Raw genomic sequence first — 63,072 nt, forward strand, 5'->3', positions numbered from 1 at the left:
TGTGTTTGCATTTCTGATTTTGAAAATATGAACAAATAAATTTGGCAAATTCTTTCTCTCATTATTGTGACATTTGGCAAATAGAAAAATATTGGTAATTCCAACTGACATAAAACACTTGATGAGTTCTCTTGGAGTTGCACGTCCGTTAGTCATCAGTGGGACTAATTATAGTCAAACATAAGGCCCAGATTAACCATCTCCCTACTACAGTTTGAAATAATTCTCCTGTCCTTTACTGTACAGTATGTACAATAGGATTGGAGGGCTAAACTCCCCAAGCAACGACGGGTTGCCTGACACGTAGACACAGACGACCAGATATCCTGGGATGTGCTAAGAGGCGGATGATGTCATTGTGCCTGAGTCAGATGAGAGTGGGTTCCCCTGAGTGACTCCTCTGATAAAACAGGCAGATTCTGTTTCCCTGCTGAACAGGTGGATGACAGAAAGTGCTATTACTTTGACACAGGACATGACAGAGATATTGCACCAATTATCACTCAGAAAGTGCATTTGTAGAATCAAGTAGAATCCAGAAGGGGAAATTAGTTAAAAAACAGTTACAGTTCATGTAAAACAAAACAAACAAAAAACAATAATAAAATAGAGACACCAATTAAAAACTTTTGAAGTTGCACTGATGTGAAGGCAAATTAGAAAGATTAATTTCCATTATGACATGGATAGATTTCTTCTATTTTTGCTTTTTTTTAGATGTTAGATTATCAAGCAAATGTTAGTATCAGACTAAGACACCCAGGGAAAATACCAAAACACAATTTTCACACAATTGCTTTCTTAACATGATAAGGCCAGATTCAGACCAATCTGGCTTTATATTGAAGAAGTAGCATATCTTTGTTAATACTTACATTAACTTTGAATAAGCACACTCTTTAAATCTGCTTCCCAGATTACAACCAGCACTGATTACTCCCAGAAGTGAAGAGTCAATAAAATACTTAATAGAAGCTGTCTGAAAACATGAAGCAGACTAACAGATCAACAGAAGAGGAGGTACAGATGAGAAACAAAGTTAGTGCTATCTACCTGTAGTCCGGGAATTACTCAGCCTCACAGGACACAATAACTGGGGTTCTTAATGTGCAGTATATTTTATTTCCAGTTGAGACAGATTAAACAAAGCTGTCTTGTTTCTTACTTTTGTTCAGAAATCAGAACATATGTGTGCCAAACATTAGGTAACTACTGCTGAAATGTGGCAATCTCTAAAATAACGGAGAGAATGCACAAAAAAGAAAATGCAATATATAAAAGACAAGAAAAGAAATACGGCAGAGGCCTCTGGCTGCACAAACAAAATACAGAGAGCTGCATTACACCACACTGATTTAGAGCACGTGATTGTGATATGACTTATTTTATCAACACTTACAGTCTCAGTTCACTCTTAAAACTGGAGCACATGATCAGACATCTTATTGTCACATGCAGCAAATGGCCGCCCTGCACTGCACATACAGGTTGCCTGAACCATCCGTTTCAGAAACACACCATCTCATTAAAAATACTGACTGCTTATCACATAAATGAGAATGTACCGACATATTTCAACAAGTGATGTATATATTTACCGATTTTCTGCCAAATCTATCTCCCGCAGATAAAACACATAGAGTTCACATCCAGGCTCAACATGTAGCATAGCAACACAGGAAGACAACAAGATGCATTTCCTGCCCCGTCTTGGGAAACTGCAATCACCTTGAAACACTGCTGTCTGGTGGTCAAAATGTGCAGTACCCGAGACCAACTACCTGCACATATTTAAATATAAAGAACAAATAAAATTACATAACTGAACCAAAATAGTTCAATAGCGTTGCTACTGTAATATAAAAGAAAACCAACACTTTGAAACAGTACACTCATTCAACCAAACTTTACCACCCGGCTACATCCCAATTTGAAAAGGGTGACACAGTCATTCCGAAGGCTTCTAGACACTGAATTTTTTTTATTTGAACTTGAGCAGTTGTACGGGCCATTATCCACAAATGGCGAAAACATTAAACTCATCCAGGAGTGCCAACCAAAATTACTTTTAGAGCACAGCAACAAGAAATCTGCAAGGTCACAAAAGAAGAAAGGTCACAGAAGTTTCCAGAAGGATATCTGAAGCATTGCTGGCCTTACATGCCACAGTAAATGATTCGAAAAAGAAAGAGACAGAAAAAATTGTATTCCTGACAACGTTTAAATGCCAAAAAACCCTGCTGAACAAGATGAACAAAAAGGCTAATTTCACATTTAGATTTTAGCATTTTTGAAAACACATCACCACCAACAGTCAAACTTGGTAGTGATGCCTTGAGACTGCTTTCAGACTTGTATGACTCGCTATTGTTGAATACAGCTTTTTACCAGACAATGCTGACGGAGAATGTCCAACTATCAGTTGTGACCTTAAGCTCAAGCTTCACTGGGTTATGCAGCAGGACAAACAACCAAACCATACCAGCAAGCTGACTATTAAATTGCTTAAAATAATAGAAAAAATTAAGGTTTTTGAGCAGTCTAATCAAAATATGTTCTGTAATCTGATTGAGATGCTGGGGCATGACCCTGAACAGGCCATTCAGGCTCAAAAACCGTCTAGTGTGACTTATTTAAAAACAATTCTGAAAAGAAAAATAGACCAAAATTCCTCACCCTTTTTACAACACAGGGTTGTAAAAAGAACCCTGTGTTTCTGCTCTGTAGATCCTTTATATAAATTCAGAATACAAAATAAAATGTTCAAACATGTGCTAGAAACAGCTCTTCAGTGATGTAATAAAGTGCCTCTAAGCACACTTTCTGGCTCTGAAAAACCAAACTGTTTTGGGGTTTTTACCAACAGGCGAGCAAGTGACCGATTACGGCGGGGTCATTTGTGACTTTCTGCAGTCTTAGATATTATATAATGGAGGTTTTGTTGGAAAACATCAATTGTACCATAAATGGGAGTGTGTTTTGTGGACAAAATGAATCACATAAAACAATATAGTAAAGAGAAAGACTGTTTCAGGAATGTAAGTGGTTCAACAGCTGTTTGTAAGTACATGCTGTTGTACTATTTGCCTCCACTCCTGATTTTTCCTTTCCCAAGCCCTGATATGGAATTATTAATAGTTCCAAAGGGAGCCAGGCAGGAAAGTTCAACCAGAACTGACCCCTCAAGTGTTCAATAGTATTTCTTTGGGTGCTTGAAGTAAACAATGTAGGTGGTCATTTATTTTAGCTGCAAATTCTAATGCTCGTTTGCATATAATTGATAGGTTTGAAAAAAGAAAAGTCTGGATCTTAGAAGGAGTTTAATCTTCTCTAAAGCAAACTTGTTTTCTTTCACATACCTCACATATAGTATTATTGTGGTGGATTACTCTGACCTTGTCTTTGAGCTAGGCACATGACAGAGGGGTGGAGAAAGCTTTGTAAAGGGGCATGACGCTAAGTTTCTCACAGCCAATAAGAACCACTGACCCCCTCATTTAGCACTATAATGTCCAGATCAACTCAGTGTTTGATCTAGTCACTGACAGAATTCAGTTTTTAACTTTTCATTTCACTCACTAGAAATAGATAGAAGTTGACGGTGAGGTGCCTTTGGCAATTTTTGGTCTGTCATTGTAGATACAGACCCACAGATTCCTTCTGGCGAATCTGTCAAACATATGTAGAGAATCTTAATTTTTCTTTTTTCCGTCCATATCGAAATCTGCTCAGTCATATTCAGTTATGTCTACTTTTTAAAGTGCCTTTAAGAGTTATTCTGCAGAGAATCTATCCTTTTTCTACAGCTTCTGCCAAGGTAAGATGTTCTACACAGACACTTTGCACCTTTGTTGTTTAACAAACACACGCTGAACTTAATCACTTGGTTAAATACTTGATTTTCAGCTGGACATTTATGGAGAATCTTTTGCTTTCCGTTAATATTATATGAATGTTTTGATTGTTATGCAATCCACATGATAAAAACAGTCCATTTTATGTCCTTTCCTCATCTTTAAGAATCTGGATCATGATTTTGAATGCTTAATATCAGAATCCTAAGGAGGTGGCAAGAATCAAGCAGCTGTTCTACAATTAAATAATTTTATTAAAATAATAAACTTATGGATATTGATTTTCAATGTTATTGAAGCTGATTTGTCAAATGTCTGTTTTGTTTATTTTGTTTAGGAACATTTAAACCAATTTTTACCAATACATTAAGCATTTGCTAATTATTTAGGAGATAAGACATGTATGATTTGGAGATAAAAGTTTAAGTTATCAATAAGAAAAACTCCACTTTTTTCATATCATTCACCTTACCTGGCTTTCCTCTGGTCTGTTTGTTGTCATGTAGCACTCCCCGGTCTTCCACTGTCCCTGCTTTATTTAGACCTTTAAAGCAAGACATGAGCTTCATGCCTCTGTTTGTGTTATTTCATTCTTCCACCTGGCTTAACTAACTTAGCTCTACAGTTCTTACTGAATTATTTGACACTTTGATGCCTGATTTTTAAGCTGGGTGGCTGATCTTTAGTAAAGAAGACACAAATCATTGTCTGTGTAGACATTTTAATATTAGAGCCAACCACAAACATTTTGGTTTAAGCCTTCTCAGGATGGAAACACTTAACCCTTTCATTCTTTGTGATTCTCCAGGTTTCAAAGAAAGTAGACAGTGGAGAATCCAGACCTTCTACATCCTATATTCATCAAAGGTGAGAATACAGAGTGGGAGTACCTTTGCTTTGTTTGTGGCGTGTCATTTCCACTAAAATCTGATTGATGACATTATTAATGAGATGCCACTATATTAAAAAAAAACTAGTATTTTTGGGAAATGTATGCAGAGGCTTTTATAGGTAAAGCAGAAATAGTTTCAAGTTGTGATTTATCAACTAAGAAGCTATGTAAGAGAATAAACTCAAGCCTTCAATTACCACTTAGTGTTAGTACAGTAAAATAAGATCCTTTCCCCAAAGGTTCAGGGAATTATTGATAAAAGCTTACCTCTTTATAGCTATTTATTTAAAAACCATTGTAACATTGCAGTGCATAAAAATCTTCTATTTCATAAAAAAAATTAACAATCCATTTATACATTACATTGCATTTATTTAGAATGAAGAATAAAAAGTCTTTACGTATGTCCACAAATAAGTGATCCATTTTTGCATCACTGATATCCTTTTTTGCAAGAAAAATGTATTAAACTACTCCACCAAGATCAGAATACAAATAACTGATCTTAAAACTTAAAACAACATAATATACATAAAATCAGAAAGAAAATACATTATTTTTCTCACCTTAAAGCTCCTGTTGACATTGTTCCTTTTCTATAGAAACAAAACAAAAAGGAGCACAAATCAAGTGATATTCACAGTTTCAAAACAAACACAACTACTTAATGTTAAATAATGTTGGCTTCAAGCAATATATATGCAAATTTCAAAACATTTACCCAAGTGTATCCTACAAGATTTCAAGATTCTCCCCATAATGAATGACTAAGACAGATACGATGATTTTTATTTATTTATTTATTTATTTTTTCCACTAATGTATCTGTAGAACAACACAGGAGGTGCAATTACACCCGCACAGCTGCAGCTAAAATCCCAGCTCAATAACAAAAGTTATTTTCTACATTAAATATTCACTACTTGCTGCACAAGACTGGCTTACCCAATAACTTTTCAGAGCACTAAACCAATTCGTCAACCAAATCAAGTCCTACTTGCCTGAAAATCGCTATATTATCACCCACTTTAGAGCTTAGCCCTGAGCTATGGAGCAGTGTGAAATCAACCTGTTTTCATGGGCTGATCAATGCACTGTCTGCATAGCTCCCCCCCATGTGGAAACAATACTGTAAGCTGTTTGACTCTTATTCATCACCTCTAAAATGAAACTGTGTGGAGATCAGCGGCTGGGAGTTCAGTGAACTCATGTAGAGAGAGCAATTCAAAGCAAAGACCAAGAACTGTATCCTTAATCTTAAACTCTTTTATTGACCCAGAGGTGTAATTAATTGGACAAAAATTGTGTTTAGATTTGTTTAACGCAGGAACCACCAGCAAAACAGTGCTGCTGAAAGCACCTGGTCAGGATAAAATATAACATTATTAGCTGTGTAGTGATTTCCTTCAGTCCAACAAGAAAGCACCTTTGCAATACAAAAAGGAAGTTGACATGGCAGCAGCTCACTGTAGTTCTACAATGAGAAAAGCCTTTTCTGGGTTGAGGAAATTGTCAAGATTTCTTAAATGTGAAGTTATTGTAAGTTCCTGCTCCTTTCCTGCAGTAGACAGATGTCACGTTGCCATGAGTTTGTACAAAAGTGAATAAATCCTCAAAGAAGTGAAAGGGTAGTCAGGAGATCCAACTTTTAGCTGATTTTGGCAGTTTAAATCTTAAACTGAAAATGTTTATATCAATTCCAAGTAGTATAGCATTTATTAGACACTGTCACTTTCATTGGAGAAATCTCTTGCTATTTTCTGATCTAAATAACTTTCATATTACTCTAAAATTGTGTTTTTTATGTTGCAAGTTGCATTAATTAATGCCACTAGGCTTTCAATGTTATATAGGATTTTAATGTCTGATAGTGTTAGAACTAGACCACAATTTTATTTTGCTTCAAATACAGCAAAGATGCCAATGTAACGTCTTACAGTTTGGTTTCACTCAGAATTAGTGAAACAATGAAACTATTGCATGAAAATGCACCCAGTTTCTCATTTTGATTAATTCATAGATGAACTAATGTAAATTCAAGTTTTCTGATTTATTATTTTTAACAAGCCCAAACACCCTCTGTTTCAAGAAAGTATACTAAAAAACTAATTTTTAAAGTCAACTCATGAAATCATTTTGTTTTATCTCTTTTCTCTCCCCCGGGGCAGTTTTCTGTAATTAAGGAAAAATGCCAGTTGCCATCGGAGGGCCTCAGGGCTACACACCACCTGAGGGTGGCTGGGGTTGGATGGTGGTGATTGGGGCCTTTATCTCTATTGGCTTCTCCTATGCAACTGCCAAGTCCATCACTGTCTTCTTCAAGGAAATCGAAGTGATATTCAATGTGAGCAGCAGCCAGGTGTCTTGGATCTCCTCCATCATGTTAGCGGTCACATACGGTGGAGGTGAGCTGCACCCCACATCACAGGCTGTTGATAACACTTGACATTTAGCACATCAGGAAGCTTGACTGAATCAATTCCAAGCTCTTAGCATGAGTGTGAAAGATTTATTCCTGCTGTGTTTAGTTAAAAATCAATCTTTTTTATTTTTTTTAACTTTTTTAGTGAAATATAGCCTTTAACAAAAGTTTCTCATACAGTGACAAAGAGGCGCCCAATTCTCACACTCATAGAGCAGACCAGATTAATAAGTATGTCATTCTGGGAGAGAAACAGAACAATACTGTAGCTCTGCTATTGAAGTGCTTTGGCAACACTATCTGTCTCAGAAGCAGACGAATAGACTTTCCTTTGTGTAATCATGGGTTCTTTTCCCTTGTGCTTTGAGAGTGGAAGACCACCAGAAAGTTTGACTGTGTTGTTGTACTGATGGTGGGATGAATGAGATGGTGGATGATGTCACAAACTTCTGGATAGTTGGATGGTGATAAGACTCTTTTCATGTGCTCAGAGTGGAGTATATACAGTATATATACTGTGTATATATATATATATCATCATTTTATTTTATAAAATATGTAAATATATTTATATAAAATAGATATTTTCTACATATTTCTTAAAACTACCACTAAGTTTTGTCAGTATAACATGAGACAGATAATATGTGAAAAAAGTCAAGCTCCTTTGCCTACTTCCCATGATCCTATTGCCATGTTCAGCAGTATACCGCCCCTGTGCAGATACAACCAATCAGAGCCAGTAGGAGTGTCTTCATGCTGTCAATCACACTCCTGTATGTAGTGCAGCAGAGAGGAACAATTTGTGTACATTAGGTTGGTTGAAAGTGCTAAGCCCCTCCTCCTGGCTCTCATTTAATGTTTCTGACAGAGAGGCAGAGGAGCTTGAGTTTTTCAGAGCCTCTTATTATACTGTCATGTTTTAACAAATATGTAAAAATTGTTGTGTACCCTGTAAAATGTACAACAATAAACTGATATTTTAGAGAAACGGAACACATAAAGTCACATCAAAAATAGTTTCTGCATAATGTTGGATTCCATTCACAAATTAAACCACATATTTAAAAATACTGCATAAAGACACATAAACTTTCTTTCTCACAATTAGACATAAATCTGACCGAACCTTTCATATTTCAGGACTTTTAAGATTATCAGAGTTATTACTATGTGATAAATTCCAGCACAATGTATTTTTTTCTTTCTTCAAACTCAAAGTTTGTATTTGCTCCATTTGTATTGGTAGAATTGCCTTTCGATCTGTTAGACTTGGGGGAAACATTTTGTTTATCCACAATGGACCGCTATAGACTGCAGAAGTGGTGTAGCTACACCAGGTTTGTAGGCTGTCTTACTCCCACACACTTTTCCATCTTTGCCCACAAGTTTATATTATAATTTCAAAATACTGATGTTGTTGTCCTTCAGATGCTTTGTAACTTATTTGACTTTACTATTAGAGCCCTTGAAGATTTTAAAGATTGGTTTAAATCTAAGCTGTAGCTTCTTGGCTGATATCTTGAGACGTTTCATCAATGTTTAAACATAATGTTTTTTCCTCATGATGTCATCTATTTTGGGAAGAGCACCAGTCCCTCTGCAGCAAAACATTCACACAAAGTGATGCTGCCACAGTCATACATCATGGAGATGCTTTTCTCTTTTCTCTACTTCTTCACATGCAACATTAGACATTTTGGCCAAACACGTCAAATTTTGTTTCATCATGCCAGATGGCATACTTCCAAAAATGGAGGTCTCTCTTCCTAAGAGCATTTTCAAATTAGTTAATTTATATTGTGTTTAGGATAATGGCTGCTTCCTCTCTGAGTGGCTTTTCAGCCCATATTTTTACTGCAGTTGTTTGCTTGTGGATAATGAAAGTCTCTTACCAACTTCAGTGACAATCTTCACAAGATCTTTTGTCTGTGTCCTCTGGTTTACACACATTTTTGCACTCAAACACTTTTAAAGAACCCATCTTCTTCCTGAAAAGAAAGGAGCTTTTGAGCAGTGTTGTATAAAGTACTGAAATCTCAGAGTCAAGTAAAAGTACAAGTACCTCTCCAAAATACGACTTTGGTAAAAGTCGAAGTCACTGACTGAAATGTTACTTGAGTAAAAGTCTTAAAGTATCTGAAACTTCTTGTACTTAAGTATGGAAATTACTGTAAAAATGGATGTACTCAAGTAATGTAATGAAAAGTACAAGTAAAAAGTAAAACAAGGCAAGTTTGAATGACATTTCTTATATTTTGGTAAACTTGTCAAATAAACTTAAAATAATGTACCCAACCAAGTGCAGGCAAAATGAAACCTGCTAATAAATTGTTCCAGTTTTAAAGAGTAGCACATGTTAATGGTTTGTGGTTTTGAACTTGCATGCCTTTCCTATATTCGTTAAATTTAGTCTAAATTGCTATCGCTATGGCTTCTGTCCCCCATTGAACTAGGGTGACCAGACGTCCTCTTTTTCCCGGACATGTCCTACTTTTCAGACCTAAAAAGATGTCCGGGGGGAATTTAAAAATTGTCCGGGATTTTGGTCAATTGCCTCAAAACACATTACATAGCTTACAGTGCATTATAGGGCACGGCGCTGCGTGTCACGTAATCCCTGAGCCGCGTCAGTGCGGGCAGCACTCTTCTCTGTTCGGCCCCCCAACCCTCCCGGTGTAAGGCGTTCTGATTTCTGATTTCCCCAACAATGGGAGAAGCGAAACAGGTGTATCCTATTGGAGGTGATGAACAAGCCCAGGCAAGCAGGCTACGGACTTTGTTCGGTAGCCTGCTTGCTACTTGCTAATCAGTAGGTGGGGTCAAAACACTTGCGTTTCTCTCTCTCGCGTTTTTGTAACGAGTAACTAAACCACACATTGAAAATGTATCGGAGTAAAAGTACGCAATTAAGTTCGGAAATATAGTGAAGTAAAAGTGAAAGTCATCAAAACTTTTCATACTCGAGGAAAGTATGAAGTACTCCAAACTATACTTAAGTAAAGTAGTGAAGTATTTGTACTTTGTTACTATACAACACTGCTTTTGAGTATCTGAAAGTTGGAAGAACTTGCTTTGTGATGGTTCCCAACTGTTCTATTGATATTGTACCTAATTTAGGAAGCAAAATTAATCATGTCACATGTTTATTATATACTAGAAACAACTGAAATGCCTCTTTCAGTGTAAGGAATCATTACAACACAACATAATCTTCGTAAGTTACTGAGTTATAATGTGAGATTGTTTGATTAACCTTAATCCTTTACAGGGGTGTATTCAAGACGTTTACCCTTACAAATAAATAGACTCAAGCTTTTGCGTGGTTAAGTGAAATGAACTCTTCACATGTCTTTACATGTGACCTGCTGTAACCTGCTGTGCCATAGATCCCTAGACAAATGACAACAGGAGGAACCTTAACCTTTTACTCCTACAGTACTAGGATGCTTTGGGTCCACTCATCCCCAGAGGGAACATTCGCAATACAAATCAATACCAACTTGTTCTGAAAGATCACCTTTTCCCACTTATGAAGCATCTGTTCCTCAATAGAAACTGTATTATACAGGATAGGAATGTTCCCCATTGACAGAATATGACTTTTCAGTCAGCTGCTTTGATACAAATCTTGTTGTTTCAGTTCTATGTCATATCTTATGATCAAGCTGAAGGTAGAACAGACTAGGGTATTGTCCTCATTGCTGCAGATGAGACCTAAGCTCCATCCTTCAATCAGTCTTGATCAAGACACTAGAACCCCTCTGTTTAAGGCAGAGTGTCACCCCTGAACTCAGAGTAGCCCACTTTTTCTTGGTAGATTATTAGCTTCTCTCATATCCCTAGAATTCAAGAATATCGGCATTATTGCATATCCCTTCTTTTCATACTGCACATCCTTCCTCCTTAGCCTTGATTGGGTGTGGTAACAGCCTCATTTGATTTTACTCAAATGTGTACATAATCAAGTGTTAGTCCATATCCCCTTAATCTTTGCAAGTCTGGAGGGAGCTGGTGCCTATTTCCAGGGGTCGATAGGTGAGATGTTAATGGTATCCTAGACAGGTCGCTAGCCTGTCAGAAGAGAATGATTAGATGTAAGAAAAACAATTCATGCAAATATTCACATGTACAGTTAAGCTCTGCATTGTATTATAACTCAAAATAAGACAAGGAAATGTTTTACAGTTCTGTATATTCATCTGGACAATCTCAGCACATCAACAGGAGTAGTTCAATAATGGTGTAGTGTTACGTATCTCTGTACTCCTTTAATTTTGATACATCACGTTCATAATATTCTACCATGGTTTGTATCTGACCTTTATACCCTAAGCAACCCTCTCTGTAAAGTGGAAGGAAGGAACTCATTGTTTGCGTGGAGATGGCCTGCATTACAATTTAAAAACCCTTTGTCTTGCACCATGTTGCCAAATGAGTTTGGACAACCTCTAAACAAAAACTGTCAGTTTCCATTTAGTTTCATTGGGGACTGCAGGGATTTGGCAGGGAGGCAGAAGTGTCTTCCATGTGGATCCTCATACTCATTTAGGCTCATTGTTATATGTGCTAGATGGAGATGGTGTTTTGCTTTCTGAACTCTGCATGCATTTTAGTCATTTGTCTGCAAGTCATAGAAAAGTCATACATTTTTCCCTTGAATTCAGTATGCATTTTGATGAGATGATCCACACATTTCCTATTCAGCCAGTCTTTCAGTAATAAGGGTGACAGGTGCCAAAAATGCCAAAAGGGCAAAAAAAAATTCTTTTATCATCCTTTTGCAGATCAGTGATCACTGATATTCTCATACACACATTTCCAGAACACACACTTTAATACCGCCAACTTGTCTGAAGAGTTTAATATTTTAAAATAAATCCAAGTCAGTTAAAAAAAGAATACAGTGTCATTTTGTATTAAGAATCAAGCACATTTTTTCAATACAATGTTTGCAGTTTTTCTGACGGATCACATTACGAATGACATGAAAACACATTTACTGCAGTGCAGCACTGACACAAATGATTGAGGAAACGGTTACAATTTGCTAAGCCACTGATGTAGCACTAGAGCCCCCTTGTGGATGAATGTAAAATGTACATATGGTCTGAGTTTCAAAATCCTGTGACTCTGTAACTAGTTTTGTGTTTTTAAAATAATATTCCCAGGCCCTATCAGCAGCATCCTGGTGAACAAATATGGGAGTCGTCCTGTCATGATGGTTGGAGGATTCCTGTCTGGAACTGGATTCGTTGCTGCTTCTTTCTGCAACTCCGTTGAGGCGCTATATTTTTGCGTGGGTGTAATGGGAGGTTTGTGGTTTTTATCTTTTACTATTTTTATATTTGGTCAAGTGGAAATCAAGTGTTCACATACTTGACTTTTTCTTTCGGTAATTTTTTTTAGGTTTGGGATTGTCCTTTAACCTCAACCCAGCCCTCACTATGATTGGAAAATACTTCTTCAAGAGACGGCCTGTAGCTAACGGGATTGCCATGGCTGGTAGCCCTGTCTTTCTCTCTACGCTGGCTCCTCTTAACACCTGGCTCTATGATCAGTTCGGTTGGAGAGGAAGTTTTCTAATCCTGGGCGGCCTTCTTCTTAATTGCTGTGTGGCTGGCTCCCTCATGCGACCAATAGGACAAAAACCCAAACTTGCAGAAAAGACCACTGAAAGGAAGAGTATATTGCAGACCATTAACAGCTTCCTGGACCTCACTTTATTTAAACACCGGGGATTTTTACTCTACATTATGGGCAATGTTGTCATGTTGTTTGGTTTATTTGCTCCACTGGTGTTTCTTTCCAATTATGCAAAGAGTAAAGAAATCCCTAAAGAGAAGGCAGCGTTTCTTCTCTCTGTGTTGGCGTTTGTTGACATGGTTGCACGGCCCTCAATGGGCATTGTAGCCAACACTAAGTGGATTCGGCCCAGGATACAGTACTTCTTTGCGATTTCTGTCTTGTATAATGGCGTGTGTCATGTTCTTGCTCCATTATCAGTAGACTACAAAGGCTTTGTAATTTATGCCATCTTTTTTGGATTTGCCTTCGGCTGGCTGAGCTCAGTGCTGTTTGAGACCTTGATGGATTTGGTTGGGGCCCAGCGCTTTTCAAGTGCTGTTGGGCTGGTCACTATTATGGAGTGTGCGCCGGTTTTGTTAGGGCCCCCGTTACTTGGTGAGTACAGATTTCACAAAAACATATATACTTTTCATTTTTATACAATTTCTCAAATAGAAAGCCTCAGACAAAATAATAAATTATGACTTATTTTGTCTTCACAGGAAAGTTCAAAGACGTCTACCATGATTACAAGTACACGTACCAAGGCTGTGGGATTGTTCTCATCATCTCCAGTGTCTTCCTGTTTGTAGGCATGGGAATTAACTATCGACTGCTGGACAAGGAGAAAAAAGAAGAGGAGAGAAAGACCAGGATGGGAGTTAGACAACCAAATGCCAGCAGGGATAACACTGCCAAAGAGGTTGGAGAGGTTAGGAGCAGTGAGGACACTGTTTAGTGCTCTATTACTTGCCTGCTTGCATTTTATAACACAATCTAATGTTGTTCGAAGTTATTTTTCTGTGAATAACTTCACATCAACATGCCTTTGTTTCATTATATGCTGTTTTCGAACATTGCCGGTGATATCTCAGACCATTTATTAGAACCCTTTAAGCTGTATTAAACTGTCAACATAAAATACCTCGTATGCATTATTCACTGTTTGCTTGTCCTACAAGATATATAATATGACAATTATGTTTAGTCAGGGGCTTTTATTAATGTTTTTCTCTTTGCATAACTATATATGCTTGTCGTATTTTAATATGTACCAGGATCACAGCAAAGCATTATATTTTTAAAGAAGTGTTTTCTTCTTTTTTTTGGAGTGTACCACACAATCTATTTTTGTAGATTAGCAAGTCATTTTTCCACCCCTCAAACGTTGTTCATTCCTATTCATTCAGCATTTGATTTATCTTGTAAAGATGTTGTTTGTAATATAATTGTTCAGTCAATTAGGATTTTTTGGAAGTTAATACAATCTTGAAGCACTGCTTTGTTTGCTAACAGAATTGGAATATGTGGCACCAGCTGCAGTTTGTTGTATTTTCTGTATATATGGAAGTTACATTAGAAACAAATAAAAAGCAATTTATCAAAACTGTTCACTTCATTCATTGTGTTTCATAACCCACAATACATCTGCTCATTAAAGATGCATTAAGTCACATTTCCTCAAATACAAAGAGCATATGAGAGAAGATTATTATGCCCATCTAGTCATTCTTTATGTAGTAGTCCTTAGGGTTGTGGGGGAGCTGGTGCCAATATCCAGTATTCATTTAGTAAGAGGCAAGGTACACCCTGGATTTTTCACCACTCCATCACAGGGCAACACAAAGTCACACAGGATATAATACAAGCCTGTACATGCGAACTCACACTTAAGGACAATTAGAATTCTTGCTTACAATTGCTTCAGAATTATGCATTCATTACACAAAATAGAATAAAATAAATCACAATCTGTATTTGGAATATGATAAAATATTAAAAACGTCAAGTAGCGTTAAATATTAGTGTAAGACTTATGTAACTTACTGAAATTTTACTTTAGACTTGTAGAATATGAAATAAGATCAAATATATCCTGCCACAGTTATTGCCAGCCAATACCAGGATATATTTGATTCCTTTGTTATCCTATGCTTAAGCAATTTATCAAAACATACGATGTTGTCCGATAATGGATGCCTCCTACCAGCTTTCCCCAGCGCCATTAACGTCCGTGACGCAGACGTCTGTCACGCGCTTGCAGAACTGGCGGTTAGAAAACCGTTAGAGGCTAGCGTTGGAGCAGGTAAGGGAAACTGTAAATGTTATGCAGTTATAAACTCTCATGACATCTGTTTAGAAACAACGACCTGCTCTGGTTACTATTTTGGCTATTTCTTAGTGAGAAATATATCCACTCTAACCTCCATTAGCAAACACTTAATAATATCAAGTGAAATCCGTAACAATCCTAAAAACCGAATTCAAGCTAACATCTGAACTAATGCAGTATTTCGGTCGTCTCTGACTTCCAAAAGTGTATATATTTTCAAATTTTATACATATATTTTTTATATAAGAATATATATATATATATAAACGTTGTTGTGGTATTTTGTCTTATTTGGTGCTGTTTCTCTCAGTTCAGGATGGACAAAGATCGAGGTTTTAGGTTCAAACTTTTGGTGCCTCCCAGAGTAAGCCACAGCCATATAAATGCTGTCCGACCTCAAGGAACAGTAGGGAACCATCTTCTAAATTCAGAGCAGCAGGTAGCCTCTTCATTAAAACAGGTAAATTTTCTGGAAATATTTGGTTGGAAATTAATTGCAAAATAACCAGATAAAACTTTAACACTGATAAAATACACAGAAAAGCTTTTGTTCACATTGAGAAGCAAAGACTAAGTACTCTATATAAGACTATAATGCACAAATCTTCAGAGAAAGAGTATTTTTGTCCATAATATTACTGCCATCACAAGTCATTGTATTGTAGGTTTCAAGTGAAAAGAAAATACTAGTAAAATCCTTAGCGCAAAATAGATTGCAATATGATTGATAGAATGTATGAGTGCTGCTTACATGTTTATATTTATTGTACATAAATGTTCAGTATTAATACATAAACTCAGCATGGACTTCACTTCTGAATTGTTTATTTCTAAGAGTGTCAATTCACTTCCTGCCGTTGTGAATATTCCCCAGGATAATTCCAGCTCTGGTGAGCTTTATTCCAATCTCTTTGATGAAGTAGAGAAAATACAGTCCTGGAAGGTCAAAGTTGAAAATGACACTGCAGAGAAAGAGAGAAGACTGCAGGATAACAAAAGAACGATTGAAACCCAACGAAAAGCCATTCAGGATCTGCAGGTGTGTGTCTTAGAGACAGCTGTTCTTAAGTCCTTTGTGTCGATTGCTTCTACCTTTTCTGAAATAGAGCATTTGTTTGTTTTTGGTTTCCATTAGTATTTGTTTTGTCTTAGAGCTGGTTAACATTAAGTGTTTTATCTTTACAGTTTAGCAATGAAAGTTTGAGCATAAAGCTAGAGGAACAAATCTCTGAAAATGAGGACCTAAGAAGCAAGTATGTCTGTTTTTCTTCCAGAATTCCACACACACATCTTTAGATGGCAGATTTTTGTGATGTAAAAATAGGTTATATTAAGTGATTTTAAAATATTTATAATATAAATTTATACAAGCTGCAACAATGTGGATGTATATGTGTGCTCACCAATACTTTTGGTGTGCACACCTTTTTATTTAATTCCAATAAACTCTTCCTATAGATAGCCAAATGGGGCAGAAATGGATAGTGAGCATAGTAAAACATTTGAGTATTGATTGATTAGTCCTTCTCTTTTCCTCCTAATGTTTCTTTTGTTTTTGTTTTTCTTCTTCCAGAATTTTGTAGTTGATTATGTTTATTTTCTTACCCAGTGTAAAAAAGAAATCCAAGACATGTACTGTGTTAATGAGACACAGCAGTTATACTCTACTTTTTAAAAGATTTTATTATTTAATTTACAACTTACACTTTTATCAGAAAGTGGATGTTTATGGTAAATCTCACAAGGACCTGTGAAAGGAAAGTGAAAAATAAATTAATGCAAAATATTATTGCAAAGAGCTGTTATTAGAAACCAATCAGGTGTGTTTGACCTGTCCAGCACAGTGACACGATTAGGCATTGATTTAACATTCTTTGGTGAAATTACCTGGTATTTATTGAATAAAATATGTTATCTTTAAAAATGATAATAAAAAATATTGTATAAAATCTGGTGTCTCTCATTAGTGTAGTTTAGTAAGACAATTAAGCTCTGAAGGCTTGGGACAGTGCTTCTTTTTTCTTTGTTTGTACCTGATAGGAATTTGTTGATGATCCCCTGTTTTGTGCCAAACGTAACTTGGAAGTCTTCAAGTTTTGTTTTGTCTGAATATAGTCCTTCAAAGCTTTTAAGTACATTTTAATCAGGTCAAAATATTTTCTTTGGAATGAAATTATCTTGTCTTATTAACCGTACTCCAGAGTTTAAATAATATGGAAAATACAAAAGAATGTTGTCACTCAACCAGTTTTTACAAGTAATCTGGGATCTAAGATTAATTCTTTATCAGTGATGGCATGTGTGGTACTGAAAATACCAATCACTGGGACTAAATCTAGGGGTGATGAAACAAAATATTAATTTAGGAGTGTGCACATTTATGCAACATATTTGTTTTTTAGTTGAATAATAAAAATGTTTTCAGATTAAAGGTAAAAAAAAAAAGAATTCTAAAAAGATCTTGAAGTAATTTTTTATATCGCAAAGACCCTCATAGTTGGTTGTATTCTACTTCTATTAACTGTTTCATGTCAAATACAAATTGTGTTTGATTTATTGATCAAGCAGGAAAGTTTGATTAATAAATACAAAGTTGGTCATTTCTGAGCCTGTGTTTTTAACACTAAAATACTTTGCTACACATACAGGAACAATACAACAAGGAACTTGTGCAATATACTTAAGGAAACTTTTCAAAGATCTTCTGAGAAAATGCATTTATGTAAGCAAAAAAAAAATCTTACACATTCAATTCAACTTTTAGAAATTCTCTGTTTGCTTTGATATTAAAACTTTACAAAATACTGAAACATTACTGCTTTTTTGTAGTTGAATCTGAAAGGGAAGAAACACATCACCTCTTCATGGAAAATAGTGGGAGCATTAAGGTAGATTATTACTATGTATTGGAGCTGGTGATGCAACATATTTAGATGACTTTTCCTGTCTGAACCCAAAAATCATTTCTTTCATTCTGTTTAATCGTAGAAACTACTATCAGCATTTGAATCCCTTCGTATTCGAGTAGAAGCCGACCAACAAGAGATGCAGAAAGGTAAAAGAGCAGTTTATCTACAGTACCATGAAATACATTTTATATAGTAATACTAAATGAACAATTATGACGTTATTTCCAGTTTAAAACAATTGATTATTGTCCCTTCTTTATAGTGAAAAAAGACTTGTTGCAGTTTGAAGATCTGAAAGAGAAATACCATCAGGAATATATAATGAAAGATAAAGAGGTCTGTTAAAAAAAATTGTTTATTTCAATTGCTTGATGTGATTTTGGAAAATAGGAAATTAGTCTTTGAATCAAGTGAGTTAAAGATTTGAATGTTTTCTTCAGAATGAAATGGTTCAGAAAAAACTTGAGAACAAGGAAAATGAGCTCCAGAAAGCCCTGCTAAACCTTAATGAAACTCAGAAATACTGCAAACGACTCCAAGACTCAACAAGTAAGATCATGACTATGTCTATGGGTGTATTGTTTTATTATCATAATATAGAGAAACAAGTGTAACATTTTGTTTCGTAATATACACATATACACAATTTAGACAAAAAATAAAAATAAATACGGGATTTAACTGGGGGTCATGTGTTTGCTTTATTTCCTAAATTTGATAGCAGCATTAACCAATATCTGAAGTGTGAAATCAAATAGCCAAACTCTTTGTTGTAATTGCATTATTGCAGGCTGCCTTTCTGGGCTGGACTGTAATGCACATACACTAATAGACTATTTCAAACAGCATGTTTTCTACCTTAACAGAGCAACAATTTGAACTTCTCCAAAGCTTGAAAACTGAAAAGGAATCTCTTCTTCAAAACCTGAAAAGTGCTGAACAATCCTGTGAAGAATTTAAGGTTTGTATTTGTCACTGATAGAAAAAATTTGCTCTTGAATTATGTTTGCTGTGATTGAAACAATAATAATGCAAAATAATAAATAGAAAAAGGAGGAAAACACTGCTGCAGCCCTGGAAAAAAGTAAAAATGAGTATAAAGAGATCATCCAAGACAAAGACCTGAACATACAGGAACTCAACAGAGTAAAAACTGAACAAGCAGAAAAACTGGAGAAGATTGAAACAACAATCAAGAATTTAAAAAATTCCCAGGCTCTGGAGATACAAAGGTTGACTAAAATCTATAAAATTAACAGCATGTTGAAAATATGATATAAATAATAACTTGTGTCATTAAATGTTTAACACTTTCTCAAGGGTCAAAGATCTGGAGGATAAACTAATGAAAAAGAGCAGTGAGCTTGAAAGGAACAAAAAACTTTTAGGTAAGCTTTATCGGTGATTTATGTTGGGATCATTAGTTTAAGAGTATGCATATTTACGCAACATATTTGGTTTAATTTATTTGATGTTTTTTGAGACAAATGATTTACTCAACAGGAGAGACGATGGAAGAAGTAACAAAGAAAGAATATCTGATCAAAGCCCTTGAAAAGGAACTTGTAAGTTGTAAAAAACGAAAAAAAATTTCTTTGGTAAATCTAAGACGCTGGATTCAAATGTAGTTTGTTTTGTGTAGGGGATAGAATTAAAATCCACTGAGAGCTTGAAGTTCAAGATTGATACTTTGGAAGCCAGAGTGAATGAACTTATTTCTGAGTTATCAAGGAAAACAGAGGAAATTCAGATGTTAACGGTAATACAATAAAAATATTTTTTCCTTAAAAGGGATATTTGTAATAACTATTCTAACATGCATTCATAAAACATGTGACATGCCATTTTTCTTTCTGCTGACAGAATGAAAAAGAGGTGGCATTAAATGAAAATAGTCATCTTAAAGAGGTTTGTAAAAACACTTCCTTCTTAAATTTCTTTCTTTTGACTTTTCCTATCAAACATTCCTTCTTGCATCGTTAACTCAAACCTTACTTTCTTGTGGTTTTCCTTGAGCCTTTCCTTGTGTCCTTATTCTCTTTTTTGTGGTCTTTATGCATATTTTATGTCCTTCCTTTCTCATTTTCTTCATCTGTTCTCTGCTCCCTTTTCACGTTTGTCTTTCAGGTTGAACCTGAAAAGTTGTGAAATTTTAACATGAAAAATATTTTTATGTTTTTATAATATTGTTATCTTGTACACAGATCAAAGTGAAGGAACTTGAAGGGCAGTTGTCTCTTGAGATCAAGAAAAATAAAGAATGCACCTTTCAGATGGAGCAGCTAAAGGAAGACATCTTGCAACATGAGTGGGTTCAGCTCTGCAGTTACATTATTATATCTGCTTTTGTACTTTTGCTCATATCGTCATGTAATTTGTTAATTTAATCACATCTTTAAGAGTGAAATATGAGGCGCTGCTGTCTAGTTTTGATAAGCTGCAGTCTGAAAACATGGCCATTCAACAAGAGTTTGAAGATGGACTTTCCAGAGTAAAAGAGTCTAAGGAAAACATGAAGGTAATACATATCAAGACATTTTGTCATATATAAACAGGTGATGTTGCCGAAAGTAGTTCTGATTTCCATATGTCACTTCCATCACTGAATTATTTACACAGTCTGAAAACTCTTTATCCAGGTAAGCGAGGAGAACATAGTAAACCTCAAAAGGAAAGCTCAAAAACTGGAAGAAGAAAACAAGTGTTTAAGGTTAGTTTCCAGTAGAGGGTCTAAACAACTCCATAAGTTTGTTGCCTTGAAGTGACTGTTATATTTTGTTTAAATAGGGATGAAATAAGCACGATCAAAAAGAGAGTCAGTGGGACATGCCAAGACACGTATACTATGCAAAAGAATGCTGAGGAAATTGTGAGTGTTTGGTCTAAAGCATTAATGAGTAGAAATGTCTTCTCAGTATGGTGATTGTGAATTTGGTTTTGTTGTGTTTTGAACAGTGGGAACATCTGCAAGAAGAGATTGCAGTAAAGGAGAAACAGATAAAAACTGTGGAAGCAAATGTGATAAAGAAAATACAAATTCTGAAAACATTTTTTCATTCTGTAATACTAATAAGTCCTTTCCTTTTTAGCTTCAGAATCTCAGGAAGACATTTGAAAAGAAATTTAAAGTGCAGGAAAAGTTCAAGAACGAAGTATGTAACAACCTTGATACACTAGGCACTTAGCAGTATACCCAATTCAAGAGGCACTTTTATAACGTTTGTCTTCATTGTTAACTTTCAGAATAAAATTCTTAAGAAACAAATTGCAAAAGAAACTGCTAAATCTACTCAACTAGAAAAGACGGTAGGTAGATTTGAGCTTTTGTTTCTATAAAACTTAGTCATCAGCAACAATAAACATTTGTGTTATTGTTTATTTAACTAATTAATGCACCCTCAATTTGTAAAAAAAAAAAAAGATTGCTTTTTCATCGGATTTGGTGTTCCCTCGCCCGGATTTGGGTCACCGGGGTCCCATTCTAGAGCTAGGCCTGGAATAGGGGCACAATGGCGAGCTCCTGGTGGCCGGGCTTTTACCCACGGAGCCCGGCCGGGCTCAGCCTGAAGAGGAGACATGGGTCCCCCCTCCCATGGGCCCACCACCTATGAGAGGGGCCAAAGGGGTCGGGTGCAGTGTGTGATGGGTGGCGGCCGAGGGAGGGGGTCCTGACGGTCCAATCCTCGGTTCCAGAAGCTGGCTCTCGGGACGTGGAATGTCACCTCTCTGGTGGGGAAGGAGCCGGAGCTAGTGTGTGAGGTTGAGAGGTTCTGGCTAGAAATAGTCGGTCTCACCTCGACGCATGGCTCTGGTTCTGGAACCAGTCTCCTTGAGAGGGGCTGGACATACTTCCACTCTGGAGTTGCCCATGGTGAGAGGCGTCGGGCAGGGGTGGGCATACTTGTTGCTCCCCATGTTGGTGCCTGTATGTTGGGGTTTACTTCGGTGAACAAGAGGGTAGCACTCCCTCCGCCTACAGGTGGGGGGACGGGTCCTGACTGTTGTTTGTGCTTAGTGGCCGAACGACAGTTCAGATTACCCACCCTTCTTGGAGTCCTTAGAGGGGGTACTGGAGAATGCCCTTCCTGGTTACTCCCTTGTTCTGCTGGGGGACTTCAACGCTCACGTGGGCAATGACAGTGAGACCTTGAGGGGCGTGGTTGGGAGGAACGGCCCCCCCGATCTGAACTTGAGTGGTGTTCTGTTGTTAGACTTCTGTGCTCATCACAGATTGTCCATAACAAACACCATGTTCAGGTATAAGGATGTCCATATGTGCACTTGGCACCAGGACACCCTAGGCCGCAGTTTGATGATCAACTTTGTCATCGGATCTGCGGCCGTATGTCTTGGACACTCGGGTGAAGAGAGGTGCGGAGCTGTCCACTGACCACTACCTGGTGGTGAGTTGGCTCCGGTGGTGGGGGAAGAAGCCAATCAGACCTGGCAAGCCCAAACGTGTTGTTAGTGTCTTCTGGGAACGTCTGGTTTAATCCCCTGTGAGACGGAGCTTTAACTTCCATCTCCGGCAGAACTTTGAACACGTTCTGGGGGAGGTGGCGGTCCCTGTGGGACTCCAGAAGCAGCTGATGGGTACCGGCGGGCGAAGCGGCATGCAGCTCGGGTGGTTGCTGAGGCAAAAACTCGGGCTTGGGAGGAGTTTGGAGAGGCCATGGAGAAAGACTTCTGCACGGCTTCGAGGCGATTCTGGTCCACCATCCGGCATCTCAGGAAGGGGAAGCAGTACAGCACCAACACTATTTATAGTTTGATGGTGTGCTGCTGATCTCAACTCGGGACGTTGTGGGCCGGTGGGCAGAATACTTCGAATACCTCCTCAATCCCACCAACATGCCTTCCATTGAGGAAGCTGAGCCTGGGGACTTTGGGTTGGGCTCTCCAATCTCTGGGGACAAGGTTGCTGAGGTGGTTAAAAAGCTCCTCGGTGGCAGTGCCCTGGGAGTGGATGAGATTCGCCTGGAGTTCCTCAAAGCTCTGGATGCTGCAGGGTTGTGTTGACTGATGTGACTCTGCAATATTGCATGGACATCGAAGGCAGATTCCCTGGATTGGCAGACTGGGGTGGTGGTCCCCCTGTTCAAAAAGGGGGCTGCAGGGTTGTGTTGACTGATGTGACTCTGCAATATTGCATGGACATCGAAGGCAGATCCCCTGGATTGGCAGACTGGGGTGGTGGTCCCCCTGTTCAAAAAGGGGGACCAGAGGATGTGTTCCAATTAAAGGGGGTCACACTCTTAAGTCTCCTTGGCAAGATGTTTTGTTTTGGTTTGTTTTTGTTTTAGATTGACAAGCTTCAAAGGGAGTCCAAGGACTACAAGACAATGAAAGAGGAAGATTATCAGAAAATGTTTAAGGATCTTGAATCAAAATCAGTTTTAACAGCAGAGCTTGAAAATGAGGTCAGTCACAGGATTATTGTATTGTTCTTTTCTGACATTATTGTGACAATATCAAAATTAAGATAAAAAATTATGTTACAGGTACAAAAGCTCAAATTAACAACAGCAGAAGCCGTTAAGAACAAAGAAGATGCAGAGCTCAAGTGCCAGCATAAGATTGCAGATATGGTAGCACTGATGGAAAAACACAAGGTATGGTATAATTAAGTTGCTTTTGTAGTTTAAAATAGTCTATTTTGTTGTTGCTGTATTTGTTGTTGGATTTGTCATTGCTAGAGCCAGTATGACCGCATGGTTGAAGAGAAGGACATGGAGCTTCATAAGAACAAGAAGAAAGAGACAGAGGCAGTTGCTCGTGCAGAATCACTGGTATGATTTTTTAAAAATAATCTAAGGAATTATAATTTCTTACTAATGAAAAATATTTTCTTTTTAAATCTTACATAAGGAGTTGGACTTGTCAAAACAGAAAATAGAAAATATCCAACTAAAGAAACAGTTGAAGACAAAAGACACAGAAAAGGTAGACCCCTAATTAAATAAAATATCTTTCTGGCCTTGAAAACTAAAGTTTGAAATACTGAAAGATTTTAAATGTATATAATGAAGTATACACATGTAATGTGTCATTTTAAGGCACTTCTACAAAAAGAAGTAACTGATTTGAAGAAAGAAACTTCTACTGCAAAGGTCATGCAATTGTCACAAGCAAACAACAAGCAGGTAATCTCAGCACCTAGTGTGGCACAGGTAAGCAGATTTGTTATTATTTGTACTTACCCAATAAATAATCTTTATCTTTTTAGTCAGTTACACTTGATTCTGAGAAAGAGATAGATCTTCAAACTCCAGTGGAAGGCTCAATAAAGAGATACATTTTTGACCTTAGCAAGATCAAGAAAACCCCCTCCAACAAGAGTCCTGCAGTTCTTAGGAAAGCTGTACGTTTTAATTTCCAACACAATTTATTTAAGTATAATTTTATTTTCAGTTTTTAGCTGGTCTTAGTTGTTAAGTTAGGTAGGAAATTCAATTATTAACTATTTGCGATTCTTGACTAATGGAGACATAATAATAGAAATTTTTCAGTTCCCAAGTTTTTAAAATTGTTTTACCTCAATTTAGCAACTTCAGACAACGGCAATGATGCTGATGTTCTTATGTGTACTTTCAGAAATTATTGTTATATTTGTATAAAGATGTGTGTTGAATTTTCAATGTTAAGGTATCAGCCTCCAAAACACCCAGGACACCAAATGGAACAACAACAAAGACAAAGGTAGGCAACATTTCAGTGCTTTTTATTTACTTAGTTGTCTGATTTTAATGAAAATTCATAATCATTTGATCAAGACAGTAAACAGTTTTCTGAAAAATGTTCAATATATCATATTTCCTCTGACTTTGCTTTGTAGACTGTTTTCAAAGAAGATACTGAGACTTCAGGAAGTAATAAAAATAGGATTGGTGGAATATCAAAGATGAAAGTAATACACTCTATCTTTTTGACATTTTCCATAAGGAATAAAAACAAGCATGCCTTTTTCCTGACATTTACTCTGTGAATTCTTTTACAGTCATACAGAATAAGAACACCCCCTTCTAATGAAAATGCAGGACAGTGGGGAAAGAACACTTTTGAACTTGACTCAAAGTCTGACAGCTCTGATCAAATTGATTTGTTTGTGAGTGCTGCTTGTTGGAATTTGTCATAAGCCTTATTTGTTTATCAAAATTTATTCTACAATTTCTGAAACATTCCAAAGATAATTGATTCTTGTTATTTTTTCTGGTAGACCTGTACATATGAACCGGCACCAAGTGATTCTGTTCTGCAGCACAAACGTAACATTTTCAAAAAGGTAAATATGACCATAATAATGTGTCACATTATGATACCATACAACCTGACAAGGTTGAGGTGACGAGAGAAAAGAATTGAGCTATTTCATAATTTTGTCTGTTTTATAATTTTTTTGTTTGTTGCCAGATTCAGAGCCCCATTTCTCTTAAATCACCTGGAAGTAACTTGAAGCTGGCTGCAATAAAAAGAATGAGAGATGCTGGTTGGACTGCAGTGACCAACTGCGACAAGAAAAAGAAGAAGACTAGTGATAAAATATTTGCATAAGTTATCTCAATAGAGAACAGATAAATAGAACATTTTAGACAGGTATTGTGTTATTCCTTCATATGTTGATGGTTCTGATGAAATAAGTTATTCTAATATCTAAAGGGTCTAGTCTTAATATTGTTCACTTATACATGCTTGGAATTTATAGTTCTTGAGGTTGTAGGTTTTCTTTGGAAGTTCACTGTATATGACTACAAAGTCATGCTCTTTGTTAACTACAAATAAGCTACTTTTATGTATGTTTGGAATGAAAATTTGTAGTGTTAATGTGGTGACATTGTTGTAATTGAAAAAATATCTTATTCAAATTGAAAACTTTTTGAACAGGTTTAGTCTTAATATTTGCTCATTTATTTGATTTTAGAGCTAATTTTGTGAAAAACACTTTAGATGTTGACTACAATGTCACCCTCTTTGCTTTAAAGTTCTTGTGAAAAAAAAAAGTTTTCCATAATACTGTTGTTTGTAAAAACGTTATGCTTAAAACTGTTAGCAATTCCCTTAGTTCGTTCTACATAAATCTTTATTGTTAATTTGGTAAAGGTGTTGTTATGTGAATATATTTGTTTGGTCATTTCCACAAACTAATAAAATTATTTAATTTATTATTGTTACATCAGTCATTGTTATTCATTATTACTTCCAGTATTATTTCCTGTTGGTAAATAATTTAATTCCATAGGTTATTTTTAGTCCTGAAATAACACTGATGCATTGAGGAGAAATGGGATTCTGTCCATGTCCATATTAGTGGGTTACCACTGTGATTTAGCATAGAGGTCTCTCTTTAGTGAAGGAAATCAAGGCGAAATTGTGACGGTTCTGCAGGAGTGGGTGGCACATTGTCGTAGATTGGATGGGCATCATAAAGTCCTCCAGAAATAACCAGGGTGTCATCATCGAGCACAAATCCATCTGTTGAAAATTGAACAGTTGCTTTTATCAGGTAATGGTGACTGAAATTGATTGGATTTACTACATGATAAAGTATCAGTCTTTACCTGTGCCATCTGTGGTGTCAAGACGTTGATGCAAGTACTGGAATTTATGTTTGCATTTGTAAAACATGATCATAACTATTGTCAAAGCAAAGAGCCCAAGCATGCCGCTGAAGATTATTGTCATATTTCTCTCTGATATGTTAAGTCTCAAACCTAACAGTACAGAAAGGTAAGGCGTTAAAATCATTGACATAACCAGTGGGAAAAAAATACGTTAAGTCATTGAACATGGACACAGATGCTTAAGTCATTGAACATGGACACAGATGCTTACCTTCTGTAGCATTCGCTGAAACTGTAGATGTAGTCATGCTGTGAGATGAGTTTACAGTTGAACCTAGTGTTGTATCAGATGTAGTATTCAAATGTGTTGTAGTCTGGATGGTTTGTGTGGTTATTGTAAGCGGAGGTGATTGTGCGGTTGGTGTAGTGGTGTTTAGTGATCCACTGCCTGTTGGTGAAGTCAATGTAGCTGACTGAGAGGTTTGATGTTGACTTGTGTTTTCAGTTGCAGCCACTGTAGTAGAGAAGGTATTATTGCCATGATTTGTGCTGGTATATTCGGCTGTGTCCTTGGTTGAGGTTAAGAGAGTAGTTGGAGTTACAGTTGAGTTAAATGAAGTTGATGCTACAGTGAATTCTGTCAGGTTTAAGCCAAGGTTTGGAGGAGTTGTGAAGGTTACATTCTGGTTGTCCGTGTGTGCCATTTTAAAAGAAAGTACCAGGAGGAAATAAACCAGGGGTGCCACGATAGTTTCCATAGAGCTTAAATCCTGTTTTGGAAAGCAAAACATGGAAATGCTTGTCAGATAAAATCAATCCTTTTTGCAATGTTTTAGTTCTGCCTTAAGATTAAAATTTTTTAAATCCCAGCAGTAAAAAAGGTAGACAAGCCCTTTTTACTGTAGACAGCAGTAAAAAAAATTGTGCCTTTGTAAGCAGGTTCTTTATATTTTTAAATTTTAGATATGTCCAGAAGGAAACATATTTAAGAAGACTGAGCATAGCTATGCACAAATGCTTTAGATTTTGTGATTACTTAACATATTCTTTTATACTCATTTACAGTATAACTAAGACTACACCATATTTAAATAATGATTTTTTTTTTGTTACAGAATTAAAGTGATAGCTCACCTTATTTTATCGAAAGGAGTGAAAATTGTAATGTTATTCAATTTCTTGGTTTGAAGTCTGCTTTTACGGACTCTTAGCTCTCTTCCTGGAACAGCTAAAAGATTATCTGGCACTGGAACAGGTAAAAGTGGGCAGGGCAGTTCTTTGTAAACTTCCTCTTTTGTTTGTTCCCAAGGAGATGAAGGGGTGGTTACAGCCAGTCCAAAGCTCAAACTCTACGCTTCAGCTAAAATATGTTTTATTACCATTAATAAACACAGACATTGCTATCTAATCATCAACTGCATTGTAAAAATTTCCTCATAGTTTCTTTCATCTTTTATTCTTACTTCAACCATGTGGTATATTGTTCTCTAAAGTGAGTTTATCTGAATGTTATGTGAACATTTGAAGTCATGGTAAATTTGAACAGTAGAAAATATTTATTAATAAGTAGAAATATTTTTCAGATTTTTCATAAAGAGTGCACAGTTTCATAGAAAAATAAGCAGAAGTCAAGGTATGTTCAAAACTATTACGCCTTTCAACATATTTTAAAAACACAATAAGTGTATTTTTGTTTCAGAGTAAAAAGCAGAATAAATGCCAGGTAAATATGTTTTTAAAAATCATCTATAAAAACAAAATAATGGCAAAGGTTACATAGCAATAATGCAACAACACCACTAAAACATAAAACAGAAGGCATCTTAATCAACGCAAACAAAGATATGATAGCCAGGCGCTGTTTGAATGCCTTTCTATTTAAGTACCCAATGAGGAACATAATGGTTTTTGATTTTGATCTTTTTACTCTTGAGTGTAAATAGTGGATAAAATATAGCAAGTTTTCAATATGATCAATAACAGACAACATTGTTAAGTCTTTTTTTTTCTTTTTTGTTTTTTTTTTTTTTACAAAAAATCCATAAATTATTTTAGATGTGTTTAATAAAGTGAGTAAAGATAATAGTATTATAATTTTGTGGCATGTTCAGACTCTTTCATTACATCCATCGCCATAAATGCTTTGTTGTCAACTCCCATATGAAGGTCTTTTGGAGCTATATCCATTTCATCAGATACCTGCAGGAAGTTAACAATAGTGTCAGATTAGGAACATTAAAAGATCACACTTGGTAAACTGTTACTAATTAGTTAACAACATGACGAGGTCAGCATTTTACCTCTGAACTGTTGCAACCACTGAAGCATATCAAGTCACTCCTCCTCACAAAGAGATCAGAGTTCAGCTTCTTTTGCTTGCATCCGCCTATAAAACAGACATAATCAAATTGTTGTTTTACTTTTGATCAACCATTTAAATTAAACATATACTTGAAATTTTAGTTTGTTTAAAGTAGAGCCTTTAGAAATAAACCCTTACCAGTGACTATGCTCAAGAGCAGGCCAGACACCATTGTGGTCAGCATGCCAAAAAGAGAAAAGTAGACATAGGACAGAGAATACCAGGAGTCTGCTATAGGAGGCCTGAAACTAAAAATAAATCGATTTAGTATTTTGCCTTCCAGCAAAATGTACTTAAAACAACTGCTGATAAGTAAGAATTTCAGTCCTACTAAATCCAACTGAAAGCCATAACACCACTTAAAAGATCTGAGAGTAACATGTACGTCTAGAAATAGAAGGTAAACTAAATGGATTTAAAGTTTTGCCACAAGTTTATGTATGTTTTCCTCAATTAGAGTGTGTTACACTCATAGTCAAGTGACAATTGCAAAGCAGTAAACACGTACAAGCATAAGGATTTAAGCAAGTTTATCAAAGGTCATATGGTCAGTATATTTTCAAATTGAAACAAGAAAAGAACAGGAGGGATCTGGTCAAGGCTCATTGATTCACTGCTGGCACATTTTGTCTGATTAAACAGCTAAGCTACGTTAGCTCACACTACTGATAAGATTTCGGAGTAGACTACTGCATTGCAATCTATTGAGCATAACCAATCAGGGTCATAATGTTACACCTGATAGGTGTACAAGAAGAATGAAGCTTAAACAAAATAGAAAAAATACTGTTGCTGTTATTACATGTCTTGAAGCTTATTTTTTAGTGATGAATTACATATTTCAAATTAGTTTTTAAAGCCTGAATAATTTTCTGTCTGACTTTAATTTCAAAAAAGAAAAAAAACATTGTTGCAAAAAGAAAGAAGAAAAAAACAAAATTGTTTTACAAGCAGGTTTCTGTTTTGTAAACAGAATACTAACTCTGGTTGTGGAGTCAGAGTTGCTGGGCTGGTCCATGGAGATGCTGTTGTGCTGTTTAGGTCCACTGTTTTATTGCAGCCAGCAGTGGTGAGTGAAAGGGGAAGTGTCTTGTCAGCTGTTGGAGGGTAAAGCTGAGCTCCAATTCCCACCCACAAAGTTAATGCCAGACCAGTGATCAATCCTCCCAGTCCTCCCTGAAAGGTAAATATGACCTCAGTCAACTTCCACCTCAGGGTGTCACATTCCTGTTTTGCTACTGCATATTTTCTGTTTTCTTAAGGTTCAGTTGTGCAAGAAAACATCCCATGACAATGAAATACTCACTGTTGAGTTTGCTGTGCGGAAAAGCATGCCTAATAGATAGAGGCCAAGAAGAGGTCCACTGATCATGCCAAATATGGACAGAGCTGCCTGAAAATAGACAAAATGTTAACTTGTAGTGCTTAAGAAGTACCACTTGATGGTGCTGTAGAACTATAATTAACTGTAACAATATTGCTTTATTCTAACACAATTTTACCTGCAGAACACTTCCCATTGCTGAAGCAACTCCAGCCATTCCAATACACAGGAATCCAAAAAACACACCTGGGTGTTGGCAAAATAAAATAATAATAAAAAAACAAAGCAGTCAAACGTAGGCAAAGATAAAAATCAGCAACAGTTTAATCGTCCCTTTTCTACGGTTGCACAGAAAGGACATTTCTATTCTAATACGTTTTTTTTTATTTAGATATTTTGATTAGAAAGTACTTATGAACAAGACCTGGGCCATGCAGCCTAGTAAATTTAAAAGTTTATGTGTTTTCCTGTGCAGTCAGGCCTACCTAATACATTTTTATATTAAGTCAAGTAAGGTATATCAAATTTCTCTCACAAGGAGAGCTCAGCCCTTCATTTGGGTTTCAAAAGAATTTCTGAGAACCAGATTACCTGCTTAAGCATTTCTCAGTAAATCAGTAAAGAGAAACACTTCATGTTAACCTGTCTGCTGCAAGTTATCCAGCCTGGCGCAATTCAGCTTATGGAAAGTCAGTGCTGTGACTACTCTACCATACAGTGTACTGGAAGTTCAGACTGTTGTTATCTACCAATGAAAACAACAACTAAGATTATAGATAATGTCATTTGTGGCTTTTCATTGGTCTTAACTGTAAGGAGTCAACAGCTAATGTACTTTGTGGTTGCTGTCTGTCCATCTAGATAGATAGATTAGTAAGTAGGCAGGCAGGCAGGTAGGTAGGTAGAACTCACTCAGGCCCATGTTCATCCAGGTAACTTGTTTTTGTGTGAAATCTTTGTAGAATGGATATATGAAATCTTCCACAGTGACAGCAACAAGAGCATTAATACTTGAGGACACTGTGCTGAAAGAAGTGCAGAGGTAAAGTTTCAGAAACTTAACAAATCAGAAATGGATAAATTTAAATGGCTGCAAAGATTAGTATAAGGTGCCATGCAAATTCCTATGTTTAATGTCTTAGCACACACTCATACATTGGTTAGACAAAGTCGTGTCTTGAATGTTTTATAGTTTAAATTTACCTCTTATCAGGAGGAAACATTTCCTTATCACCACATAATTTCTGGAAGTAATTTCACTTTTATTCCTTCTTGGTCTCAAGCCTTACCTGAGGGTACCGCTGTAAGCTGCAGCCACGAACAGGCCTGGAATTCCAGGATAGACTGCCAGAATATCCATCACAAGGTATGGCAGCAACTGGTTCACAAATACAAGCCAATACTATTGTCAACCTGTGCTTTGTTACCCAATTAAAAAGCATATTGTGCATGGGAAGATAAGCAACGTAAAAATACTATAGTCACCTGGTCAGAAGTACCTATATCCCCATTTGAAAGTGGGTCACAGTTCTTGTAAATGGAGTACATTGTAAGACCAGAGAACATAGCAAGACTCACTGTCGCCCATAAACCAATCATGTTGATATACAGAGACCTGAGGGAAACATGACCTGTTAGTGCTTGAATTTTTGCTCACTGCCAGAGGATTATTTGCATTTTATTTGAGTGATACTCACAACTTGGCTTGTCCCAAGGTTTTGCAGGAGATATAGCGCTGCACCTGGGACTGGTTAATTGAGTAGATAGACACCCACATTATGCTACCACCAATCACTATAGTCCAAAAAGTGTGCCGCTTGAGAGGATCTGGGTCAAAGCTGTGAAAAAAATGAGAGAGAGAGAGCTTAGAACATGTCCAAACACGGCACAGTTTTTTTTTTTTTTTTGCTCTCAGCTTTCTTTTTTTATATTTTGCAAAATGAACTGATATTCTATTCAAGTCTGTTCAAGTTTTCTTGAATATCTTGAATACTCTGTTTTGGAAAAAGAGGCTCTTTTGATGTCAAAAAGTATTTAAAATGATTGTTATTAACATACTCAAAAGCTACCAGTCGGCCTCCTGCTGCAGCATCTTCCCAAATTTTTGCTAGACCTCCTTGTACTACGGCTCCTCTTGCTATTACAGCTACAAATCCTGCCAGCATGATCACCATCTGCAGTACGTCTGTCCAGATAACTGCTTTCAGGCCACCCTGTGACAGAATTCATATGATGAGGCAGGGCAACTTTGATGCTAATTTAGGTCATTCTTGAATGTTCAGGACTTGATCAAGGTTATGGTTCAATAAACATTCATACTATGAACTGAATAATGAATATTAGTTGTATTACAAGCTCCAATATGATTTGAGAACCCCAGAGCTCAAATGCAGTATTTTTTGGAAGAACTCAATAGAACAGAATGGCAAACTTTAAGTTAAATGTTTCATTCTCCATTTAATTTATTTCAAACATGAATTAAATAATGTGGAATAGATACTTCTTTTTGACATAATAAGACAATACGAACCAGAGTACAATAGATGATGCACACTACCCCCGTTGCCACCAGCACTCCCCAGAGATCCAGCCCGGTAACTATGCAATTTGGAAAATTCTCCATTATAAATAAATATACATTATGTAACTTTCTGCTATCTTTTATTTTGGATTTATAACAGCTGTATCTGCATGAGAAGATCAGACCAAACTTTTGTGTGTTAAGACTTACTTTGGTTTAGTGCAAGAGCTGGAGCATAAATAACTAAGCCCGTGTAGAGAGCCTGAAAAGCAGGACCATTAATGAATTAGTTCCAAACACAAATGTGGTCATATTTATATCGTCATGGCACAGGTATCTAGAATCAGTAATGATGAAATCAAAATGAGAAAAGAACAGATGTTGTTTGTTGTTTTACATGTGCATCATAAAATTCTTTTAGAATTTTATATTGCATCAGTAATCTTAATATTTATGATTGTTCCAACTGATTATCCTATTTTAATTAAGAATGCATGGGTTACCGTCTGCACAATGTACATGGATGTTCCGATCATCCGGATTGTCCGATTGAAGCGCCGTTCAAGGTACTAAAAATAAAAAAAATAATCCACGTGTGAACATCATTCAAATGACTATGCCATCATTCCTGGCATATAGAGAATTTGAAAAACAACATACAATTTTGTCCCCGTTTTCAGTAAATTTCCAGAATTTGTATTTCATTTTATATGATCTTGAGATTTTTTTCTTGCGTTTTTCAGATCTCATATTAGCATTGAATTTATATGTTTTACCTGACTTTTTTACCCAGTAAAAGGTGAGTCACAAATTATTTAAGCATCTAAACAGCACTTTCACGCTGGGATGTCTTACTCGTAAAATGTCAAAGAGCTTGTAACAATCCATCTATATTCCCATAATTTCAGCAGTTTTTCCTGGTTCTGTTCTTGCAGCTACAAAAATATTTGATAAACTATGAGTTCATTACTGTAAGGATCTTGACAAAAGTAAATAAATCAGCTGATACAAGGATGAGGCATTTGTCAAGTCTTTTCTAGACTTGTTTCAGTTTCTTGAAGTCAAAATCAAATCAAATTTTATTTGTATAGCACATTTCAGCAGCAAGGCATTTCAAAGTGCTTTACATCATATCAAACACAGAAACACAATGCAAGTCCTAGCTTTAATGTTCTGTTAATCTTCTTTTTTTTGTTGCTAATCTTAAAAATATATAAAAGGTATTTTGTCCCACTCAAAGTGTGCTATCTTGAGCTTGTTCTGATTGAACCAAAGATGTTTTGAAGACATTATGTTTTTTGGAAGGCTGTTACTAACACAGAACCTTCCTACAGAATAACCTTAAAAACCTTTTTAGCCATTAAGTCACAGTTTATTGTTAGATGGTTTAACAAAGAAAATAGTCAGATGCTTTCTCCTAGTATACAATAGTTTAGAATGTATAGCATGTTCCTACCTCATAGGCACTGGTGATCCCAAGTCGGTAGAAAAGCGGTACAAATAATTCAGCAGTGATGACAGACATGATGGCATAAGAAAAACCAAAGATCCAGAAGGCAATACCAAACCGGTATGCCTCTGCAGGTGTGCCAATTACTGTGATGCCAGACATGAAACTGGCTGTCAGGGACATGGCGACTGGCACAGCTGTCATTTGTCGTCCACCTAACAAAAACTCTGCACTGCTGGTCTCCTTCCGGCCCCGGATGGCTTGGAAAAGGCCGATGCTGGCTGCTCCCACAATCGTTCCAGCAAACACCACATAATCCCAAGGAGAGAAAGTGGCCACTGGGCCACCTGTTCCAACCATTGTTGATTTACGAAAGAAGTGGAAGTTTTTTTGAACCTAAAATCACAGTAAAGAAAAATTATACTTGGAAAATACAATCTTGCTGAAGGTACATCTAAACCATTACAGCATTATAAAAAACTACATTGAAGATAGAAAAGAAGCTTCTTTTTTATTGAATAAATTGTCAAATTCATTTTAACTTACCTGTACTCTTAAAAATATCTCCTCAAACCTTCACAAAGTGTTGATGCTTCCAACCACTTAAAGACTTCAGTTCTACCTTACCTTAACTTTGTCACTTCAGTGATCAGTAGTTCATTGATAGTTCCACTACCTCTCTTGCAACTGGAAGTAGTCTGGTCAGCTCTAATGCATCCAGCAGACAATAAAGATTAGTTCACTTAGGTTAATGATCCATCAAGGACACAAGGCAGTGAAGCCTGGTATAATTTCAGAGATTATAAAAGAAAACGATCTGTTGGTGCGTCTCCGGTTGCGCACTGGTGACAATTAAAAGGTTCTTTGCTGACAGTAAATCTATTTTCTGTGTAAAATAAAGTGATGCGGTGACACATTGATGGTAGGGCTGTTTGTGTCTCCTGGTTACACAGTACCTTTTGGTTAAATAAAAAATTCAAGGGGGAGGGAAAGTTGAGTCTTCAGGGTTTGGTCTTCACTCCTTCCTCTATATCATATTGTCACTTGTGATACTATTACTTTACTTAGTGTTGTCATCTTTCGTTACCTTTCCAGCATGTTATTTCAAAAATAATGACTAATTTGTAAAATGAATATTCAGCTTAGAACAAAAATATATAATTTCAGACATACTATTTATAAAGATTTAAGCTTTTGTCTTTTTAAGTATGTGTCAAATAAGTTTTTGCTACCATAAGATTTTATATTTTAGTATGTCTGCTGTAGAACAAGCAACAATAATTTAAGTGTTTAATAATAATGACAGATGCTAATAATGTTTTCATAAGATGTATATAGATTTATATATTATGTAAGATTTATGTAGAAAAGCAATGAGTTACCCTGTTACACTAACACTGATTCACACTCAGACATACATTATTCTTTGTCACTGATAAAGGATAAGTCTAATAGTGTGCAAAGATAAATATTATGAGATGTTGACAATACTGTGTAAACAATTGTGATATAAGAGAGGAATGAGTATAACCTTGTCAACATGTCCATTTTACATGAAACACATTTACTGTGTGTTTGTTTGTCTGTATGAATCCAAGTGAATTAAAAACTAACAGTAGATAAGCACCGAAACATCAGTGCATTCAAAACTGCTGCATTTTGCTTTGAAATCACTTAATGTTTCCAAGACACTTTGACTAGTCTGGTCAATCATTACTTAAAATTACAGATAAGAAATTCCAATATAAACATTTTGTTGGATGTTTTTTTCTAGTTTTTATTTATCAGTAGTTTTTTTGCGACCGATGGCTTCACTGCCAATGCCCACTATGAAAGCAGATTAGATAAACCTGAATGAAAAGTGTGTGCTCTGCCAATTTGTTTTTACCAGCTTACATATTTGCTGACGTCTGTTTTTAACTCACACCAACCAAAAACATAATTCAGACACACAATAATGCACACAAAGACATTATTGCATCTTAACTTCTGTTAATTTTTAATCCAAAAACGGCTGATTTGTTTTGAATAAAGTGATTAAACCTGCTCTTTGGCTTATGTAACCCCTCATAGCTTACACATTGTTTCTAGCACAAGATTTGTGGCACTTTGTGACATCTAGTGGACACTGGATTAGAGACTGCTTTCGGACAGAATTACATTGTTGTTTTCATCATGTTATTCATTAAGAACATCAATATGTTCATGTCATCTACAAAATGGGCTAAAAGTTCAGTGCACCTCTTTCGTCACAGATAGACGATAATAGCTTGGATTAACATGGATTAGATTATGTTTGTATATATATCTATACAGTTCATCTAGAATGTTCAGACTCAGAACATTACTAGATCTGTAAGTGACTGCATCTCTTAAACTTGATTCTGTTGAACAAAGAAAAGAAAAGTCATTTGATGTAATCCTATGTTTTTTGCTTTGCTTGTCTTTCATTACTTTGCAGGAACAAACCTGGTTAAGGGTAAACCACCTGGCTGAAAATGGAGACATCAGCGTTCAGCTGCTGGGTTCTTTTTCTGCTGATTTATCCAGTTGTTCCCATGTGTCTTCCCACAGAGTTCACATTGTTCGTGGAAAAGCCAGAATGTGACTATTGTGTGGCGATCAACACTACTATCTGCATGGGAGTTTGTTTCACAAGGGTATGTATTTCTTTGTAGTAACAGAGAAAATGCTTGTAATTTTACCTTGTGAAAAAGTAACAGTTTGTCGCATAGATGTCATATAATGTAAACCCCAAGATGAGGTAATTTACTCAGAATTCTCAGATTTCAATTAATTCTGTATAAGTTTAAAAATAAAGTTTTGATCAAAATGAGTCAAAAATGCAAAGAGAAAATGCATTTCCTGACTGTGTTGAGAAAAATAAAAATGGATTAATTACTTCTGCTATGACCTAAGTCTATTAGTTACAGTTTCATGCATAGTAGTTGTGTAGTTTTTGATTAATCATTCTGACAAATCTTTTGTTGGCCAGTTTTCTAGTTTACTCATAAATTTGGTAAGATTAGCTATTATTTCTAGTATATTATTTGGAAACTCAAATATAGATACAAACTCTTTGTATGTTTGTGTCCCAGTTAAATGGGTTTTTCACAGGTTCATTCATCAGTTGTTTCCCATGTGTTTGTGTATCATACAGGACAGCAACATGAGGGATATTTTCCGCTCACGCTTTGTTGTTCAGAGAAGCTGCACCTATGATAAGGTGGAATATCGCACAGTCATTCTGCCTGGCTGTGCTATCGACTCCAACCCTGCATATACCTACCCAGTAGCTATCAGCTGCCACTGTGGTGCCTGCAGAACTGACAGGGATGAATGCACTCTCAGACTCAACAGCTACGATGCTAACTGTGCTAAACCAGTCAGGCGCGTTTATCCTTATCCTGGTCAAAGCAACTACATGATCCCATTTTAATTCTTCTGTTTATGTAAGAAAATAAAGATGCACTGTTTCATTCTATTTAATCTGATTGTTGACTAATAAAGTTATAGTTTGACGTCTTAGTTTACAGTGAATTCCACATATTTTTCTTAGCATCGTTTCCATACTGTCTTCCAGACTTTTATTATTTACTGTTAAATAGATTCTCTGAATACAAACCAATTAAAACTTCATCATCTAAATGGCTCTCTGAATCAGATGTCCTTGAGTTAATCACATTCTGTTTCTTACCGTAGCTGTGTGTTCACTATATAACAAACCCAAGGCTGTTTGCATCAGCAGGTCACCTCCTGATTCTATATTTACAGTCAGGCCTCTGTTTTTTTCCACGACACCTGTGAAGTCATTCAGAGAAGTATGTGATTGTTGACACAACTCTTCTTTTGAATGGGATTAAACAGGCAGATATAAAATCTGAAAGACTTGGCACACTGTTTACAGGCTATTCTAAACAGCACATTGAATATGTCTGTTTGTTAGCAGTGTCTATATCTCACCCTAAATGGGGTTTATGCTAGTAGAATGTCCACAAAGGGAGTTTCAGAGACAGCTGGAGAGTATAAATAGCTCAGAACTTTGAGTGAGACAATGTTTCATAGAGTCATCCTCTGGGGTGACGTGACATTGGTCTTTCATAATCACTGATTATATGAAGCTTTTAAATATATTTTCCTAAAACATGAGGATATTTTAATGCTTTTTGTTGGTTCTAAAACTCAGAGATTCTCACAAATTTACTTAAATATAAAATAACTAAAGGGCCCCAAATTAGATTTCCAGAGTGTTTCTGCTTTGTTAAAAGGAATTTCCAAGAGCCAAAATTGAAAGTCTATATTAACTTTGTTAAAGATGTATATTAGAACCAGAAATTAAATCCAGTTTATAAGAAAATATGGGCTAAAAACTGCTCTACAAAGTATTTACAATGACACACCCTAAAAACCTGATCCTCTGTTTGACTTTGCAGTCAGCTGACATAAATAAGCACTACATTAAAGTCTTGTGACACAGGAGAGAGAATATTTGTGAAGTTACTAGTCTGACTCATGTAGATTTTAGAATGGGTTCTCTCAAACAGTCATATACAATGGAGGAAAAAAGAAGAAATGAAAATAGGTATGGCCATTTTGATTTTTAACATCAGGATATCCCAGAGGAAAAGCTAACAATTGATCAGTTTCAGTTTTATTCCGTTGGCCACTCATATTTTATTAAAAGAATTGCAGGTGGAAAATTATTTATCTGGGTATAAAATTATCTGTACCTGAAAAAAATATTTACCATCATCAAAGTAATCAAACCGTTCTCATCATTGCTGGCGGTACTTTGGATGTTTGTATTGGTATTTTGATGCTTTGTCTTTGTGGATTGTCACATTGTTTAGCTCATATTCAAGTTGTGACTCTGCCTCGGCTCCTCCAACATGTTAATATTACTTCCAGTCACAGGCATAAAGTTAGTAAAAATAAAAGGTTATTTTAAAACAGAATGTGCTGGGTGAATGAATAATATCTGAGGTTAGCACCCAAAATTTGTGTGTCTTTCTCAGGCAGCAGGTATTAGTGGAGATTCCTACAGTATCTAAAAGTGGAATGGAAGACAGATCTCAGCTGCCAGCTCACCTTCACTTAAATTATGGCACTTTGCAAACCCAAGCATTAGCCAAAGGGTTTTACAAAGCAAGCAAAACAGAAAAGTAAGAGAAAGGATAGATTTTGCTCATCCTACAATATTTCATAATATACTGAATACTTCTTCATAGATTGCTCTTCTCACTTTCTTTTCCTGAATCACTACTGCTCCAGTTAGCATTGGGTTTGTTTATTTGTTTCTTTGTTTGTACTCACGACCAAGTGTGTTTGCCTACAAAATCCCACAAGAACATAAAATCAAGTCAAGTTTATTTGCATAGTACATTTCAGTAACAGGGCAGCTCAAAGTGCTTTACACGATACAAAGACCTATAAAGACCTACAATTACAAATATCTGTTCTTTTTCAAGTTCCAACAAGTTGAGCTAGATCATCTCTCTCTTCCTGAATCTACTTCTGGTGAAACACTGGAGTACAAAGGAAGCACTCAAAATAAAACTGGCTCATAGGATTTACAAAGTTGTTCGGATATGACTCTTAAACCTAACATGTGATAGGTCACTGTGGCTTAGACTGGCGGGCTGTAGTTGTGTTTTGTAAACCCTAGTAACCTAAAGGATGAAACAGAGATTCCAAAGGAATTTGCTTGCCTCAGCACTGCACAGCTATGTGGTGAACATGCCGATCACTTTTTCAGTCAAACATCATACACTTTTGACCGTGCAAAGCAGTGACATGTTGAAAGAACTCCTGACAGCTTACAGTGTGCCACAAGATTAGTATTACATTAGGAACATATATTTTTGATCCTGAGAAATGTGCTCTTGGTATTTGCTTAGTGAGTAACACCTGACACATGCAAGCGAAGAAGTAACAGATTATACTTCCTTTAGTCAGTCAGCTCCTATTTAAAATATGTTAAGTTGCTGTAATAGATAAAGACTCTGACATTTGGCTGCTGAGCTACATTAGATACTTTTTAAATTTGTGAGAACCAAAAATTTCAACATGCAATTTTATTTAATCGGTAGAAACAAATCTGTGTAATTGCATGCTTGTCAAAAAGGCCAAAACTTTAGCAAAGATTAAAGTATTACTGCACTGCCTGCCCCAATATGTTTTTAATTTATCAAGGCTTTAATCTACTAAAGCCTTAATTTGATTTTTTTTCCCCCATACGTGTCAACTGGTTGTCTATTAATGCTAATAACTGATTGAAGTTGATGCCAGCTCTGCAAAAAGTACTTGCTTGACTTGCAAATAGTGTGCACCACTCTGTGTTACACAAGCTTTTAGCCTTGGGTTATATACATAGAACCGGTTCCTGGTAATTTCTCAGAATATTTTTCAAACCTTTCCAGAAAAATCCTCCTGTGTTTAGCATTCAGCTTGTAATATTCCAAACTGTTTCCAGTAACCTAAAACAGAAACTTTTCTAGAATTTACCACATTGCCAATCACAAGTCTCAAGATACATGGTATTCATATTATTTTAAAGAGGCGATATTATCAGTGTTCTAGCAGTATTTATTTATATACTGAGTATAAAGAAGATTTTCTGTAAAATTCTAAACCTGCAAGCACATCCTCAAAACTTAAGTTACATTTCAGCACCTATGAAGAAATATACTTTTTTAATCATGCAAAAGAAGGGAAGGACATAGATTAGTACATTATATTTAAAAAATCAGTACTGGAATTTTCAAATAAAAGTAATGCTATCCGAAGCACCAAGTCTTTTTTAAAGATATAACATACAAATACCCCTTATGCATTAAATCAAGATATCTATCGTTCTCATTTACACTGAAAGTTGAATAGTGAAAAGGAAGCAGGGCAAGAGTATATATAGTCTTGTTAAAATAAGCCTATGATACTACTATTACTATTCTTGAAGGAATGACAACTTTATTAGCATGGAGACAATCCTTAAAAAAATCAATAAATTAATACATTGATCTGAAAACAAAGTGGCGCTTCCATAAGCTTTATTTTGCATAACTACACAAATTTAAAATGTGAGTTCTTTAAACAAACATGTTTTGCTTAAAATAAGTACATTTGTAAAAAATATAAGCTGATCCGGAGTAGCATAGAATAGAGAACAGAAAGATCTAGTTCCCCTTTGTGGATCCATCAACACCCACGCCTCAGGGCTCTTTAGCCATGACATATTTAGTAGGACCCAGTTAATCTTAGCCGTGACTAGACCCAAGACTAGAAGTATGTTAAGAATGAAAAATATATTTTGAGAGTCTAGCCCCAAGCTTTTCTATTCATGCATTTTAATTGTAAATTAAATTTTGAGCTTTTTAAACAATAGATTCTTTTTTACATGTAACCCCCGCTATCTGCCTCGTTCCAGTCACTCACTCGTTCCATTTTCCGGGCTCTGATTGGCTCAACATTTTAACTGACGGATCGATCGGCCAATAAGGACGAAACGAGGAACGATATCTGAACTTTGATTGGTTGTCATTAAGGCGTATGCCGTAACAGTCCTTGCCATAATAAGACCAGTGGAAAGTTCCAGTCGGTCTATTCATTGCTGTAAAGCGGAGGTGAAAAGTGGTTGAAAGCGAAATACACTTTAACGGCTTAAAACTTTTCTTAAATCTGCATACGACAATTACTTGGTAAGTACCTTGCTATATTTACGTTTTAGCGAATCAAGAATTGATTTTAAATAATCGAATTTGAGTTCTTAGCTGTCTTTAGTTTGGCGGACTGTGATGGTTTGAATGGATGCTTTACGTTACTTGCTAGAGTAAAGTATATTGCTGTTTGCAAGCAGCAAACGCCGTAAGGTCTTAGTATTGGTTAGTATTGTTTGCCACCATGATACGTTTTCAGTTGTTCTGAAGTAAGAAAATTATTTGCTGTCAAACTTTTATTATAATCTAATGCCGGAGAAGGAATTCAGTTATTGAAATTATTAAGTAAACTTGTCCTTCTAATTTAGATATGTGCTATATGAAGACACTTTCCTTACGAAGAAACGTGTTTTAGATCTCGAGTTATCTAACTTGTAGCCAGTAAATTTCTGTAAAATTTCTATGGAAGGCTGGAATGCCCTTTTAAGGCGTTCCGGAATGTAAATAGAACACGCCCACGTTGTGGTGAGTCGGTACATCACAACCATGTGACTCTGAGGCATATAGATAAGTTTAAACCCGCAGCTCTGGGTGGGTGGGATAAGTTCAGTGTTTAAAAGTCTGTGGCTACTCAGGATTCTGTTGACTTTTTGCTTTTATCTCTCCAGGACACTATTTACCAGCTTAACGGCAAACACTTGATTCTACATCTCTCCATTTTTGCATCTTCTATCGTCACTAGTGACATATAAAAGTCAGCATGTCTCAGCAGCAGATCAGGTAAGTCTCATTCACTGTTTTCCTGCTCCTCATAATATTGACCTCAACAGAATTATCTATAAAAAGTAATCTTAGAGTTTTGCTTTGTAATATTTTTTTATTTGGATTATTTTAAATAAGTAATGTGTTCATTGCGCTTTAGTAAAACAGTTTTCTGTGTTACCTTTCAGCCTCCCTGCCAAGCTCATTAATGGCGGTATTGCCGGCATTGTTGGGGTTACATGTGTCTTCCCTGTTGACTTGGCTAAGACCAGGTTACAGAACCAAAGAAGTGGGCAGCAAGTCTACAAGAGCATGTAAGTATTTATAGCTACAATCTACACAACACTGATGTGTGGTCTCTGTGTTTAATCTGGTGCTATCCTTTCTAATTCCACAATGACGCATTAATGGAATACCAGTCACCGTGTCCTGACCTGATGGATTGTGACAGCTTCACATTGTTGACACAGTTTTTTTTTTTTTCAGGAAGTCGTTTAGCTCATTTGAGTGGAATTTTACAGCCCAAATGAATATTCTAGAATCTTCTGTTCCCTTGTGCAGCAAGTTTATGTAATGTTTAAAGTTAATGCAAGTTTAAAGTTAATGTTTCTTTGTTTTTGTTTAATGAAGGATGGACTGCCTTGTCAAAACTATTCGATCAGAGGGATACTTTGGAATGTACAGAGGTAAGATTATACACCTGATTATTAAGACGCTTTAGGTTAGCACATGTGGAAGTTCCATTTTTATAGGATTAATTTTAGGAAAATGGTAAGCTCCGTGTCTAGCTGTTGTGCAGTAATTCTATTCTTGGTTTTTGAAATAAAATCAAAGTAAATGTCAAAACCAATTCCAATTTATTGATGCTGTTAAACACGGTACCACACACTGTGGGTTTTTTTTCTTTTAAAAAAAATGTGTTTAAATCTGCATAAAAAAAGGAGAACATTAGGCTAGGCGTTTGCTCTTGTGAGGAATGCTGTTGTTTGCATCTGTGTTTTTCCATATTACAGACTTGGGTCCCCCTGGGATATTGAAGGCTAGCCGATAAGGCGCAGCCACGCTGGAGGCAAATATTAATGGTTCTTACAATATTGCTCTACTTAAAACTATAGGCTCAAGTTTTATGTTTTGCCATCTATTCTGTAATTTGACTTCTTGTCATTAACTACTTGGTTGTCTCTTCACTGTCCTATCATCCTGTCATTGCTTGTTCTTTCCTTGACTATAACATTACAGTCTTTGTTTGATCTTGCAAATTAATCTGGTCTGAACTAAAGTTTTTTTTGTTTTTTTTATGTTTTAATACAACAGATAACTTTGCAAGTTTGTCCAAAGTCTGAAATATGTGTATAGTGTTCAAGTCAGCCTGTCTTGTCACTAACAACTTTTGATTCATTTTCTGTGTTGCAGTTAACATGTTTACATACTTTATTTGACTCATTTTAAAAAGGAAAAACTTGTCTGAATTTTAGACTTTAAGTTTGTTTTATTTGTCTTTTACCATTCCTTTTCTGCCTTCTTGTCATTTCCTTTAAAACAGTGCTTAAGTGTAATGTTTCATGAGATGCCAGTTATTGAATCAGCTTTAAGTTGAGTTCTATTTTATGAGGTTATAAAAATATTGTCAGGCAATGTTGTTTCTCTGTTATTGGAAACTAGATTGTGACATCAATGCTAATTGTGAATTTGTTTGTTCCTTAGGGGCAGCAGTAAACTTGACTTTGGTTACCCCTGAGAAGGCCATCAAGCTGGCAGCTAATGACCTCTTCCGCCATCACCTTTCCAAGGACGGGTGAGTGAACTTGTCTAGTATCTGTTAGAAATTTAATGTGTCATGACTTATGTCTGACTCATTGTTTTCTGTTAACAGAAAAGGCTTAACAGTATTCAAAGAAATGCTAGCAGGGTGTGGTGCAGGCATGTGCCAAGTTATTGTTACTACCCCCATGGAAATGCTCAAAATCCAGCTACAGGATGCGGGCAGAATTGGTAAGAAAACCACTAAGTAACGGAGAAGGTACTTCATCCTATAACCTAATTTTTGAATTTGTAATGTTTTTAATGTGTTTTGTTTTTTTTTTGTTCAAGCGGCCCAACAACAGAAACCAGTGATGATTTCTCCCACAAAGCTGGCGGTGACAAACACGGTGCTGAGCCGCTCGTACAACTCCGGCCCTGTGATGTCTGCACCAAGAGCCGTGTCGGCAACGCAGATTGCGAAGGAACTCCTGCAAAAACAGGGCATCCAGGGCCTGTACAAGGGCCTGGGGGCAACACTGATGAGGTGAAGCTCATTTTTATTCAAAAACAGCTTTTTTTCCCCCCACTCCATATAAAAGAAAAAAATCAAACGTTTAACATTTACTAATGAAGATTTTGTTCTATTTCTTTCAGGGATGTACCCTTTTCTATTGTTTACTTCCCATTGTTTGCAAACCTGAACCGACTGGGCAAACCCAGCCCCGCAGAGTCATCTCCCTTCTACTGGGCCTTCTTGTCAGGGTGTGTTGCAGGATCTACTGCTGCGGTTGCAGTCAACCCTTGTGATGGTAGGTTTCGTTTCATCTGTTTGTCATCAAGTACCAGTAGCAACAAGTTTTAAAGGATGTTCTCTCTTTGCAGTGGTGAAGACCAGACTGCAGTCCCTCAACAAAGGAGCAAGTGAGGAGAGCTACAATGGAGTTATGGATTGTGTGAGGTAAGATGGCACATTCTTTCTACACCATCACCTGATGCATACTTACCTCGTCATACTTGGCTCTAATTATACCCATCCTTTTGTCTTGACAGTAAAATTATGAGGAAGGAGGGGCCGTCCGCCTTCCTGAAGGGGGCAGGCTGTCGTGCTTTGGTCATTGCACCTCTGTTTGGAATTGCACAGGTCATGTATTTTGTTGGTGTTGGTGAATATATCCTGGACAACTATTCTCCAAGTTTCCCATCTTTCTGAGCTGCATCAGCAGGCTATCTACACACTGGGTCTGGCGTAACTACTGGCAGCTACAATCAGTTTACAGCAAAAAAAAAAAAAAAAAAAAGCTTCTGACTCAGAAGCTTATTTTTTTTTAAATCATCTTTATAGTTTGACAGCTGTGTCGCATTTTGCACACTTTTGTGACTTAGAAACCAACTGAGCCCATTGTTTGCACTTGAATCTGTTGACCTTTTTAAGATGGTGGACTCAGAATTACTGTGTTCATCTGTCCTAGTCCCAAAACATTCATGTCCGGATTCCCTCTATGAGGGAGAGGAACTCACTCAGACCTCGTTTTGTGTTTAATTTTTCAATTTTGTAAAAAAGTTATTATTATTATTATTATTTACAGGTTATCTTTATTATTTTATATACATTTTCCCCACAGTTTCTGTTTATGTCTCATCATACAAAGCCTTCCACTTAGAAATAAGATTTGTGATGGCTAAATATATGGGGCCCAGTTTATGCTTTAATTCTGTAAATGTGTTATGTATTCTGCTATTTTAATATTAAGTTGTTTTATCGGATTGATCTTGAGCCTTCCTACTGGTGTGGGACCACGAAGGTTACCAAACCTTAAAAAGCGTCCTCATACAAAATTCTGTTATTGTTTGCATGTCCTTTACGAAACTTGATGTTATTATACATATTAAGTTTGTGTTCATAATTGCCCTTCAGACCTCTACATTTACAGACCTATATTATTGTAAATATCACTGGATTATGTTGTAATGGAGTAGAATTTTATTAATTGGGTTCTTGGAGGCAGCATTATTGACTTGAATTGAACATTAATACTGTGAGAGATGACTGTTACATACTGTCACTATGATAGCTTTTTTACACATTATATCCATTAAAATGTTCTTTTCATTCACTTTGGTTGCATGGTGTACTGTTCTTTTTTCTTTTTTTTTTAATGCAAATATTTTTCTTTGGTGTAAAAGTGTCCTTAGTGTTTTTTTTTTCTTGAATTAAAAAATCTCACCTTTTGTGTACATTTGTTAAGTTGGATTGATCCTTCATTGCTGGTGAATAAGTTATTGGCACCACTGCTTATTATACTTTGTAGAACCCCCTTTTCAACGCTTATTCTTCCAGAAGACATAAGGTTGGAGTATAAACAGTAACGATACTTTTTGTCTGGCCGTTTTGGGTCTCTTCAGCCTGCCCAAGAAGTTTTCACCAAGAAGAAGTTCGTGGCAGAAAGTTGAATTTTTCTGGTAAACTATGTTGAGTTAGGTAAATATTGCAATGAAAGACATCAAAATTTTCAGTGTATATTTAAAATGTACTGGAATTGGCAGTATTCACGATGAAATTAATTTTAACAAGGACATTGGAAAATAAAATCCTTTGTTTTACACCAAGCCTAACTGGAGTGTTTGTTGAAAAGCAAAATTTTAATCTTATCTGATTGGAACATACCATTCCTGTTAGAGCACCATCAGCATATATTACACCCAATGCATTTTTATTGGTGTTGCAAAACCTTTAACAATCTGTTGGCATGTACAGTATATTGTGTCTAATGGTTGTTCTGGAGACTTGGCACTATTGTAACTAATAAGCCACCCAAGTCTCCACGTGATGGCAAGATTAAATAGGTTTGTCACGTTTTCAATTGCTAAATGATTTAACTGTTGTGATTGTAGCTATTATCTTGCAGTCAGACTGACTCGTTCTGTTTTGGCTGAACTGAACAAGCTTTTGAATGCAGAACAACAACAAAACGACTCAATATGAGCACCCAGTATGTTTAATTATCATTAACAGAACAACAGACTGTATTATTTTCTATTTCACATCTTATTGGCACACAAACAAAATTTACATCCACAGAAATTCCCACAAAATGCAAACTAGTTTACTGTTACAGTTTAAATGTGCTCAAGAAGAGCCCAGCGCAACACATTACTGACCTCAGAAAAATTTGTAGATTTACAAAAGGGGCAGTTCTTCATCAGACCTCCCTAACAATTTGAGTTTTCATTCGTGCTGTACAGTAGAAATACTTGAAAGTGGAGGCAGAGAACAAGCACAGTTGTTATGTACATGTTAAATATATGTAAAATTGCACACGTTATCCTGTAGTTGCAGGTTAGACTATAACTTAAAAGGTTCAAATAGGCACACAATGGAAACTCACTCTGCAAAGGTAGGCTAGTCCTCAAAACTCTTAATCACACAAAGTTTGATGAGAAACTTTGCAAATAGATGGACCTGATAAATAGTGTTGACTGCAAATGTGTAAAATAGTTCATATTTACAGCAATACTCCTCCATCATAAACATTCTTGTGTCATAGAAGGCCTTATGTATTGTGTTGTAGCTACAGTTCAGTATGACAAACTCTGCAGAGCACCATCTAACAAAAACATGTTAATAGCAGGGAGTGTCACAACGTCATGCTAAAAAGCAAAGCATTAAGAATGGAAAATAACAGTAATAAATCAGTGTTCCTGGGCTGGTAAAGTCACGGGGAGAAGCTTTGAAATGATCCAGCGTGTCGTGTTGAATGCAGTTTGGGCAGTTAACCTCCCCACCTCTCCAGTCTAATCTAAAAGGAATGTCACAGACATGCAACCATGGTGCTGCTCTACCCATACGGATACAATGATTATAAAGGGTTGTACGCATGTGTGGGGGTCCAGTTGTTGTTGTGTGAGTGTGTGTGTGTGTGTGTGTGTGTGAGGGAGTCATAACCCCAACTATATAACTTCTCTGCTGTTCCTGATCGCACAACACAGGACCATGCTGAAGATCATTCCAATAATCTGAAAACAGACATAAACAGGTAACAAGATGAAACTCCTAATTCATAATTGTATGAAAATCACAAGCCAGAACCTTTAGACAGATATTCAGACATTGTAAAAGATCAGAGTTTAAGGTGAAAGTTTTCCAAATTCTCACCATTACTCCAGCGATGCCAATCCCTATATATCCAATGATGAACAGCTTTTCATCGAAGAAGTTTAATATTGCAGTATGACAGTCCTAAAGACTCAAAGAAAGGAAAGGTTTAACAAATAAGAATCTGAAGTGCTGCGATGGACTGGCGACCTGTCCAGAGTGAACCCCCCCTCTCGCCCAAAATGTCTCGCTGGAGATAGGCACCAGCACCCCTCCCGACCCCACTAGTGACAAGGGTGTAAGAAATTGGATGGATTGATGGATGAATCTGAAGTGGTCAATCAGAATCAGTGCTATACTGCCACCATGTGGCTCAGAAGTGTTACAATTATCTTACCTTGTCCTCTGTTTGGTCTGGGCATAATTCTGGATTTTTCTCAAAATTGGTAGCTCCACAGCAATTCAGCTGTTCATGCAAAAGGTAAATAAATATGGTTATGACAGTGATTCAAGGTCTAAGGATACAATGAGACAAAAGCTATGCTGTACTCACAGTTTTGTGATAAATTAGTGCTATGGCAGTGCCATTAATGTTATTATCAGCAATGGAGTCGCTATAAAACTTCTGGATTTCCTCAGCAATCTATTATAAAAGAACAAAAGAGTACTGATTAACTCCTGGTGTTTTGACAAGCTGAGATAACGTAATTTGTTCCTTAAACAATAATCAATTATTTCACCTGTTCTTTGTTCAAGAATCCAAACACACCAGCAGTGATCTCTGCTCCAAAGATTATCAGAAGACAGGCAAAGAACTGCAAAAGTGGGAAAGAAGGCTTATTGTTGCAAATACTTTGTTATTTATGTATTTATTTTTCACATTATTTTTCAGTAAATGATCACTGTAAATGATCACAGTGATCATTTACAGTACAACCTACAGTACACTCACAATGTGAGTGTTTTTTAAACGAATCATAAGTAAAGTTGTTAAATTAGTTAATCAGCAGCTTCTTTTAAAATGAAAAATAATTTCAAAACATTTTCAATAAGTAAAAGAAACCCTGTAATAGCTAATATATAAAACAAGAAACTAGAAATTTATATTAATCTCCATAGAAATTTAAAGTGAAGGATTACAAGTTCTAGATTTTGAGTGAGAAAAAATAAGATAAAGTTTTGCATTACAACAACACAAGTTTAGTTTTAAGCACTTGAACTCACCGATGCAAGAAGACACTGAGACTCCCGTATGGCACCAAAACAACCAAAGAACCCGACGACCATCATCAGGCCTCCTGCACCAAGAAGGATGTAAACAGCTGCAGAAAGACAGAGAAGGGTTGATCATGATTATTCAGTGTTTGTTAATTTTTCTCAGAAAATCTAAACATTTGAGGGAAGAATTTTCATTTTCCTGCAGTTCACAGCTTCACCTGATGGTGGCAGCATGATCCAACGTGCCTTCATGTCTTTGTGAAGGTTTATAAAAAGACTGTTTGTTGTGTTTGGGTAACAGCAGAAACATGTAGGTGGAAAAGTCTTTACCAAATCAAAACTTCAGAGCCGCCTCCCACCCCTCACAGTTGTATTATCAGGCTTCTCCTACACCGAGTTTCACAGCTTTCTATGGAGATAAGTGCTAGCTGTCAACTTGATTGCTCCCTTCAAAGAGATTATTTTTAGGATATGGGTGTTTGTAAATGGTTTTGACAAACTGCCTTTAGATTGTAAATAATGTATCTAAAATCTAAAGTAAACTGATTTTTTGAGATGAGAAGATGTTGAGACAGTTCCACTAAAAGGATCTGGTTTTGGCCCCTCCACATATAGCCATAAGATCTTCCCTGTCCTTGATGAAATCACTGTTAAATTAAAAGCAAAACTGATCTGAGCGAGTTTCCACTGTGTTATTTTGGTGCTGTTTTCACTTGTAGGCTTTGTTCTTTCATGTTCTTGGAAACTGAAGCAGTGGAACAGACACCATCCGTCTCGTAAAGCTGCAAATCAAATTTTGGATGGCTCAAATGCTGGTAACCACGACCGTCTCTGCTCGTCTCCAGTCTGGTTGACGTCACCTCCTCTGTCTGCTCCCCTGCTCCCAGCCTTCACTACTGAGTCCTCCTCTACGCTGCAACTATACACCAGGCTGCTCCCCGAGGTCCGTGGTTAGAGCCTAATCACTGCAGCAATATAATTAACCCACATGGGCCCAATGCAAGCTGTTGTTTTCCTGTTGTCGAACAAAAGCGCAGGGAAATGCGAGCAAGTAGATTGCTGACCTGGAGGGAGCTGAAGCGTGGTATGATCGGATTCAAAGCAAATTTTCTGGCCCAACATATCTGCAATGTTGGGCCAAAAAATCTTCCATTGTATATTAAAGGTGTCTACACATTTTCCATCAGTCAGTCATTTTAACATTTGTTCTTTTATAGAACGTCCTGTTAGTGAAACCAGTGACATCTTGCAGACACAGACCAAGCAGCCCTGGTGGTTTTTAAAGCAGGTATGAGACAGAAACAGGCATTAGTAAGTGTAAACATCTGCATTATCTCTTAGTTAAACTCTGTCCCTATCTTATATACACACGCGATGGTTCTATACACACTGGAAAGTGCAGAGGTGACAGTAAGGCAAGTGAATCATCCACAGGGAATGCTGTTCTTTTGTCTTATTAAGGTAGCACTGTGTTTGCTCTCTGTGCCTGAGGTGAATTGTTCCTAGTGATGCCTTACTATTGTTTCCGGGAACTTTACGATGGCATTTATTTTGTTGTGACTGATCCTTGGCACCATGTTGCAAATAAACAAATGCCCAAATTGCTCCAGGTGTCATTCAGCCTGGATCTAATTTCATAAAACGAGAAGAGTAAATCAGATTTATGCTGCACACACTAACTCATTGGAGATGCTGAGCTGCCTCCGATAATTATGCACCTACTCATTCACTGAGGCTACTTCAGATTTTTAAAGCTTTAAATCATCATATGTAGGTGGAACATGAGCTGTTATTAATATTATTCCTCCAAGAGGAAGGGTTCCACAGAGCAGTATTGGCTTGCTGACAGAACTGTTCATCAACAAGTTGTTCCTCCATGAATCTAAACAGGGATATTTTTCTATATTATCAACCATACTAACAAGGTTTCTGATTCCCATGTACAGGAAACAATATAGAAAAAGTATAATTAAACTTCCTAATGTTGTTATATTTATGCAAACCTCAAAATGGCACCAGAAATATCTATTATTTTCAATAAATTTATTTCTAATGAGTCTACTGACATGATATGCTGATATTACAACATTCCTCTATTGTATCATTTGTGATAAAAGATGCATCTACAGCTAAAAACATAGTTCTAACATCTACATGACTTACAGTGTAGGGCTAATCTATTGATTATATTTTAGATTACCCAGTTAATAATTGGATTGCAGAAGGTCCTTAATAGATTGTTTTTACAGAATCTTAAACAGGTGAAGCTAAAACTATGCCACTTTCAGATAAAGGTTTGTTTTTAGTCTTAAATGCAAGATATATATGTTTTTATACAGTTTTGGCTTAATTACTGCTCTGAGTGTTTTGTTCTTACACCACACGGCCTTATTATTAACTGTAGTTATTAATTTATTGATTACTAAATTAGCTGATTATTTCAATAATCGATTTACCACGATGAATCACATTTTTTCATCCTTACTATAAATGTTGTTCAGGTGTTATTTTGAATGTTCTGGGGTGCAGAATCTTCTATGCAAAGTTCGCTGTTAGTATAGCAACCGATTTCATGTATATTTTAAAACAATAAGAGTAGAAAGTTCTTGGAAGATCTCTTTGTTTTATCCATCATAAGGGGTTTCTTGGGACAGACCTAATGAGCAACCTATCAGGCCATCAGTGAGGAATAACTCAGCAAAAGTTACTATACACTGAAACGAAGCTTTTTTGTTGCCGCCGGTGAAACATGATGGTAAATTTAGCAAACAGGTTTTTTTTTTGTTTTGTTTTGTTTTTTTCTTTAAAGAAATTTAGTGAAGCTGCAGTAAACACTGACAAAAATAGATTAAAAAAATAAGAGTAAAAATATATTTAACTGACAGGTGTTTGGATATTTGCATGTAACCAAATTGTAACGATATCTCACCCTGACTTTGCATAAATTTCCACAGCTTTCAGTGCGCAACATTTTTAAAATTCTGTGAACCAAGATATGACGGTTAAAAAAAAAGAAGAGACAATCGGAGAGTTTCCAACTGACACACCCAACCTGCTCCTCCTGAGGGAAGAACTGGTTCCATGACAGGACAGCAGGGAGTTGATGAAGTGAAGTCACCATTTTAGGTCATGCTCTAAACGGGAGCAACAAGAACAGGCTTCTTTCAAAGCGTGTGCTCCTACACAGAACAAGAAATAGAGAGCCTGTTGTATTTAGGACTGAGCACTGAGGCTGCTTGTCTTCGCTACTGTACGTCTTAATAATCTGCTGTGTGTTTAGTGGGAGTTATGCAAAAAAAAAAAAAACCTCATTCAGTATTCAAAAAGCCACCTGACTACAAAGTGTCACCAAGTTAATGTGATAACATAACCGAAACAGGGCTGCATTTCTATCATTTCCAAAGATCTCCGTGAGCAGTTCATTTATTCATTCATTCTAACAATCCAAATCTGTTAGGCAATGCAAGACACATCAGTTTATAACTTATAAACATTTTCACTCAGCAATTTTGCAGTTTCCAAAATTCACAGATTTTGCTGCTATTTTCCCCTGCAGATCCTTCTGGGTCTGAGTATAAAGCTAACTTTGAGGTGTTCCTTTCGGTTTATTTTAGGATAACAAGAAAAGCTCCGGGGGCGCCACATGGCTCAGTGGTAGAGCAGGTGGTCTATTTACACAAGCTACAGTCCTCAACGCAGTTGTTCTTAGTTTCGATTCTCGGCCCTGGGCCATTTGCTGCATGTCTTCCACTTCTCTCTCTGCCCTCCTTCCTGTACAGCTACTGTTAAATAAATGCCATAAAAAAACTTAAAAAGGAAATCTTCACAGTAATTTAAGAACATTCATTTCCCACAAGCCATAGTATTATTTAAGGTAAAACGTACATGTTCTAAACTAAAAATGTATGCAAATATGTTGAGTAACCACCACACAGAAGCCAGCAGTGTTCTTTCACATGAGAGCAACTTTACATTAGATTCAAATCTAACAGGAAGCGACATATGTGGTAAGTGGTTAATGGACCACATGAATAACCGCACCCATCTTCCATCTAAATGGTTTGAATGCAACATCAATTTTTTACTAATGCTTCCAACTGATGATGAAATTGCAGTGATGAAAACATCTATATTCAATAAATTGGAATATCCATTCCCTTTAGGTTTCATCAGATTAAAAGTATTTGAAAATCATAGCACCTTTTAAGCTGCTATTAATTACACTTTCATTTAAGCCCATGTTTTATTATTACATCCGTTTCTTTTATTGGTCTGATATAATATTCTGACCTGCTAAGAAATTAAATGTTGGATTTTCATTCGCTGTAATTACTAACACATTGGATTTGCTCATGCATCCTGACATAGGTTTGCTTCTCTGGAAGACAAAAACAAAGGAGGAACCTGCATGGTTTACACTTAGACACTTCGCATTACCATGTGATATAATTAGCTCGTTCATATGAGGCCTACTGATGTCATGTAGCTAATGATGTAAGCTTATATTTCAGGTTTAAATATGTTAAAGTTAGAAATAGAAATACTTTATGATCAAGTTTTTCATCTATGTGCTGTTTTAAATTTGGTATTGGCCTAAATGGAAACACGGATTGAAAAGATCTATATGTAGCATGCTGCCTTCTTCAAATGTAAATTATATACTCTTAATGCATTGAAGTTGAAAAATGTTTTAATTGTGTAAGGTGAGCGAGGGAGACCAAAAAACTGCAACGTACCGATGAAGAAGGTGTCAGGAGCGCCATCGCCTGTCAGGAGCTTCACTGTGTTCGGGTCAAGCCTCAGCCACAGACCCACAGCCAGCACCAACAAGCCCGACAACTGCAAAACGATCACATTTCCAAAGTAATAATTTAATAAACCAAAAATACAATAAATAATAAAGATTTCTGAAAATTATTTTTCTTATTTCTAACAGTTGATAGTGACACTTTGAGCCTTATTGTCCTTATTCTTTCCTTTACAATCAAGAAAACAAAGTACTAACCCTTTACATAATTGTTAAAAGAGGTAAGTATTTTGAATGCTCCTAATAATTTTGGGTATGTTTTGTTCTTTATTAAGTTTTTTCCATATTAGTTTCAACTTTGCTTATTAGATATTGACATGGAGTATTTATGGGGTGTAGTTATGGACACAGAACGTTAAACTGAAATAAAAAAAATAAATGACCAGATCAATGACTGATCAAACCCCTAAAATTAATCTATGGTTTGCTTTTTTTGACTATACCATCTTGTTAGTTAACGTTCTTCAGTAGGTGGCGCTGTTGTTCTTGTCTCACCAGTGAGATGGTTTCTGATGCTCACTGCCTGTTTTCTTTCTGTTTATTCAAAACAGGCACGTGCCAGGAATGTTAATGGTTCACCTCTTCAGCGACTCTGGCTCTGATAAAAGAAACTGAAAAGAAAAAGTTCAAGTATGTTTGCTGCGAATTGTCGCTCCTGTTTTGGGTGTGGCCAGACTTGAAACAAACCCTGAGAAAAAAATTTTTTTTTCTCAAACCCCACATGAACCAAAACCCTGACATCCTAAGAAGACAACCAAAATGTGTGATCAATAAATAGCACCTTCTTCTCTTTTTTCCTAATCTTTTGAACCCTAATAAAGTGTTACCTGATTGCCTAATGGGTATTATCAATAAAAGAAGATTCTTGCTGCAGTATCTCACTTGTCTACATGGACTTTTAGAACAAGAACATCAGGGGGCCATCTCCCAGGGTGCACTTCAGCCACTGGTTGTGCCAGCCTCACAGCGCCTTGGTGATGTAACTCACGTTGGCATTGGCTGCATGTTGGCTGTGCACCCCAAAATGACAGCGCACTGTACGCCTCTTTTGGCTCTAGCCACAAGAGCTCTCCTTTCTGTCTCAAAATGGCAAAAACAAAGAGGCTGCTGTCAGTTTTGGGGTGAGACAAGAGATCATCTTACAGAGCACAGAATCAATGCTGCCTCTTAAACTCATATATAGTGTATTATTTAACAGTAAAACACCAGTATTCACAGCTGACAACCAAAATGACATTTGCCTTTGTATCTGTATTGATTTTCCTCTCTGAATGAGCAAGAAATGAAAAATAGCTCTGGTTCTGAATTTACAACTAATAGAAGATTATGTGAATTTAAACCAGGGGTGCAATCAAATGAATATGTAACTGATGCCAGCAAAAACCAAAGCTGTTATACAAGAAATTGAAGAACAGAAGAGAAAAACATTAAAAAAATCTAAATTCTCTTTAACAAGCCTTCACATGCAACTTTTCTTTCATTCTTTGCAATTTATTTAAAACAATCTAAAAATATTCAGTACTGTAAAAAAATATGTTTTGCTTTCTTGTCACTCTTAAATGTTAGATGATCTAACTAATTTTACTGCAATATCTGCCAATGATAATTTGAGCAAAAAGAAACAAGATCATAAGTGAAACACTGTAAGTAACTGTCTCCTAAACCTAATAACCACAGTTGGCAGCAGCAAGTTATGAGTCTGTGGAGGAATTTTGATGCACATTTACATGTATTGGACTTATGTCCAGACTTTGACTACCTTCATAATCATTTTGGGACAGGCTTTTGTGTTCTTTTTACAGAGCAGTAATTCTCCCTTGGGATTTTCCAGGAAATGCATTTTCTGCCCTGTTAGGTCTGGTTCCTTTGTGGACTAATGAAAGAGTTATCAATGCGGTCTTAGAGTAATTTTGGTTAGCCATCCACATCTTGAAACATTCACCACTGTTGTTTCATCAATTTGTAGACAGTGGCTCTTACTGTGGTTCACTGCAATCCAGAAGCATTAGAGACTGCTTTGTACCTCTTTAAAAACCAATATATGTCACTTTTTTTACTTGTCTTTTCTAGAAGTTTTGTTTTTGTTATTATTGGAGCATAATTTGTTTCTTTGTGAGATATTTTATCCTACTTTATGTTGTCAGAATGGTGCTATTTAACGGGCATATTGATTCTGCAGATTAGTATTTACGCCTGGGTGTGGCTTGTGAAATCAGGCCATCTTTCCAAGTTAACTGAGGCTTGACTTCTTCTTCTTCTTCTTATAGGCTAGGCTGCAGCAGCTAATTTATGTCAGATGATGAGACAGTGCATGAAAAGCAAGCACCATGCAGCCAAAGGTCCATCTAAACTTTCTCTAAGCAGCTCATCAAACTAAAACAAACTGATGCAGCATCTTCTGCAAAATGAATATGCCTCCTAAAAAAATGCTCTGTACTGAACCCAGCATTGGAATAGGAAAGTCACAACACAATGCCAAATCAGAAGGGATATGTGTTGGAAACATAGCAGCATAGTGCAGCTCTAATGAACAGCATGTGCTGTAGAGTAGACAGGGTGCTTTACATGCAACATAAATCATTCTGAATATAACAGAGATTGTCTTTCCTAAATGAATATTTAAACACACTTTATATATCATTTATAACAAGGCTGCTATATTACTTCAGCGCTGTTAGATTAATAAAATGAAAAGTAGATCAATATGTGTATTAAGATGGGTTGAAGTAGGGAGGTAGTGCAGACGCAGAGAGGATGTGTACTGAACAGGTGCTTAATAACGATCTGCAGAAATATATTCTCTTTAAAACTCTTAAAGTAGGCTCCCATTAAAACACAGTATAAATAAATGGTACGCATATGGCGTGTCATAAATATTGAACATGTAAACACCAATGTGAGGCGAAGTGGATCACAAAGGCGCCAACAGTTTCTTGCCATCGGTAAAGATGATTTTGTCGCTTAAAAACGACGGAAATCTTCTGCCTTTGCGATTGTATGCTAATCACAAAATATCAGAATATGCCCACACATCCAAGTGTTACATATGAACAACAACGTCTCCACGCAAATTCATTTCCATCGCGGACTCACCCAGAAGATGAAGTTGAAGGCGAAGAGCAGATATTTCACGCATTTCATCCCGCCTTGCACTTTGCTCATGATGTCGCCTGAATTTGTCGATTTGTCCGATCAGAAGCCTTTGTCTTGTTTTGGTTTTATTTTGCGAACAGTCGCGTCCTACCACTGAACATCAGCCCCATGCAATGATGATGAAAACCTGCCCCGTTAGTCTATATGAAAACATGCGCACAAGCTGCTCAGGCTGCCTGGGAAGCTGCTACCGCCCAATGGTGATGGGAGCGCTCTGGAGGAGGGGGCCATCAGGGTCCATTAGGGACCCTGAGAAACAAACATCAAACGGTTCCTCCACATGGGTTACATCAGTGTTTGACGTTGGCTTTAGTGACCTGGTCAATGAGAAATTCTGCTGTAATGAATTTTTTTCAACCGGCCTCATTTGCAAGGAAAATTGGTTTGCAGCTATGACTAAATCCACTAATTATATAACAATCTGTGTGAATCAGGGGGTGTAACAGACGTGGCATCTGTTATTTTTATTCTATTTTTGATCAATCTAGTTTTTATTTGTACTCTTGTAACAACAGTTGTTACTGTTGACTTGAGAGACATATTAAAACGGGAGTAAACTCTTTGCTGTTCATGTGCAACAAAAATTGCCTCTTTTTCCTAAACTCTTAGGAAACAATGTGCTGCGTAATTGTGAAATGGAGACTGTTGTGTTTTTTGTTAAAAAAGGACATTTTTATGAATAAAAATCTGGTCACTGTGGCATGTATGCATGGATAGAACCGCCTTTTTTTGTACTTGCAGCTACAGGTGATTTAGAGTACATTTCTAACAGTCTTGTCTTGGCAAAATTGGACCACAGTCAGACTGGAAGAAAATAACGGGTAGACATCTAACTGGGTTTCTTCCAGTACTGCCTTGTTTTGCTCAATCAGCCTTCCTATTAACTGTGACCAGCTTCACTGTAAAGATGGTAGTATTTGAATTTCAATTCATGGTGTAAAATTAGGAAACAAGTTAAATGAGGAGTTAAACCAAAGTCAAAATTTCATACAATTTAAAAGGAAATATAAGGAGGTAATTTTCACAAGATATAGAAATATGAGTGAGCGATAGCACTAATATGTATGTAAATTGAGGCTAACGCATATGAGTGTGTGTGGGTATGGCTGTATGAATGTATATATTTAGACATATGTAAACCCAGATAAAATGGAAAATTAATTAACCAAAGTCGATTTTTTATTTTTTTGACTTAATAATGAGGGTCCGACTGAAAATATGGTTTAAGTTTATGGGGTAGGAGTTCATAAATTTCCTACTCCTTTTTGAGCATGATAAGATCACTGTGGTATAAAAATATGTATCTTTTGCATTCCTTGTTTATGTGTGTGACTTTATACTTCTATCATGTTTGAAATAAATAAATTAATTAATTTTCATAGTAATTATGGTATGGTGGGTTTAGTGTGATGTGCAGTGTTCATTTTTCACAATGCAGAGCATTTTTCTATTTTGGGACAAATTTTCAGTTTTGTTCTCAGAGCACCTTATTCCATTTTCCACTTTCTTGAGACTTTCAAGCTGCATCGGTGACGACTCAACCAGCTGATAAAGAAGGATGACAATGCAAACTTATGCAGAAAAAGTTCCTGCCCACTGTCATCATCATTTTGAATGACTCTTTGAAGAAACTTGGCTAGTTTAAGTTGAAACATCATTTAATTTCCCTTTGGGTTTAACAAACTCTGTTGAATGAAATTTAATTGAAATAGCTTGGATGTTCATCTCTTTATAAGTTTCCAGTTTTCCATACTGTTTTCATATTTGGATGATGCACTGAATAGATCTTTCTGAGGTTTTAGATGTTATTTTATAACAGAACCCTACTTTCAACTTGTCCACAACTTTTTGTTTGACAGGTCAGACGTGTTTACTAGTTTAATTGTAAAAACACTTCAGTTTATATATCACATTCCTTCCACTTTACAATTATGGAGTACTTTGATTAGGACAATCTTATAAAACCAAAATTAAAATACATTTAAGTTTTTGGTTTGTAATGTGACAAAATGTGAGGCACTGTACTTGTATAATCTGAAATAAAGCAAAGGCAGGACTACACTGTCCTACAAGAGTCACTGATATCATTGTTTATTATGAAAATATAGTCTTGTCTTGTGTACATTTTACACACAGACTAAAACAGACACCAAGTCTACTCTTACACTAAGTCTACATACAGACAGCTCTGCTTACTCTAATACTTTGAATACATTCATGATCGTCAAATGAAATATTCAGTTCAGTTCATTTAAATTCTGCTTATAGTGATTTTCCTGCAGAAACTGCAAAAGAAACTTGCATTTCCTGTCAATGATGTACAGATGGTATGTAGTGTCATGATTGGGAAAAAGTTTGATTCTGTTATATCTTGAGAAAAACTTGCACTTGCATTGTACGACTAAGTGGAATCAGGAAGAAATTACATTCTCCCCGAATCCTCATGTTGTGAGGTCACATTGCTGTGCTGTGTTGCCCTCATTTACAGTTTTGTTTTCAGGAATAGCACATTGTTTCATGCACTTAAGGACTATTGCATAAAGGGTTCACTTTAGATCAAAAAACCTGTGTGTCCCTTTTGACTCAACACCATCGATGACACTGTATCCTAGATTCCCTGGAGGAATCTTTCTTCAAGACTGTCAGTTGCAGTTTTCATTGTCCAGACATTTTTTTATTGCTTTTTCTTTTTCACAAGATGTTAAAAATTAATTTTTATTGGCTTTAAACTCATTTCAATTAGCTGGTTCTGAGGAATGTTTGCTTCATTTCCTGCTGTTTATGTCTAAGTTTAGCAAATATTATTTACGGTAATTTCAATCAAAAAACAGTTTTCTGTTGCTAATGACCTTCCCCAAGGGACTAATTTGAAAAATCTTGTTTAATTTTATTTATTTATGTTTAATCTTTACACAATGTAAACATAATCTAAAAAAATATACAAATTTATATTTTTTAGATATGTGCTTACAGTTGCAAAAAAAAGAAAAGAAACAAAAAGAAAGATCTGTGAACAATTTAAGTCTGAATCCAAGCCATTTCCATGCATTAAAGGCCGATATGGCACATTACCAGCGCCCTTTGTCATCTGTGCAGGCCGAAGGGGGTCAGCTGGGGTTCACCCACTCTGACATCTAAGCTTCTCATGTTTGTGCCGCCTTTGTTTTCTGCCATGCTGTGGGAGGGAAACAGCGACCCCACTGTTTGAGGACCAGTTTGGGTGAATCACGGGACACATCAGATCACTGCCTACTCATTTTATTTATTTATTTATTTATTTATTTATTTATTTATTTATTTATTTATATAGATAGATAGATAGATAGATAGATAGATAGATAGATAGATAGATAGATAGATAGATAGATAGATAGATAGATAGATAGATAGATAGATAGATAGATAGATAGATAGATAGATAGATAGATAGATAGATAGATAGATAGATAGATAGATAGATAGATAGATAGATAGATAGATAGATAGATAGATAGATAGATAGATAGATAGATAGATAGATAGATTCTATTTGACACTGCTGACTATCGATTTCAATGTGTAAAATTATTCAACTGCTTCATTGTCAACGTAACATCTGACCATCCGATTCTGTCATGTAATTATCTCTGAGAAAATATACCCACACTGATATTACGTCCTGTGGGTTTAATGGAGTGAAAATCCCATTATCCCTACACCGTCACCGTCTCTCCATCCTCCTCAACCGTCTTTACTGTGCATCACATGCAAATTGGACACTGTGGTGTAATCTGATCGCCATATGGTGCAACTGTGAGTCACCATCATGATCCAAGAGGCATCAAGCATCAGAGATATGATCATGGTAAAATAATTACTGCTCTTGAGATTGCATCAGCGTCATGTGTAATTCAGTTCTCAGAAATAATTGGTGATTTACTGTCAAGGTGTCAAAAGGCAACCCGTGACCTATCACCAGGAGTAGCATCAATTACAAATCCATCATTAGCTGAATCTTTTGTATGTGTCAGAGTGCATTATACATTAGAAAGACCTTCTATTAGATGAAATTATGAAAAGAGCAGATTTTAAAATTTCTTTGTCACCATCTAGTGGACAAAGTCAGAAATGCCAACTTTATCCATCAATTGCGGTTAAACATACATGAATGACAGCTGCTAATCCTAACCCTAGCCCCACAAGGACACATAGTGGTGGCAGCATAATGGTCTGAGTTATCATAAACACACAGCCAGAGCTACAATACAACAGCTTAGATCAGAGGTATCCAAACTCCTCACCACAGTTACTGAAACTGGCCAATTGAAATTGCCACATACCATAAAAAATACATTTTACTTTTATTAAAAATCCACAAATCATTGTAATTTTCTTTTTTATCTCTTCATTGATCAAGTAAATGGACTTCTTTAATGAAACAAAACAGTACAGAATCTATACTAGATTTGCTATAGAAAAGGGATTTGTAAATCACTTCTGTAAAACTTTACTGGCGTTTGAGTGAAAGTGAATGGATATTTGTCACCCTATTCACATTGTAATTAAACTGAAATCTAAACAGGTACTTAATAAGAGATGTAGTTTGTAGTTTTTGTGTTCCATTTTAGGCAGGATTTTAATTTGTTTGAATGTTTTCAGAAAGACTCTGATCTTAGTTACAATTTCACCACAGTTTTCAATTAAAAAGTGTATCTGTATCAACTGCCTGAACTAAATTAAAAATGTAAGCTTATGGATACTCTCCATCCAATCTGATTATTTTGTAGCTATTTTGAAAAGAAAGATGGGCAAATGTTTTTGGTTCCCAGAGACATTTTAGAAACATACGCCAAAGGACTCACAGCTATAATGAAAGATTTAAGGTTTTCTCAAACATGCATTGAGAAATGCATGTTTGAGAAATTAATATTCTCAAACAGGCATAAACAGAGGACAAAATTTTAACATGCTATAAAGCTCAAAAATGTCAATTTTACATAATATCTCCCCTTTAACACCTAGCTTTATTTTAATAATTAAATTAAAATGGACTTAATATAACCAGTTTTTGTGGGATAAATGTAGAACCCAGGAATAAATCCAATCAACTCAAATTTTATTATATTTCCTCTCGAATTGTTTCAGTAAATATAACATCTTGATTATGGCCACTCCTGTATTTTTCATTTTACCACCAGACTTTAATTTCAAACTGTTTATTGTATAGACACTAGAACGATTTTCCACATGTTCAGTAAGGTTAGGTTCTGACAAGGTTTAGTTCTAGCCTTTGTCCACTAGAGGGAAGTGTTGCATCTGATTTGGGTGCAGCTCTTTAAGTATAGTAGCTCCTCAAGGCCTCAAGATTCAAGATCTCTGGTTGAAAAACTGCATTTATATCTGAGAGGTTGAAACTATTAAAAATGAAATGTCTTATTGTGAAACACTTCCTTTCCAGCTTCATCATTTCATT

General features: G+C 36.3%; 6 protein-coding genes across 13 annotated transcripts; 4 read left to right on the top strand and 2 right to left on the bottom strand.

Annotated features, from left to right (window-relative positions):
- Positions 1-1,302: 1,302 nt before the first annotated feature.
- LOC102231280 (monocarboxylate transporter 1-like) lies at positions 1,303-14,672 on the top strand. Of its 2 annotated transcripts, XM_023353466.1 has the most exons (6): positions 1,303-3,817; positions 4,663-4,721; positions 6,915-7,151; positions 12,340-12,483; positions 12,578-13,351; positions 13,459-14,672. In XM_023353466.1, the coding sequence occupies exons 3-6, from the start codon at positions 6,935-6,937 to the stop codon at positions 13,692-13,694; spliced, it is 1,371 nt and encodes a 456-aa protein (XP_023209234.1). In that variant the 5' UTR covers positions 1,303-3,817; positions 4,663-4,721; positions 6,915-6,934; the 3' UTR covers positions 13,695-14,672. The 2 variants fall into 2 exon arrangements, with proteins under 2 accessions (XP_023209234.1, XP_005813803.1); XM_005813746.3 differs by having other exon boundaries at positions 1,303-4,721.
- A 670-nt stretch (positions 14,673-15,342) lies between these two features.
- Positions 15,343-26,445, top strand: sycp1 (synaptonemal complex protein 1). 5 transcript variants are annotated; one of them, XM_014474417.2, is made up of 32 exons: positions 15,343-15,528; positions 15,943-16,107; positions 16,254-16,321; positions 17,717-17,790; positions 17,898-17,956; positions 18,057-18,123; positions 18,240-18,313; positions 18,418-18,526; positions 18,844-18,938; positions 19,025-19,209; positions 19,298-19,365; positions 19,481-19,542; positions 19,620-19,736; positions 19,841-19,885; positions 20,182-20,285; positions 20,378-20,495; positions 20,617-20,687; positions 20,765-20,846; positions 20,933-20,995; positions 21,067-21,129; positions 21,221-21,283; positions 23,281-23,397; positions 23,479-23,589; positions 23,674-23,766; positions 23,846-23,920; positions 24,034-24,120; positions 24,204-24,338; positions 24,623-24,676; positions 24,813-24,884; positions 24,975-25,082; positions 25,194-25,259; positions 25,388-26,445. In XM_014474417.2, the coding sequence occupies exons 1-32, from the start codon at positions 15,385-15,387 to the stop codon at positions 25,526-25,528; spliced, it is 2,955 nt and encodes a 984-aa protein (XP_014329903.1). In that variant the 5' UTR covers positions 15,343-15,384; the 3' UTR covers positions 25,529-26,445. The 5 variants fall into 5 exon arrangements, with proteins under 5 accessions (XP_014329903.1, XP_023181158.1, XP_023181159.1 ...); XM_023325390.1 differs by having other exon boundaries at positions 20,933-20,983; XM_023325391.1 differs by lacking the exon at positions 24,204-24,338 and having other exon boundaries at positions 24,034-24,147.
- A 1,623-nt stretch (positions 26,446-28,068) lies between these two features.
- On the bottom strand, positions 28,069-35,117 carry LOC102231544 (sodium-coupled monocarboxylate transporter 1-like). Of its 2 annotated transcripts, none has more exons than XM_023325395.1 (16): positions 34,820-35,117; positions 34,199-34,588; positions 33,246-33,311; positions 32,953-33,004; positions 32,752-32,819; positions 32,280-32,434; positions 31,919-32,059; positions 31,707-31,836; positions 31,511-31,599; positions 31,134-31,246; positions 30,400-30,467; positions 30,204-30,290; positions 29,880-30,073; positions 29,036-29,145; positions 28,836-28,921; positions 28,069-28,734 (listed from the first exon to the last, which is right to left on the bottom strand). In XM_023325395.1, exons 2-16 carry the CDS (start codon positions 34,550-34,552, stop codon positions 28,624-28,626), a joined length of 1,824 nt encoding a protein of 607 aa, XP_023181163.1. In that variant the 5' UTR covers positions 34,553-34,588; positions 34,820-35,117; the 3' UTR covers positions 28,069-28,623. The 2 variants fall into 2 exon arrangements, with proteins under 2 accessions (XP_023181163.1, XP_023181162.1); XM_023325394.1 differs by having other exon boundaries at positions 34,739-35,117.
- Positions 35,118-35,988: 871 nt separating this feature from the next.
- Positions 35,989-37,942, top strand: LOC102231810 (thyrotropin subunit beta-like). Its single transcript, XM_014474416.2, has 3 exons — positions 35,989-36,547; positions 36,654-36,852; positions 37,353-37,942. Exons 2-3 carry the CDS (start codon positions 36,691-36,693, stop codon positions 37,629-37,631), a joined length of 441 nt encoding a protein of 146 aa, XP_014329902.1. The 5' UTR covers positions 35,989-36,547; positions 36,654-36,690; the 3' UTR covers positions 37,632-37,942.
- Positions 37,943-41,778: 3,836 nt separating this feature from the next.
- LOC102232063 (mitochondrial glutamate carrier 1-like) lies at positions 41,779-46,468 on the top strand. 2 transcript variants are annotated; one of them, XM_005813749.3, is made up of 10 exons: positions 41,779-41,886; positions 42,513-42,624; positions 42,795-42,920; positions 43,237-43,292; positions 44,311-44,401; positions 44,480-44,598; positions 44,698-44,893; positions 45,004-45,158; positions 45,232-45,307; positions 45,400-46,468. In XM_005813749.3, exons 2-10 carry the CDS (start codon positions 42,605-42,607, stop codon positions 45,557-45,559), a joined length of 999 nt encoding a protein of 332 aa, XP_005813806.1. In that variant the 5' UTR covers positions 41,779-41,886; positions 42,513-42,604; the 3' UTR covers positions 45,560-46,468. The 2 variants fall into 2 exon arrangements, with proteins under 2 accessions (XP_005813806.1, XP_023181290.1); XM_023325522.1 differs by lacking the exons at positions 41,779-41,886; positions 42,513-42,624 and having other exon boundaries at positions 42,896-42,920; positions 43,620-44,401.
- An 859-nt stretch (positions 46,469-47,327) lies between these two features.
- On the bottom strand, positions 47,328-57,858 carry LOC102232321 (tetraspanin-2-like). Its single transcript, XM_005813750.2, has 8 exons — positions 57,561-57,858; positions 54,397-54,499; positions 49,667-49,764; positions 49,183-49,257; positions 48,996-49,085; positions 48,840-48,908; positions 48,503-48,586; positions 47,328-48,363 (listed from the first exon to the last, which is right to left on the bottom strand). Exons 1-8 carry the CDS (start codon positions 57,627-57,629, stop codon positions 48,298-48,300), a joined length of 654 nt encoding a protein of 217 aa, XP_005813807.1. The 5' UTR covers positions 57,630-57,858; the 3' UTR covers positions 47,328-48,297.
- Positions 57,859-63,072: the final 5,214 nt, after the last annotated feature.

The sequence above is a fragment of the Xiphophorus maculatus genome, chromosome 20 (genome assembly GCF_002775205.1).
Source record: "Xiphophorus maculatus strain JP 163 A chromosome 20, X_maculatus-5.0-male, whole genome shotgun sequence".
Classification (NCBI taxonomy): Eukaryota; Metazoa; Chordata; class Actinopteri; order Cyprinodontiformes; family Poeciliidae; genus Xiphophorus; species Xiphophorus maculatus.

Coding starts and splice junctions, on each gene's coding strand:
- sycp1 (XM_014474417.2), top strand. CDS start 15,385: ATGGACAAAGATCGAGGTTTTAGGTTCAAACTTTTGGTGCCTCCCAGA. Junction 19,543..19,619: donor AAGCCCTTGAAAAGGAACTT/GTAAGTTGTAAA, acceptor TGTTTTGTGTAG/GGGATAGAATTAAAATCCAC. Junction 20,286..20,377: donor GAAGACATCTTGCAACATGA/GTGGGTTCAGCT, acceptor CACATCTTTAAG/AGTGAAATATGAGGCGCTGC.
- LOC102232321 (XM_005813750.2), bottom strand. CDS start 57,629: ATGAGCAAAGTGCAAGGCGGGATGAAATGCGTGAAATATCTGCTCTTC. Junction 49,765..54,396: donor TCCTGACACCTTCTTCATCG/GTACGTTGCAGT, acceptor GTCTTTCTGCAG/CTGTTTACATCCTTCTTGGT. Junction 49,086..49,182: donor GATTCTTGAACAAAGAACAG/GTGAAATAATTG, acceptor CTTTTATAATAG/ATTGCTGAGGAAATCCAGAA.
- LOC102231810 (XM_014474416.2), top strand. CDS start 36,691: ATGGAGACATCAGCGTTCAGCTGCTGGGTTCTTTTTCTGCTGATTTAT. Junction 36,853..37,352: donor TGGGAGTTTGTTTCACAAGG/GTATGTATTTCT, acceptor TGTATCATACAG/GACAGCAACATGAGGGATAT.
- LOC102231280 (XM_005813746.3), top strand. CDS start 6,935: ATGCCAGTTGCCATCGGAGGGCCTCAGGGCTACACACCACCTGAGGGT. Junction 7,152..12,339: donor AGCGGTCACATACGGTGGAG/GTGAGCTGCACC, acceptor TAATATTCCCAG/GCCCTATCAGCAGCATCCTG. Junction 12,484..12,577: donor TTGCGTGGGTGTAATGGGAG/GTTTGTGGTTTT, acceptor AATTTTTTTTAG/GTTTGGGATTGTCCTTTAAC.
- LOC102231544 (XM_023325395.1), bottom strand. CDS start 34,552: ATGGTTGGAACAGGTGGCCCAGTGGCCACTTTCTCTCCTTGGGATTAT. Junction 32,060..32,279: donor GGCCGACTGGTAGCTTTTGA/GTATGTTAATAA, acceptor TTTTTTTCACAG/CTTTGACCCAGATCCTCTCA. Junction 30,291..30,399: donor CAATGGGAAGTGTTCTGCAG/GTAAAATTGTGT, acceptor GTCTATTTTCAG/GCAGCTCTGTCCATATTTGG.
- LOC102232063 (XM_005813749.3), top strand. CDS start 42,605: ATGTCTCAGCAGCAGATCAG. Junction 44,894..45,003: donor CTGGGGGCAACACTGATGAG/GTGAAGCTCATT, acceptor TATTTCTTTCAG/GGATGTACCCTTTTCTATTG. Junction 45,308..45,399: donor GGAGTTATGGATTGTGTGAG/GTAAGATGGCAC, acceptor TTGTCTTGACAG/TAAAATTATGAGGAAGGAGG.